The 72,089-nt window shown below is 36.1% G+C and overlaps 1 protein-coding gene across 1 annotated transcript; it reads right to left on the bottom strand.

Moving 5' to 3' along the window:
• LOC109831537 (heparan-alpha-glucosaminide N-acetyltransferase) lies at positions 46,560 to 58,762 on the bottom strand. The gene is made up of 13 exons (XM_020398873.1): positions 58,669 to 58,762; positions 49,516 to 49,653; positions 49,255 to 49,336; positions 49,080 to 49,156; positions 48,676 to 48,782; positions 48,248 to 48,356; positions 47,895 to 48,011; positions 47,722 to 47,813; positions 47,564 to 47,630; positions 47,408 to 47,486; positions 47,224 to 47,315; positions 46,975 to 47,118; positions 46,560 to 46,884 (listed from the first exon to the last, which is right to left on the bottom strand). The coding sequence occupies exons 2-13, from the start codon at positions 49,648 to 49,650 to the stop codon at positions 46,864 to 46,866; spliced, it is 1,122 nt and encodes a 373-aa protein (XP_020254462.1). The 5' UTR covers positions 49,651 to 49,653; positions 58,669 to 58,762; the 3' UTR covers positions 46,560 to 46,863.

Below are 72,089 nucleotides of genomic sequence, written 5' to 3'. Positions count from 1 at the left end.
CCCAATTGGGTTGGGATTCATTGGCCTAAATCTCGTTAAATGGTCACTTAGAAAGCCCGTTAAAATAAAAAATAATCACCAAGAATTAGAGAGTGAATAAAAAATTATATATCTAAAACACTAACTATTTTTTTATATATATTGTTGTTTTGTATATATGGTCATGAAAAACAATTTTTGATCAAGATACTTGAAAGTTATTTAAAATAAAGAGTTAGTATGTTCTTTTCAAAACTTTTGAATTAAATCTCTAAGATTTGACTTGGTTTTGTATTGCTATAATGAAAAAGATTTTCTAGGGGATTTACATTGGAGTTATATATAAAAACATTTTCTTGATTATTAACTAGCTTCAATTAGAATATCTAAATATATCAAGGAAAATCTGTTATTTACTGACTTATTTAAACTTGGCAAGTTGATCGAATTTTGTGGGTATATTCATTGCAAACCCTCACGAGATTACAACTCGTCCACTAGGGTAACCTAGTGGTTTAAAGGCTTGTTGTATGCGGTAAATACAACCGCGATTACTGTGAAAGTGAGTTAGGATTTTCTTTTTATTTTCTTTGCTAGAGGACTAGCAAAAGTTTAGGTGTGGGGGTATTTGATAATCACATTTTATTGCAATTTTATACCCTCATTATCTATTTTATATGAATAAATATACTACTAATAATTATTTTTATCTTTAATTGAAGGTTAATAAAGAATAAATCTTAAACTCCAATCTCTCAACAAAAACCCCTTAATTTATTGAAGAAATGAAGCCCATGAAAGCAAACAATTTCTTTCAATATTCAATGAAGTGTTGAAGCCCCACATCTACCGATTGTCCGTCGCCCATAAAGATGTGTCTTTCAACATCACTTGGCTTTCGGTAGCTCAGGGAATCCTGCATAGAAATACTTATGTGAGTAGTAGCACCAGAGTCTAACCACCAAGTGTTTCTAGGTACTGAAGAAGAAATGAAGCCCATGAAAGCAAACAATTTCTTTCAATATTCAATGAAGTGTTGAAGCCCAAATGAAGATAAAAATGCCAAAGCCCAAAAGAAGAAAACAATACCAAAAGCCCAAGCCCAAAAGCCAAAGAGAAGAGAAGTTGCGGGCTGAAATTGGAGAAAGGCTCACATCGATGCCAGCATCGATGGGGCATCGATGGGGCATCGATCCCAGCATCGATGGGGGCATCGATGCCAGCATCGATGCCCATAATTCTTTAGCCTTCAACAGCATCGATGGGGGCATCGATGCCAGCATCGATGCCCATAATTCTTTAGCCTTCAACTCCACACTGTAATGGCTAAGTTCGTAATTCATCATACAGGCCAACCATCTCTTGTCTGAGGAATGAATCTAGCCAATAACACATGTGACACATCACAGGCATCTCTCACCCTAATCTCGCGAGATGATTCCTTACAGTGTTAGCAGTTGTAAATAACTCACCTCGTAGCGATACATCTAAACCCAGCACACCGGGATATAGTCTAGTAATGTGATTTCTGTTACTTGAGCTTGGAATCGTCTGATGGGTGATATACCCGTAATAGACATGGGTATGTTCCTCCGTCAAGTGCCACGACATCTCCCGTTTTACAACCTGCCTTCACAAATCAGTCAGCAAACGATGGCGAGGAATCGAGGGAAGATATTTAAAGGCGTTTTACAACCTGCCTTCACAAATCAGTCAGCAAACGATGGCGAGGAATCGAGGGAAGATATTTAAAGCCACCATCATCATTTAACCATTGTTCAGCTTCAAGGGTTAGAATGGTCGGGTCTTCAACGGAACCACTGAACAAATAGTCAGTTTTCCTTAGAGGTTGAGTCGAACTTGAATCTTTAACTAATGGCGCATTAGTAATTAACTGTCATAGTGTACGATGATCTCCCTTCCGCACCAACTAAGGAATTTCCTCAGGCCCACCCGGAGTAAATTAAGGAGTGGCCAGGATGAGCATTGGGTCATCAAAAGAGGCATAAACCTCACCTCGGGGGCCACCCACCGCGCAAGAGGAGAACGCCTTTGGAGGGAATTCAACTGAAATAAATGATGCGTATTTATTAGACATGATTACAAGAATATTATTAGGCAATATGAGGCGTTGAACTTATCTCACGAATTTGTGAGATAGAGTCATTGCCCCGTGGTTGGCGAGACGATTTCAACTATATTACGCACACAGAGGACAATATACATGTTGGACCCTAGAGGGGGGTGATTAGGGTCTTATGTTAATCTAATCCGGTTTTATGCCAATTAAGACTAATTAATAAATTATTCTTATAAGATAGATATACAATATGTTACAAGCAAGAATAAGCAATATGAACAAAGAGCAATATCCTAACAATAAGATATATAGTGAAATATATGCAAGCATATATAAACTAACACAAGGGTAAAATAAACAATCTACAAATGTGATAGGGCAATTGACAATAGCGACAAGAATGTAATGAACACTAAGCATAAATGAAACGCCAAACCAAACTCAAATACAAGCAAATGATCACGGAGTTCGGACCTTCCATCCTACGTCTCCGCTCCCCACTCCTGGGGAGAAATCCACTATCACAACGGGGTTTTCTACGCTTACCCAAATAACGTTTACACCTCACAATATCGGTTTTTAACGCTCACTGATCAACGTTCACACCTCACACTCTCACTCGGTTTTCTAGCTTACCAAAAAGTTTACAACAACACACTCGGTTTTCTAGCTCACCGAAAACCTTACAATCTTATAATATAACAAATGATTTATTCTCTACAATAGATGAGAACTCAATGTAGGCTCACACTCAATTGTTACAACACTCACCAACCTAATTATACTATGTATAAAAATACAATAAGCTTAATGTGGGTGTGTGTAACAATAAGATTTATCAAATCTAAACTTAATATAAAAACTAGCTTTAAAGAAAGATAATCAAACAAATATGCAAATGTAAAGCTAGAAATAGAGTTTAGAAAACTTCTCAATAGATCAAGAGGTAGAGGTAGGAGAGTTGGATGCTGATAATCATATTTTATTATAATTTTATAACCTCATTATCTATTTTATATGAATAAATATACTAATAATAATTGTTTTTATCTTCAATTGCAGGTTAATGAAGATTAAATCTCAAACTTCAATCTCTCAATAAAAACCCCTTGATTTATTGAAGAAATGAAGCCCATGAAAGCAAACAATTTCTTTCAATATTCAATGAAGTGTTGAAGCCCAAATGAAGAAAAAAATGCCAAAGCCCAAAAGAAGAAAAAAATACCAAAAGCCCAAGCCCAAAAGCCAAAGAGAAGAGAAGTTGCGGGCTAAAATTGGAGAAAGGCTCACATCGATGCCAGCATCGATGGGGGCATCAATGCCAGCATCGATGCCCGTATCGATACCAGCATCGATATGTTAGACCCTAGAGGGGGGGTTATTAGGGTCTTATGCTAATCTAATCCCGATTAACTTCCAATTAAAAATAAGTTGATCAATTTGTTCTTGCAGGAATGATATAAGATGGATATGAGCAAGAAAGATAAGAATAAGTACAAATGAAATATACGCTAAGCAAACACAACACAAGATATATTTACGAGGTTCGGTCCCCACGACCTACAACTCAGCTCCTCACCTCGAGGAGATATCCACTATCATAATCCGGTTTGGAAGCTGGAACTTCTACACACTCGGTTTACAAGCTTACCGAAAACTCTCACACAACAAACACTATGCAATCATACTTTACACACTAAGTGTAGGAACCTAGCCCGTGTCCTCCTCCTTAAGTGCTCGGATGCAACCTTTACACACTAAGTGTAGGAACCTAGCCCGTGTCCTCCTCCTTAAGTGCTCGGATGCAACCTCTCCCTATGTTCGTCAACCGACGTCACTCCTATTGGATTCGACCCCGTCTCTCGCATCACACTTCTCTCGGTGTACAAATGTATTAAAAGTGATACTCACAAATAAAGATTAAATACAATGGTTTGTTCTCAACAACAAATGAGAACACAAATGAAGCTCACACTCACTGAATCACACCCCACAACTCACACTATATAGTATGAAGATATTAAGCTCAATATGTATGTGTGATAACAGTGAATAATACAACTCAATAAATATAGCTAAGTAAATGAAAATGAAATAGTAAGCTATATATAATGATGAGTTAGAGAAAACTTCTCTATAGACAAGAAGAACAGTGGATGATGAGATTAAAAATATTCTTCTTGTAGTAGGAAAACTTCTTTTGAAACAGACTGATGAAATCAGCTTAAACAACTCTTTTAAATACACTTAAGATTTTGTTAAACACAAAACTTAGATTAGGTGAAAGGGAGCAGCAATGTTGTATTTATACCCACTCAAAAACTCAACAAAAACCAACTTGAAATGACCAAAAAGCCCACAGAGAACCGTTATAAAAATAGCCGTTAAAAAGCAATGATGACATCGGCGGTCGACCGTGGAAATCTCGCAGTCGACCGCGAGGCACAAAAATTCAAAGAATAGGGTTTTAAAGCTGGCGGTCGACCGCGACGGTCGACCGTGAAAGTCTCTGGATGAGTCATGGTCGACCGTGGCCATATAAAATCCAGACTTGACAATTTGTACATGGTGGTCAACCGTGGCGGTCGACCGCAAACTGACACAGTCTGAAAACTTGTTTTTGGGCTGATTTTGAAAATACTTTAAAAATAGCAAATCAATTCCAAAAATAATAAAACTTTGGGAAAAGTTTCTAAATGATAAAGTGAACATGTTAGAAAAGGAATTTTTGGAAAAATATTTTTCGTTTGCAAAAACACAGTGTTTTTGAAAAGTTTTCGTAAAACATGTATTTTACGAATATGAAAATGTTGATATGACTTATAAACATGCAAATATATATCATGCATATATTATATGTATATAATAAAGCATGAAAGAGCTGTAAACATGAGATAAAAGATATTATAACAACGTTTGATGAAAAATCATTTATATGAAAGACAACGTCAAAAATCGTGTTAAGTGTATATATATTGAGCTTAAATATAAACATACAATATATGTAAGTAAACTACTCTTATACCTAGGTAACTCCATACATATGAACTTAAATCTCTAACGCTTGATTGTCGTGTGTTGAAATACCTATAAAGAGAAAAATAAAAACAAAACTAGAGAATATATTAGCGATAAATTGATTGACAAATCATCATCAAAACTATAGGGTCAACAATCTCCTCCTTTTTGATGATAACAAACAATTTATTTATTGATATGAAATATGTACTGTTAAACCACATACAATATGAATTAAACATGTAGACCATATATATCATGAATCAACCATATAAACCACATTAGATTTTCTCCCCCTTTGACAACATCAAAAAGGGAAAAAAATAAATATATTTTGAATAGGAGCAATGCTCCCCCTAAATACAAGCACAGATAATAAACAAAAATACAGCTAAAGCTCCCCCTGTCAATTTGCGCAGATTATATATAAAGATCATATTTATACATAGGAGCTAAGCAACCATCTCCATCCAAATACAACCATAAACAATATATAGACCAAATAAAACACAAATCATCACTTAAACACCAAATACTACATAGTTTTCCATAAACATAATTTGTTCCACAATACTACAAACCATACACAATTTGTTTCACAAAGTCACATAGTTTTCCACACAAACATAGAGTTATTACAACTCAAAATAAAACATAAGTATCAAGTTTTAGTTCAACAACAAAACATAAACATCACTATAAGCATAGAATCCAATAAACTCCAATAAGCAACAAAGTCAATCACCACCATCATCATCAGATCCGGAAGTATATCCCGAACCAGAGCCTGACATAGATCCATCAGCAGAGCCTTCCTCAGAATCAGAACTGGAAGATGGATCCGGAATCCTGAGAGATTGATGCTGATAACTAAGAATGGTCCTAACATCCCTCTGAATTGTTGGGACCTAAGTCTCGAGACGATCCAAACGGGCACAGATATCAGAAATGGAGGAGGTGGAAGCTCTAGACCGAGAAGATGATGGCTTAGTAGGATCAGATAAGGAGTTAGAAAGTTGCATACGGGAAAGTGAGACCCTATCAAAATATTCTTTACTAGGCTCCACTTTGGGTTCATTAGACAGAGCAACACCGAAGTGTTGGAGAATGAGAGTGATGATACAGCCAAAGGGAAGGAATTTGAAATGCTTACATGCCATACTCTTGAGAAAATGATTAGCCCAATTCACTTTTATTTGGGCAAAGATGGCATAAACTGCATTAACTTTATCAGGGAAAAAGTGATCGAAACCCCCGGTTTTAGGAATTAGATTTTGAGCAACAATACGAGCTATGATTTTAGCAGTGGGATTGAGTGATTTGTTGTTCATTGGATAGGTGCAACCGGGCTTAAACATGATATCGTTCACAGCTTGATCAATGTGTTCGATAGACATAATCTCGACATCGCTTGACAGGATCTTAAGGATTCCCACAAGTTCGTCGGCATTAAAAGAAATCTAGATGTTTTTGACAGATGTGATTAATTAGGGTTTTGACAAGAGGTGAAATTTGACAGAGATTGAAAACCCTAAAAAGAAAAATAAAGCACAATAAGTACAAATGAGCAAACCCTAAACCAAAACCCTAGAATTGAAATGTTTAAACTCTAGAGAAAGAAAAATATTGAAAGGTGAGAGATTACCCAACAAAATTCCAACACGAGATTTCGATGAAGGAGTGTTCGCGGTCGACCGAAGGAACTCTGCGGGCGATCGAGAGAAGAACCAGAAATTTTAAAAAGATGTCGAATGGGGAAGAAGATGAAGGGGGTCGGATCATAAGAGGAGAAGGATGGACGGCTCAGATCAGGATTAGATCAAGATCGACGGTGGTGAAGAAAACGGGTTTTAAAACATTTAACCAAATAAACCGAAACCCGATAACGAAAAGTGCTAAAAATCGAAAAACTCTCTTGCGGTCGACCGTGACGGTCGACCGTAACAAATTCCAGAAACATTGACAGTCGACCGTGGCGGTCTACCGCGAGAAAGAAAAAGGCATAGGCAGTTTATAAAATCTGAAATTTAAGGAAAATTCAATTTGATCCTTAATAAAATTGTTTTATAAGATGTATAAATACATATAAAGTTTTTAGCCATTAAAAAACAAAAAAAATATTTTATTTTATCTTAAAAAACATACAATTCATCATTAAACTCAAAAACTCAATTGTTCAACAAACAAAACAAAAAAATAAACAAAACAAAAAAATTGATATAAAAATTAATTTGGTACCCAAATCATTTTGGTACCACTAAAATTTGGGATATGACCCCTATCATTTAAATCCAAGGCCCTAGGGTTATGAACCTGCTTGGGCGTATTTTGTGCACTGATACGATCAAAGCAAAAATTATAAACTTGACCCATACGATTGCAATTTGTGCAATATAGAGGTTTGAATGGTTTACGTTGACCGAAATGAAATGCACGTGGTTCATTTGCAAGAATAGATTTTTCTTTGAAATTATTTTGCAAACGAGAATTTCTTTTTAAATCGAAATAAATCATGGCGAAATGACCAAAACGACCACAATAATCACATTTGTACACATGAGCATGTTTATGATTTACACTATGTGTGTGTACATGTGTATGTGATGAAGAAGCTTGATGGGATGCACAATCATGAATAGACTTGTCAATTTTTGGTATATTATGACAAAATTGAGCTAAATAGACTTTAAGACCGCAAATAGAACATTTGTGAATTTTTTCATACATATGTGCATAGTGAATAGGTTTCTTAGAAGAATTAACATTGAACTTTGCACATAAGTCAATAAGCTTTTTATTATTAGCAATACAAGTGTTTAGTGTTGAATCTAAGTTGGATATACGTTTTCTCATTTGATTTAACTCATCATTGCGCATACAAGCATTGCTACTAGAAGTAGGATAAACAAGATTTTTCATCATAGATTTCAACTTATCTACTTCTAACATAGCATCACGTTTTTCATGAAGCAAACTAGCATTTTCAATTCTCAATTTTTTATTGCATTCTTTAAGAATTATATTTTTATTTGCAATAAAATTAAGATTATTGGCTAGTGTTTCATGAGTGGATTTCATATTTACATACTTACTCTTTACATCAATATAGCAATTGTGTAACTTTTCAAACTCAAGAGCAAGTTCATCAAAAGTAATAATATCATCGTTATCAAGCTCGCATACCTCACTAGGGTTATCACCTAGTGGTATTATACATGGAGATGAGGCTTCCTTAGAGCTTAAAGTGTGATCTTCCAACGCTTTTTGAATAGCCTCCGAGTCTCCTTCATGTGCTTCAATAAATTTCCATAAGGCGTAAGCACTATCAAAATGAGCAAATTTGTTAGAAAACGATGAGTGAAAAGCATTAAGCAAATATTCTAGCAAAAGCTTGTTCATGTTAAACGATCTTTTATCATTTTCATTCCATTTGGATTTTTCCGAAATGGGAACAACATAGGCATCCTCAATAATCTCCCATAAATCGAATTATTTAAATGGAACAAAAAGTTTGAATCTAACACGCCATTGAGCATAGGGAAAAATATCCAAATGAGGAGCAACATTAATAGCATAACCTAGACTAGATGCATCATACATATCCATAATAATTATATGCAAGAAGCAAAAAAGCAATCAACACTAGATTAGCATGAAAACGATAACTTGGATCTTTAACTCAAGGCAATTAGTCCTTAAATCAAAGAGCACCAAGCTCTGATACCAATTGTTAGACCCTAGAGGGGGGGGGGGGTGATTAGGGTCTTATGCTAATCTAATCCCGATTAACTTCCAATTAAAAATAAGTTGATCAATTTGTTCTTGCAGGAATGATATAAGAAGGATATGAGCAAGAAAGATAAGAATAAGTACAAATGAAATATACGCTAAGAAAACACAAACACAAGATATGTTTACGAGGTTCGGTCCCCACGACCTACGACCCCGCTCCTCACCTCGAGGAGATATCCACTATCACAATCCGGTTTGGAAGCTGGAACTTCTACACACTCGGTTTACAAGCTTACCGAAAACTCTCACACAACAAACACTATGTAATCACACTTTACACACTAAGTATAGGAACCTAGCCCGTTTCCTCCTCCTCAAGTGCTCGGATGCAACCTCTCCACAGGCTCCTCAACCAACGCCACTCCTATTGGATTCGACCCCATCTCTCGCCTCACACTTCTCTCGGTGTACAAGTGTATTACAAGTGATACTCACAAATAAAGATTAAATACAATGGTTTGTTCTCAACAACAAATGAGAACACAAATGAAGCTCACACTCACTGAATCACACCCCACAACCCACACTATATAGTATGAAGATATTAAGCTCAATATATATGTGTGATAACAGTGAATAATACAACTCAATGAATATAGCTAAGTAAATGAAATTGAAATAGTAAGCTATATATAAAGATGAGTTAGAGAAAACTTCTCTATAGACAAGAAGAACAGTGGATGATGAAATTAAAAATCTTCTTCTTGTAGTAGGGAAACTTCTTTTGAAACAAACTGATGAAATCAGCTTAAACAGCTCTTTTAAATACACTTAAGATTTTGTTAAACACAACTTAGATTAGGTGAAAGAGAGCAGCAATGGGGTATTTATACCCACTCAAAAACTCAGCAAAAACCAACTTGAAATGATCAAAAATCCCACAGAGAACCGTTGTAAAAATAACCGTTAAAAAGCAATGATGACATCGGCGGTCGACCGTGGAAATCTCGCGGTCGACCGTGAGGCACAAAAATTCAAAGAACAGGGTTTTAAAGCTGGCGGTCGACCGCAGCTGTAAAACCCCGAAAATTTGAATATAGTGTGATAAATAATTATAAATATGTTATATAGTGAAAATAATGTATTTTGATATTTTAGAATGATAGGAATTAATTTGAGATCAATTCAATGTATATTTGTGAATATATGAGTGTAAATACACAAAACATGCACAAAGGCCAAGAGTGAAAATCTGAGAATTTTGACCAGTTGAGAGTTTCTATATTTTGCACACTGATTCATTTAGAATCTGGGAAAGTGTATAAGACCAAAGTTGTAGGTCTCTTCAATAGCTTTCCAATGAATCTTAAATCACCTCATTCCGAGATCGTATGAGAAAGTTACAACCTTTTTACCGAACCCCAGTCTGAGCATGGCCCAGAACTCTGAGCAGTCGACCGCCGTGGTCGCTGCGGTCGACCGCTCAGCGTACAGACCCAGTTTATACCAAACCCGATTGCTACCCTAAGTATATATACTCGTTTTGAAGCTCTCAGAACCCTCTATTGAACCCTAATAGCCTCAGCCACTCTCTCTCTCTCTCCTCTAAACCCTAGCTCGGATTTTGGCGTTCTTGGGGCGTTTCGAAGGGTTTTCGGTGAAATTTCGCGAGATTCTTGGTGGATTCAGCGAGAGGAATCATTCTCCTACAGATCTAGGGCTTGGTTCTCATCAGAGGCGAGTAACATCTCGCCCAACTTCACCCCTTTTTGCTTTATGCTTAGATTTGATTTGTTTTATTTATTGTTTCTTGTATTAGACCTCAGGTTTAGTATTTAGGGATTTACAATTTGAGATACAAGGTATATACATGAGGGTTTCCTTGTTTGGATTATTTCGCTCGACGTACCTACGCTCGTGTTGTAATTTCCTAAATACCAGAACCCATTGTTGTTAGGACAAATGATTTTATATTATTATGTTTTAATTGTATTTTCTGTATACAACGAGCCCTTTCCCTTGGGGTTGGTTGTGATGTTGCTCGCTAGCGCTTTGACGCTCGTTGTCCCTCCCCCTTTCAGGTAACGAGCCAGAAGCCCGGAGAGTCACAGGTTGATGGCGACACGCTTTAGTGTTCAGCTGGCTATTTTTAGATATTTTTTATTTTGGAGCTCCACTGTAGACTTTGTTTAGATGTTTGAGGACTTTATTCTAGATGTTGTAAAGGCTGTGTGCCTTATTTCCTTTACTCAGACTTATTGTATTTGAGATTTGATAAGAACTCCAGTTTATTCATTTCAGATATTGACTTTGTATTTCTATATGTTGGATGATGAAATATCATTTTGATCTCTTTCATTTCATCAGTATCTCTTGTATTATCTTTTACTTGCTTTTGTACCTACACCTGTTGTTGACTCTACTAGAGAGATGTTAATTATGATGGTGAAACATGTTATTGCACGGTGTGGTGCATGGCAGGTTTGACATCCTTGGTTTCACCTTGGACTGCAGCCTTGTGTGAACCCAGGAGCGTCACATGGAGCTTAGTCATTTTCTCTTTTGTAGTTGTTTATGGATACTAGATTACTTTTGTAGCACTTCCTATTTCCGTTTGATCAATGTATTTCTATATCTCTTTAGCATTCAGTTGGATAGTTTGTATAAGGGCATGTTGACCCGAATATTTTTTTTTTATGACAACTAATTTTGTATAAATTCAAACAGTTGTGCAAATACTATATGATGTGAAAATTGTGTCATGATACGCTATTTATAGACGTCTATTTTGGCTCACAACTCTTATTTTCTTATGATCAGAAAGATGACAGGACGTCGTAGGCCTCGTACTCGGAGAGCTGGGCAGGCAGAGTCGCAGCAGACTCCATCTGAGCAGCAGCCGGCTCAATCCGAGCCTCAGCAGACTCCACCCGAGCCGCAGTAGGCTCCACAGTGGATGATGAAATTAAAAATCTTCTTCTTGTAGTAGGGAAACTTCTTTTGAAACAAACTGATGAAATCAGCTTAAACAGCTCTTTTAAATACACTTAAGATTTTGTTAAACACAACTTAGATTAGGTGAAAGAGAGCAGCAATGGGGTATTTATACCCACTCAAAAACTCAGCAAAAACCAACTTGAAATGAGACTACATCCGATACCTTCAGTCGAAAGGAAATACTTTTTCTGAAGAATATAAGGTATCTAGTCTTATTGATAAACTTCCTCCTTCTTGGTTTGACTTTGCTAAAGATCTCCATCATCTACAAGGTGACTTGACTCTTGTACAAGTGTAAAACTCCGAAAATTTGAATATAGTGTGATAAATAATTATAAATATGTTATATGGTAAAAATAATGTATTTTGATGTTTGAGTATGATAAGAATTGATTTGAGATCAATTCAATGTATATTTGTGAATATATGAGTGTAAATACACAAAACATGCACATAGGCAAATAGTGAGAATCTGAGAATTTTGACCAGTTGAGAGTTTCTATATTTTTCATGCTGATTCAGTTAGAATCTGGAAAGGTGTATAAGACCAAAGTTGTAGGTCTCTTCAATAGCTTTCCAATGAATCTTAAATCACCTCATTCCGAGATCGTATGAGAAAGTTACAACCTTTTTACCGAACCCCAGTCTGAGCATGGCCCAGAACTCTGAGCAGTCGACCGCCGTGGTCGCTGCGGTCGACCGCTCAGCGTACAGACCCAGCTTCAGTTCTGTTTCGGGTTGGTTTTGTTTATACCAAACCCGGTTGTTACCCTACTTATATATACTCGTTTTGAAGCCCTCAGAACCCTCTTTGGAACCCTAATAGCCTCAGCCCCCTCCTCTCCCTTCCTCAAACCCTAGTTTGCATTTTTGGTGATTTGGGAGGAGCTTCGAAGGATTTTCAGCGGATTTTCTTGGTGTTTCAACAAAGGGGATCATTCTCCTGCAGATCTAGGAGCTCAGAGGCGAGTAACATCTCGCCCAACTTCGTTCATCAACCCCCTCAGGCGAGTGACATCTCACCCAGCCCTTCACCCACGTTTTTATGGGTTTTCTAATGATTTTATTGAGATTTGTTGAGCCTAAAATGCTAGTTTACATATAAGTATAGTTCTTGTAGCATATGATGCGAAAATCCAATATTTCAGTTTGAAAATAACCTCACCAAATGAATTTCTTTTCTGTAATAGATCCGGATCTGAAAAATTGTTTTTGAACTCTGAGTTTTGATGCAAGTTTACTGTTTTATAACTTTTAAATCATGTGTATAGAAGTTCACAAATCCTAGTGATGATTTTTGTTTTCATGCTAGATGTTATTATACGATGATTCATATGTATTAGAATGTGTAATATATTGTTTGGAAGCATGGGTGTATTGTTTGGATCGATTTCGAAGCAGAACAGAAATCTGGAAAAAGCTTCTGTTCATTTCGCGGTCGACCGCGTGTGACGCGGCGGTCGACCGCTGGGCGTTCTGTCGAGCAGAACGTCTCTGCCCTATGCGCGGTCGACCGGAGTGGTTTCTGCGGTCGACCGCCGCACTGTTTGTGCATGTTTTAATTTTGGTGCATACTTTTGTGTGTTCGAGGAGTTGCCTCGATTATTTAATGTTAGATTTTAGTGATTTATTATTTATCTGTACATGTGAGTTGACTTTTGACACAAGCACCGATCCGCACAACGAGGCACGTGTGACATGAGATTATGTGTATCTTGTGTATATATATATATTCGACACTTACACTTTGTATAATTTTACAGTTAGTCCTCGTGTTGGACACTCATTCCAGTTAGTCCTCGTGTTGGACACTCATTCCAGTTAGTCCTCGTGTTGGACACTCATTCCAGTTAGTCCTCGTGTTGGACACTCATTCCAGTTAGTCCTCGTGTTGGACACTCATTCCAGTTAGTCCTCGTGTTGGACACTCATTCCAGTTAGTCCTCGTGTTGGACACTCATTCCATTCAGTCCTCGTGTTGGACACTCATTCCACTCAGTCCTCGTGTTGGACATGCTTTTGTTATATTCAGTCCATACGTTGGACATTGGTGAGATTTAGTCCATGCGTTGGACATTGGTTATATTCAGTCCATACGTTGGACATTGGTGAGATTTAGTCCATGCGTTGGACATTGGTTATATTCAGTCCATGCGTTGGACATTGGTTAGATTTAGTCCATGCGTTGGACATTGGTTATATTCAGTCCATGCGTTGGACACTCGTTACTTTCAGTCCATGAGTTGGACGTTTAATTTATATAGTCTATGTTTTGGACACTTAATCGTTTTCGGACATGACACTCATGTGAGTTTGCATGACACTTGTGGTGGCCTTGTCATGATTTCATTTATCGGTAGAGACGGGTTTGTATTTGTTTTATTTATTGTTTCTTGTATTAGACCTCAGGTTTAGTATTTAGGGATTTACAATTTGAGATACAAGGTATATACATGAGGGTTTCCTTGTTTGGATTATTTCGCTTGACGTACCTACGCTCGTGTGTAAGTTCCTAAATACCAAAACCCATTGTTGTTAGGACAAATGATTTTATATTATTATGTATTAATTGTATTTTCTGTATACAACGAGCCCTTTTCCTTGGGGTTGGTTGTGATGTTGCTCGCTAGCGCTTTGACGCTCGTTGTCCCTCCCCCTTTCAGGTAACGAGCCAGGAGCCCGGAGAGTCGCAGGTTGAAGGCGACCCACTTTAGTGTTCAGCTGACTATTTTTAGATATGTTTTATTTTGGAGCTTCACTGTAGACTTTGTTTAGATGTTTGAGGACTTTATTCTAGATGTTGTAAAGGCTGTGTGCCTTATTTCCTTTACTCAGACTTATTGTATTTGAGATTTGATAAGAACTCCAGTTTATTCATTTCAGATATTGACTTTGTATTTCTATATGTTGTCTCTTTCATTTCGCTAGTATCTCTTGTATTATCTATTACTTGCTTTTGTACCTACACCTGTTGTTGACTCTACTAGAGAAATGTTAATTTTGATGGTGAAACATGTTATTGCACGGTGTGGTGCATGGCAGGTTTGACATTCTTGGTTTCACCGAGGACTGCAGCCTCGTGTGAACCCAGGGGCGTCACAGCAGAGGTCGACCGTGAAAGTCTCTAGATGAATCACGGTCGACCATCATGATCGACCGTGGGCATATAAAATCCATACTTGACAATTTGTACATGGCGGTCGACCGTGACGGTCGACCGCAAACTGCCACAGTCTGAAAACCTATTTTTGGGCTGATTTTGAAAATACTTTAAAAATAGCAAATCAATTCCAAAAATAATAAAACTTTGGAAAAAGTTTCTAAATGATAAAATGAACATGTTAGAAAAGGAATTTTAGAAAAATAATTTTCGTTTGCAAAAACACAGTGTTTTTGAAAAGTGTTCGTAAAACTTGTATTTTACGAATATGAAAATTTTGATATGACTTATAAACATGCAAATATATATCCTGCATATATTATATGTATATAATAAAGCATGAAAGAGTTGTAAACATGAGATGAAAGATATTGTAATAATGTTTGATGAAAAATCATTTATATGATAGAAAACGTCAAAAATCGTGTTAAGTGTACATATATTGAGCTTAAATATAAACATACAATATATGTAAGTAAACTACTCTTATACCTAGGTAACTCCACACATATGAACTTGAATCTTTAACGCTTGATTGTCATGTGTTGAAATACCTATAAAGAGAAACATAAAAACAAAACTAGATAATATATTAGCGATAAATTATTTGACAAATCATCATCAAAACTATAGGGTCAACACGATACCCCTATTTATGCTGGCATCGATACCATCGGCCAGGCAGTTACAATCTAAAGGCTAAAATTTGTTATTTTTGGATAAGATTTTAATCCAATGACTCTCATTCACTGATGTTTACTATAACTAGGGATAGAGAGTGAGGGGTTAGGGGTGTAAAAAATTTTGTAACTCCATTTGGAGAAGAGGGCTACTCTTAATTGAGAAGACCTTCCAAAAATTATAACTTTTGTTGTAATTAATAATAATAATTTTTCTCCACTTTAAATTTGTCTTTTCCCCTCTTTGTTGAATGATAAGGATGGAGATGAAGAGTAATTTGAAGGTTTGCATTTCTTTTATTTTTCTCTTTTATTTCTTTTTAGTAATTTCTTTATTATTACTTATTAGTTAGATTTACATTCATGCTTGTAGTGTAGATTTATTTTCTTGTCTTTTTATTTCTTTTTTGCACTTTAATTTGTAGAGTATATTTATTTTCTTGCATTTAATTTTTGTAGTTTAGATTTTAATTCTTTGTAGTTAGATTTATTTCTTATTTATAGTTTAGATTTTTCTTTTCTTTTTATTTTTGTAATTAGTTCTTTTCCTTCTTGCTTTTATTTCTTAAGATGTGAAATTAATTCTTGTAGGAATCTTAGAATTGTATGATGCTAGTCTAATTTCCTTTATATTATGCAAATTATTCTCTTACACTTAAAATATTCATGTTTAGGATAATCAACTAGAGAACTAATCGGTAGAAGAAGAATTTGATAATCTATGCTTATCTTAAATGGTTTGATAGGTTATGCTTATGAATTCTAGGATTACTATCTTGTTGTTATTCTTATCATGAATAGTAATTTTAACTTAGATGATAATTTGATAGGTTATACTTTCCTTAAATGGTTTGATAGTCTATGCTTAATAAATCTAAGTTGAAATATGTTAAAAAGAGAATAGTTTGTATTTTATAATTGAGATTAGCTAGTGGATTAAATTCTAGATTTCTCATATCTTAATTGAATCCTCCATCTTGACTTTCTTGAATTTTCTTTTCATTCTTGATTTTATTTCTTGATTTTATTCATTCTTCTTTCTTGCCTTGTGATTTCATTTATTCTTTGATTCTTTCTTCTCTCCTCTAAAATTCAATTTATTATCTCTTGCATATATTCACAACAATCACTCATCACAATCACACTTATTCTTTAATCCTATTTTTGTCACGCACAACACATAAGAACCAATTCTAATAATCTCTTAAAATCACCTTCCTTGTGGGATCCATAACTTTTTATACTATAAGTTGATCAATTGTGCACTTACAATTTTGGTACATTATGAACCATCAGATGCTCAAACACCAATAGATGATTTCCTCAAACTCTTGTAAACTTGTTTTCACAAAACAAAATCTCAATTGCTTAAAAGCTTTTAAAACAAACTTAAACCAAACGTAAACCCATGTTTAAAACTTTCTTAAACTAGTTTAAAACACTCTCATTATATATAGGAGAGCTGAAGGCAATGGGGTATTTATACCCACTCAAAACTTTAGCAAACCCCCCACAAAACTAACCAAAAAGCTCACAGAAAAACACAGCTGGAACTAGCCGTTGGAGTGCAATGAATAGTTCGGCGGTCGATCGTGGGAATCTCGTGGTCGACCGCGAGCAGCACAGAAAGGAAGAAAATGCTCTGGACAACAGACGATCGACCGTGGCGATCAACCGCGAAACTCTCTGGAATTCATCTGGTCAATCGCCACGGTCAACCGCGAGCCAACAAAAAGAAAACCGAGTCTCTGGACTCAAGGCGGTCGACCGTGGCGGGCACGGTCAACCGCGAGCCAACAAAAAGAAAACCGAGTCTCTGGACTCAAGGCGGTCGACCGTGGCGGTCGACCGTGGCGGTCGACCGCAAACTAACACAAAGAAATTATAGGTTGAAAGTTGTTTTTCTGATTTTAAAACATTGTTTAAAAATATCAAATAAATTCAGAAAAACATAAAACTTTGGGAAATGATTGTAGACATAATAATACACATGCTATATAAACCAGTTTTTAAAAAGGACCTCCCGAATGAAAAATATCATCATTTTGCAAAATAGTCCAAATGTAAACATATGAGTTTTGACATTTTTTCTTAACCATGTTTTGAAATAATACAAAATAATTTTACAGACTTAATGAAAGATGTATATGATTGTTATTAAGTCCATAAACTAAGAAAATAATATTTTTATAAAAGTGCATATTTTGCAAACATTTCAAAATTAAATATGATTTCATTGAACTAAATGAAATCATATATATGCATGTAAGTATGAAACAAAAAATATGTTTTCTAATTATATTCCATTGTTTCATATTAAAAAACTAAAAAACTATCAAACCAAAACACACACACACACACACACACACACACACACACACATATATAAAACCTAAAACTAAATATACCCAAGCTTGTGATCTTCAACGAAGCTCTATCTTGGTACATTTGCGGATGAAGGTTGAACTTGAATCTTTAACTTTGAATTGCATAGGTTTCACTCCATAATTTCACCAACCTCCATTGGATATGATCATGAATGCGCAATTCCATCCATCATCCAACTTATTATTTGTCTACAATGAATACAAAACACAAACACTAGACAAACAATATTAGATGTAAATTGTTTGTTAAATCTCATCAAAACAAGAAGGCCAACAATCTCTCCCTTTTTTATGATGACAAACAATTTACAAAAAGGATATATGCATGAAAGGAAATGAATATATAAATTATAATTCACATGTATATAAACAAGGAAGTGTATACTCACAATATTTCTCTCCGTTTGACAACATAAAAAAAGGGACAAAAGGATGAAGAGAGCGAAAGCTCCCCCTATCAATATGCATGGGTGAGTATAAAAACAATAATAGAAAAAGGGAAGACTCCCCCTATCAAAATGCCTTATGGAATATATGCAATAATGATCAAGTCACACATATGTGAGCAAGCATAGATGAATATGCTAAATATCACTCACATACAAAAAGACAATGAGAACACATAAAAATGTATTACTTATGAAATAAGTGTCTCATTACACAACTATAAAAACATAGTGTATAAGAATAGATTTATGAAATCAAAAGAAGAGGAACATGAGAATCATGCAAAAAGTTTTCAAATCAACCAAATGAAATCATAAATCAAAGTGTAAATCCAAAAACAATGTTTGATTAATAAAGAAAACTTTTTTTTGTAGGACTTGATCAAACCACTCATTGAATACATTAAAAAGCATATTTGAAATTTTTTGTGCTATATAATGAATTCAAAAGAACAAATCAAAATAAAAATTTTATAGTTCAAAAATAAGATTACAAAACATACAAGAATCATGAACTATGAAAAAATCATCTTTAAAAGTATAAAACCAAATCATCATTGATTTTCAAAAATCAAGAGAGACAACTATATCTAGCTCTTGAGCTAGTATCAACCCATATAAGTATTTTTAGTACCCGGTAAGTAAGATTTGGGAATAAATACCCAATAAACCTGGAGGGTTATATAAACCTCTCATCAAAACAAAACCAATAATCATGAAAACAAAAAAATTTGATCAATAAAATGAATTGTTTTCATGTTCAAAAATTTAAAGTATAATTTTCAAAACTAAGAAAGAGAAAAATAAAAACACTAAAATACTTGGTTTTAAAAATTAAATTTGTTTTGGTAACCAATAATTCTTGGTACCAATAGATTTAGGGACATGACCCCTATCTTTTATGCTCGGAGCCCTAGGGTTATGAACCCGTTTGGACACATGTGATGCACTAACTAGGGTTATGAACCCGTTTGGACACATGTGATGCACTAACACGGTCAAAGAAATAATCACTCAAATGACCCTTCCGATTGCAATATGTACAATGGAAATAAGGCATTTGCTTATGTTAACCAAACAGTTGTGCACGGGACTCATTTGCAAAAATAGGTTTATCTTGGAAATTATTTTGTAAACAAGAAACTCTCCTCAAATCAAAACAAAATTTGGTCAAATGACCAAAACGATCATAATGATCAAACTTAAACTTTTGTGATCTTTTAAAATCATTTGGCAAAAGTGATGTCTTTTTCAAAGCAAAGCAAAACTTTGCCAAATGGCCAAATCGGCCACATAGATCACATTTAAACACATGAGCATGCTTATGATGAACTTTATAAGTATGTGCATGTACATGTGTATGTGATGAAGAAACTTTATGAGATGCACAATGAGCTTTGGCATTCTTATATTTGTGTGTATCATAGAAAAATTTAGATAAATTGCCTTTACGACCACAAATGGAACACTTGTAAACTTTGCTATATATATGTGTGCATAATGAGTAGATGATTTTGACTTAGACTTGGCACACATATCCATAAGTTTCTTGTGATTGTTAATGCATGTAGTTAGAGTTGAATCTAAAGAAGAAATGCGGTTTTTGACATTGTTTAACTCATCATTAGGTATATTAGTATTAACTTTATAAGTAGAACATAAATAATCATTTATAAAAGAAGCAGTATCATTTTTTATGTTCTCTACTTCTAATATGACATTATCTTTTTCATGAGTTAAACTAGCAACAGCTGAAGTTAAAGAAACATGATCCAATTTTAATTTTTAATTATTTTCTTTAAGGATCACATTTTCATTAGAAATAGTTTCAAACTTAGATGCTAACAACTCATGATTGGATTTCAAATCTTCATGCTTGCTTTTTAAGTCAATAAAATCTTTATGCAATTTGTTATAGGCATGCAATAATTTTTTACTAGCACAAGTAAGTTTATCACTAGATAAATCATTATCGGGTTCGAACTCGCAAACCTCACTAGGGCTATCGCCTAGTGTTCGTGTGCATGATGCTCCATATGAACTTAAGGCTGGATCCTCCAAAGCTTGTCGGATCGCCTCCAAGTCCCGTTGATGTGCTTCAATAAATTTTTATAAGGTGTAAGCACTATCAAAATAAACAAACTTGTTAGACATAGATGAATCAAAAGCATTTAGCAAATATTCTAACAAAATCTTGTTCATAGTAAATAATCTTTTAATATTTTTACACCACTTGGATTTCTCCAAAGTGGGCCCAATATAAGCAACATCTATAATTTCTGATAAATTAAAATGTTTAGATCTAACAAATAGCTTAAATCTAACACACCATTGGGTATAGGAGAAATTATCTAAACAAGGAGCAACATTCATGGCATAACCTAAACAAGATGCACCGTGCATATCCATAATGTATATATGTGCAAGCAAGATACAAAAATCTAAAAATTGGATTAGCATAAAAAGATAACTTGGATATTTAACTCAAGGCGATTACACCTTAAATCAAAGAGCACCAAGCTCTAATACCAATTGTTGGACCCTAGAGGGGAGGTGATTAGGGTCTTATGCTAATCTAATCCGATTTTATGCCAATTAAGACTAATTAATAAATTATTCTTACAAGATAGATATACAATATGTTACAAGCAAGAATAAGCAATATGAACAAAGGGCAATATCCAAGCAATGAGATATATAGTGAAATATATGCAAGGATATATAAACTAACACAAGGGTGAAATAAACAATCTACAAATGTGATAGGGCAATTGACAATGTCAACAAGAATCTAATGAACACTAAGCACAAATAAAACGCAAAAGCAAACTCAAACACAAGCAAATGATCACGGAGTTCGGACCTTCCGTCCTACGTCTCCGCTCCTCACTCCCGGGGAGAAATCCACTATCACAACCGGTTTTTCTACGCTTACCCGAATAACGTTTACACCTCATAATGTCGGTTTTCAATGCTCACCGATCAACGTTCACACCTCACACTCTCACTCAGTTTTCTAGCTCACTAAAAACGTTACAACAACACACTCGATTTTCTAGCTCACCGAAAACCTTACAATCTCACAATATAACAAATAATTTGTTCTCTACAATAGATGAGAACTCAATGTAGGCTCACACTCAATTGTTACAACACTCACCAACCTAATTATACTATGTATGAAAATACAATAAGCTCAATGTGGGTGTGTGTAACAATAAGATTTATCAAATCTAAACTCAATATAAAAACTAGCTTTAAAGAAAGATAATCAAGCAAATATGCAAATATAAAGCTAGAAATATAGTTTAGAAAACTTCTCAATAGATCAAGAGGTAGAGGTAGGAGAGTTGGATGCTTAAACACCAATAGATGATTTTCTCAAGCTCTTGTAAACTTGTTTTCACAAAACAAACTCTCAATTGTTTAAAAGCTTTTAAAAAAAATTAAACCAAACATAAACCATTGTTTAAAACTTTCTTAAACTAGTTTAAAACACTCTCATTATATATAGGAGAGTTAAAGGCAATGGGGGTATTTATACCCACTCAAAACTTTAGCAAAACCCCCACAAAACTAACGAAAAAGCCCAAAGAAAAACACAGCTGGAACTAGCCGTTGGAGTGCAATGGATAGTTTGGCGGTTAACCGTGGGAATCTCGCGGTCGACCGCGAGAAGCACAGAAACGAAGAAAAGGCTCTGGACAACAGACGGTCGACCGCGGCTGTCGACCGCGAAACTTTTTGGAATTCATCCGGTCGGCCGCCACAGTCAACGCGAGCCAACAAAAAGCAAATTGAGTCTCTGGACTCAAGGCGGTCGACCGTGACGGTCGATCGCAAACTAACACAAAGAAATTTTAGGTTGAAAGTTGTTTTTCTGATTTTAAAACCCTGTTTAAAAATATCAAATAAATTCAGAAAAATATAAAACTTTAAGAAATGATTGTAGACATGATAATACACATGCTACAAAAACCAATTTTTAAAAAGGACCTCCTAATGAAAAATATTATCATTTTACAAAATAGTCCAAAACATGAAAATGTAAACATATGAGTTTTGACATTTTAGCTTGACCATTTTTTGAAATAATACAAAATGATTTTACAGACTTAATGAAAGATGTATATGATTGTTATTAAGTCCATAAACCAAGAAAATAATATTTTCATAAAAGTGCATATTTTGCAAACATTTTAAAAGTAAATATGATTTTATTGAACCAAATAAAATTGATATTGATGAAATCATATATATGCATGTAAGTATGAAACAAAAAATATGTTTTCTAATTATATTCAATTGTTTCATATTAAAACTAAAAAACTATCAAACCAAAACATATATTTATAAATATAACTATATATATACAAAACCAAAACGTGTATGTGGGTGTATGATTGAGCTTAAGGTACTAACACACATAATATAAAACCTAAAACTAAATATACTCAAGCTTGTGATCTTCAACAAAGCTCTATCTTGGTACATTTGCAGATGAAGCTTGAACTTGAATCTTTAACTTTGAATTGCGTAGGCTTCACTCCACAATTCTGCCAACCTCCATTGGATATGATCGTGAATGCGCAATTCCATCCATCCTCCAACTTAATATTTGTCTACATTGAATAGAAAACACAAACACTAGACAAACAATATTAGATGTAAATTGTTTGTTAAATCATCAATAAAACAAGAAGGCCAATAATACATTGTCGCACAAATAAAGCGACAATATACCCCATTCTACGAAATGCGATACAGCATAAAATCGCCCCTTATTGCTTTAAGATGTGTTTTGACCAAGCAAAACATATCTTTTAAGCGTTAACTCTCACAATGGAGGATGTCAGCTCTTCCCAAGTGCCTCACAAAGGAGAGCAAACGAGGATACAATATACAATATATTAATCTTAAATTCACGTGTAAAAGCGGCAAAAACTTACCCTCATATGATGTAGGCTCTCTCTTAGGTGTCTGAGTAGCCGGTCGATCCCTCGGAATGCAAATCTCTTCGATGACATAGCTAATCTACAATGGAAGTTAGCGGTTCAATTATATCAAGAATCAAGGTACATAAATCGGAAATTAAAAGGGAAATTGTAAAATTTAGCTGAAATTCTATAAAAATGGAATTTTTCGGTTAAAGGTCTGATTAAACCTACAAAATATTTTGAGTTTAATTCGCAACAAAGGCCAGTTGAAGCTTCAAACATCATCGCAAGCTAAGCTACAATTTTGGTTAAGGCAATGTTCGCGTACATACAATTGAACATCCAACCTTGATTATTATTTGAAACACCCAAAGTCGAAATGCAAGAGGATAAATCAAGTTCATATCAGCTAGTTTGATTTTTACAAGAAATCGAATTCAAACTTTGACTGTTAATCAGATTTAAGCCGAGGGGGTACAATCCAAGTTGGTAGTTATTCAAAGACCGCAATTAGGTGCGATTTTCACATGAATACAAGCCAAGTTCGATTCTTATCCAAAGTCAAAGAAAAATTCAAATTCAAGTTTCGGTTTTCTCCTCTAAAACTAAAAATTAAGCATCGAGACTCTAGAATTAATCATTGATTTGAGGCTTGAGACATGGGTTAACCTATGATCGAAGAATTGGATCTTGAGGAAAGTTACAAGAGAGCTCGAAGCACCGGAAAGAAGCTTTGGCTCCTGTCAACAAAGAAGAGGAGGAGAGCTAAGCCATCCAAAGCCGAAACCCATGAACACAAATTAGGGTTCCAATCATCCTTAAATCTAAAAATCAAAATTCAAGAACGGATTACAATAGAGTTAGAGGTTAGGGAGTATGGGTCTTACCAAGAATCAATAGGCAACAACCTTCGAGAAGAGGGATCACTGTAAAGGCTTCAAACCCAAATGATCAAAACCCCAACCTTCGAAATCTATAGATTTGATGGATTTTAAGGAGAGAGAAGGAAAGAAAACCAAGAGTTTGAAGCAAGGGGAAGGCACCGTTCTTACTTGGGATCAAGAGGATGAGAACCCACGAAATGCTCAGACTCAAATCAAAGAAATCTAAAACCCTAGCTTGTCTCAGTGAAGATATTGAGGAGATTGAAGGGTTTAAAAAGAAGTGAAAAAGAAGAGGGGTAAGGATTCTTACCGTTAAAGAATTCCTAACTTGGAGAAGAAGACCCAAATAAGAAGGAAGAAGACAAAAAAAATCAAAGTTGTGGATTTAACCCCAAACATTGACCCTGTGCGGGTCACCACGAGATGACCCACACACTTGCAAGTCACCTCAACGTTACTCGCACACTTGTGATTCACATTGATGTGACTCACAAGTATGTTTGGTCCAAAGATTGTTTTCGTGGTATTTTTCACCCATTTTCACTCCAACGAGTATACGAGTATAAACTACATCTCCTTAAACCTCCAACGAGTATACGAGTATAAACTACATCTCCTTAAACCTCCAACGGGTATATGAGGTTAAACTGATTCCCAAAACTCTAAGGAGTATATGAGTATAAATTGATTCTCCGTGCTCCAATACCTTAAGAGCTTAAACTATGTAGACTCTAGTTAACGTATAAGTATAAACTGTGTTAACACCAGTTAACATATTGTAATCAATGTCAACGCTAGTTAACACGTTGCAATGAGAGTCAACGTCGATCAATGCATTGTGATGAAAGTCAACTCCGATCAACGCATTGCAATGAGAGTTAATGCGCCGATCAACACGTCGATATTTTTGCCAAAATAAGGCTCAATTACATTCATACCACAACGATGGTCGACGTTGGTCAACACATCGATGATTTCACCAAAATAAGTCAAAGGATGAAATTTCATGTCAAAGGATAATTCTCCTGACCAAAATGATCAGTTCAACGTCAATTTAACGACAATAGCTATATTCAGAAACCAAGACTCCAGTTTTAGTTTAAGATTTCGACAATGGTCAAATGATAAATGTAATACCGGAAGAATTTCAGCTATTTAACAAAATACTGAATAGGCTGAAAGCTAAAGAAGTTAAAGAATTGAGCTTAGGCATATCTAATCCAAAGTATTCTAGACTCCTCTATAAAAAGAACAAGGCTGAAACACTTTGGAGGGGGTGTCTGTAGAAGTCAAATTTTCCTATAGGTTCCCGCACGCAATTCACGGTGAAGTGCAGACGATAAACATCATCATCTGAGTCAAAGGAGATTTTGTGATATCATAAAGAAGCAAACAAGCACACGAAGTGGGTCGGTGAAGCGTACGAATCAGCGAGACGCGTGAAACGATGAAACGACGGAACTAGACCAAAACAGGGCTTCGCCACTTGCGAGTCACATTGAAGTGATCTACTGGTGTACGAGTCACATTAAGGTGACTTGCACATGGTGAGTCACCTTAACGTGGCTCGCACATGTGCGAGTCACATTATAGTGACTCGCATAGTGCTGAGTCACCTCGAGGTGACTCGCACACTCAGATGCTCAAAACACGTATTTTGATGATTTTCTCAGGATTTGATCGTTCCACTGCCTCCCTAACTACCTTGGGATCATGCCTAAATATGGTTAAGCCATTATTAACTAAAAATAAGATCAAATCATAAATTCTTATCCAAAAACACAACATCTGAAGCCTATAACTGCATCCCTAGAGCCCCCATATAGTGGGGATCTAAAATTTGGAACTTGGAGGCGAGGTGCTAACCCTATGAGAGCAGACCTACAAATTTCAGAGAGAGGCTAGCGAGATCTCGGCAAACTTCAGCATAAAGAGGGATATTTCAAGAGATCTGAAGCCCCTTCAACATCCTTCAGTCATTTCCATGGGATCAAACTTGATTTAATCTTAAGAAGGGTATTTATCTCGCATCGTCGAGATATTTACTTCTGTTCTTGTTTCCTTTGTGAAACAAGACTAGCGAGCCTTCATTCTGATCAACCCGGATCTGATCTTTGGCGATCCATAGCACAGACAAAGATCATATACAAGCAACAATCGATAAATGATCTCTGTGTGTGTTTCTAAGAGATCATATCTATTTGTTTTATTTATGTAGAAAAGTTTTATAAAAAGGCTCCTTCTTTTGAATCTATTGTAATCGATAAACATTGTAATGGATTACAGGAATAAAAAGATTTTTGACGCAAACAGTAGTGTGATACACGTATTATAGGATGGCATTGGTAAGATAAATGGGACTCATGTTGATGCAATGCTTCCAATTAATCTTTTTTACACGATTTTGATGCCACAAAGGAGTTACACAGAATGTCCTTATATCTTACACCCGAAACAAATTGTTCACATATGTTTTAGCAAGTTGAGAGAGATCTGCAAATGATTATAGGATTTTCCAGGATATATTATCTAACCACAACCACATGGATTGAAATTTTATGATGGTAATTATATAAAAATTTAACTTAAAACGTTATAATTTTAATATGCAAACTTGACTTCCTTAACAGTTTTCTTAATAAAATTATAGGCAAATACTATTTGTGTGATGCTGGGTGCCCCACCATGCCAGGTTTCATCTCTTCATATCAAGTTGTTCGATATCATTTGAAAGAACATTCAGGTAAAACACCTAAGAATAGAAGGAAATTATTCAATCGAAGACATTCTTCTTTGAGGTCTAAGATTGAATCTGCATTAGGCACATTGAAAAATTGTTTCAATATTTTGTATGCTAAGCCACATTACCCATTTCTTACACAAGTAGATATCATATTGACATGCACGGTACTTCATATTTTCATTACAATTGTGGATCCAAGTGATGAACTACTCAACGAGTCTGAAATTAATAAAGATATTAATGGTGAGATGACAAATGAGAATGGCAGTAATTTAGTTGATTTCACTCAAATTCAAACCCAAAGAGAGCAAACTAAATCAAGAAATAAGTGGAAGACTCTTAGGGATAACATTACTTGGGCGATGTGGATGGATTAATGTGATAAGTATAATCAGGGTGTAACCACTAAGACTTAATTTTCATATTTGTTGTACAATTAATGCTTATGTATGTACTATTTAACTCTATGTTTTGCTTTTTCCAATTATTATGTTTTGCTTTTCATTCATGTATTCATGTTTTACTTCTTCTAGTTATTATGTTTTGCTTTTCATTCATGTATTCATGTTTTTCTTATTCTACAAATTATATAATATCTAACTCTCTCTATTTAATTAATAATGGTTGATAATACATCATTAAGTAGGAGAGATAATCATAAAGGCAAGGGTGTAGTTCTATCTCAACCTCCACCACCTCAACCCGCTCAGTCCATGCATCAAGATGATAGTGGGTATTTTCCATTTCAGCAGTCATTCTTTGAATAACCACCTAATGTATTTCCCACCATGCCATTCCATGATGGTAGTTACTTCCTGATGCACCTTCAGTTGGGGTCATTTACGAACATGCTAAGTTCTCCTAGTTTGCCTCAACAATTTTATAGTCCTAATATTAGTGGGTTGTAACTTTCTCCCACTAGTGATTATAGATCAACTCCCGAATCAGGTTCCAAATGGGTGTTATAGAAGAAGGGGAAGAAACATCACCAAATTCAAAGAAGAAGAGGAAAAATACCTCAACAAAGGAAAAAAAAGTGAGAGTGGCGTTTCTTAAGGGAACAAACATTTATTTTGGGATTCCTGTTATGATGAAGAGCTCATTTCATTTCTTACCGACTTGGTAAGAAAGGGTTACAAACCCAACAAAATCTTTAAGAGAACTGCTTATCATATAGCTTCCCAACATATTAATAAGAATTTTAACACAATAATTAAGTGGGATAACGTAATGCACCACATCAAAACTTTACGTACAAGATTTCGTAATATGAAAATTTTTGGCCTCTTTGTTTTGATGATGTTTAACAAATAATTTACCACTAATATTATTTGTCTAGTGTTTGTGTTTATCTATTTATTTTAGACAAATAACATGTTGGAGGATGGATGGAATTGCGCTTCAACGATCATATCCAATGGAAGTTGGCAGAATAGTGGGTGAAGCCTATGTAATTCAAGTTGAAGATCCAAGTTCTAGCTTCATTCGCAATGTGTACCAAGTCAAGTAGTTATATATATACATATTTTAGTTTTTGGTTTCTATGTATATGTAGTCATACATATACATATATGTTTCTATGTATATATATAGTTATATATATATACATACATAGTTTTAAGTTTTCATGCTTATAAATATGAGATTACATATTTATTATTGTGTTTTGGTTTAACTATATAGACATGAAACAAATTTACATTCATATATATAATCATATGTTTCATACTCTATTTTGTTTAAGAATATATTGCATAGAATATGCAATTTTGAAAAAATATTGTATTCTTATTTATGGACTTAACAATCATGATATACCTCTTTTACTAAGTCTATAAGAACGTTTGAAAATATTTCAAAGTTGTGTTTATGTCAAAACATCAAATTTCATGTATATCAACTTTTCATGTTTTGAACTAGTTTCGTAAAATAATGAGTTTTCACTATTAAGAAGTGAAATTCCAAAAATTCTTTTTGTAACATGTTAATTAACATGATTATAAACTTTTCGCCAAATTTTATAATTTTTGGAATTTATTTGATATTTTTAAACATGGTTTAAAATTAAGTTTTTCTATGCATTTTAGGTTTGTGCACTTATAAGTCGACTCATAAGTCGACTTATGTAGTACAGTCTAGTTGTGTTTTTTTGTCTGCTGAGTCGACTCATATAAGTGACTCATATAAGTCGACTCATAAGTCGACTTATCAGAGAGCCGTTGTACAGTAACGGCTAGTTTTCTGTTTTGTTTGTTTATGGGTTTTTGGTCTTTTTCTTTGGGGTTTTGCAGAAGTTTGAAATGGGTATAAATACTCCTTGCTATCATCTTTAACAACTAACTAAAAGAATGTCTTAAAAAAGTTTAACAAGGGTTTAAAGTTTGTTTTAGTTTGTTTAAAAGAGTGTTTAAGAGTTTTATTTGTGAAGAGAATTTCACAAGAGCAAGTGGAGATCATCCTTGGTATTTGAGCATTCACTCTTCTCCCTCTCTCTTGTAATTTCACAAGAGCAAGTGGAGATCATCCTTGGTGTTGTAATTTCACAAGAGCAAGTGGAGATCATCCTTGGTGTTTGAGCATTCACTCTTCTCCCTCTCTCTTGTAATTTCACAAGAGCAAGTGGAGATCATCCTTGTTGTTTAAGCATTCACTCTTCTCCCTCTCTCTTGTTATCTATAGAGAAGTTTTCCTAAACTCAATCTAGCTTTACATTTATATTGTTTGACTACCATTTTATTAAGCTAGTGTTTATATTGAGTTTAGTTGATTATATTTACTCTTTGTTTACACACTCAACCATTGATCTTATTGTATTTGCATACATTGTATAATTACGTTGTGGGATTATGTGACTTAGAGTGTGAGCTTACAATATGTTCTCATCTATTGTAGAGAATAAATTTATTTGTATTATGAGCCTAATTGTGTTGAACACTTTGTAATACACTTGTACACCGAGAGGTGTGTATGGTAAGAGACGGGGTCGTCCTAAGAGGAGTGGGATTGGTGATGATGCCTAGAGGTAGGTTATAATTCCTAACACTTGAGGGAGACACAGGCTAGAAACCAACACTTGAGGTGGTAGTTAGTGTAGTTACATTGTGAGTGTGGATTGTAAAGTTTTCGGTTAGCTAGAAAACCGTATTGTGAGGTGTAAATGTTTTTCGAGTAAGCGTAGAAAACCCATTGTGATAGTGGATATCTCCTTGAGGTGAGGAGCAGGGATGTAGGTCGTGAGGACCGAACCTTGTGAACATATCGTTTGTTTGTGATTGCATTGGCGCACTTATTTTTTATGTTCATATCTGATATCGTCTTTGTATATTGCTTATTGTTTATATAACCCACTATCTAGTTTAGTTTGTTTAGCCTTGAGTGTTTTGTATATCCTTGCATATATCTCATAGTATATCTTATTGCTAGGATATAGCCCTTTGTTTATATTGCATATTCTTGCTCATAATTAGTCGTATATCTATCTTGCATGAATATATTTGTTAATAAGTTTTAATTAGCATTTAAATTGGATTAGATTAGCATAAACCCTATTCACCCCATCCCCTCCCCACCTCTAGGGTTCTTTCCTAGTGGCATTAGGGTCTAACAATTAGTATCAGAGCTTGGTGCTCCGTGATTTAAGGTCTAATCGCCTTGAGTTAAAGATCTAAGTTATCTTTTTGTGCTAATCTAATTTTTAATTTTATTTGTTTATGGATATGCATGGTGCACCTTGCTTTGGCTATACCATTAATATTGCTCCTAGATTAGATAGATTCCCCTATGCCTAATGGTGTGTTATATTCAAACTTTTTGTTCGATCTAGACATTTTGATTTGTGGAAAATTATAGATGATGCTTACATTATGCCCACTTCGAAGAAATCCAAGTGGAGCAAATATGATCATAAAATGTTTACAATGAACAAGCTTTTGTTAGAATTTTTGCTTAATGCATTTGACTCATCCTTTTCTAACAAATTTGTTCATTTTTATAGTGCTTACAAACTTTGAAAATTTATTGAAGCATATCAAGGGGACTTGGAGGCAATCCGACAAGCTTTGGAGGATTCTTCTTCAAGTTCATGTGGAGCATCATGCACACGGCCACAAGAGGACAACTCTTGTGTAGTAAGCGATTCTGATTCCGATAATCATTTATCTATTGATGAACTCGCTTGTGCATATGAAACATTAATGCATGCATATACCAAGTTGCAAAATAATTTTATAGATCTAAAAAGCAAGCATGTAGATTTGAAATCTGATCATGAGATACTAGTGTCCAAATTTGATGTCATTGTAAAAGAAAATACTATGCTTAAAGAAAACAAAGACATGTTAAATTTGGAAAATGAAAAATTGAACTTATCCATGTCTAGCTTATCTCATGCTAAAGATAATGTCATGTTAGAAGTAGAATGCATTAGAAATAAATTTGATTCTTTTAAGAATAACCACCCATGCTCTATTTCTATTTCTAATACATGTATGTAAAATGATGAGTTGAGTCAAGTTAAACATCGCATATCGTGTTTAGATTCAACCTTGAAAATATGTATGGTAAATCATGATAAGCTTATGAACATGTGTGCTAAGTCTCATGCTACTACACCTAAACATATCACACATCATGCATACATGTATAGCAAAATTCACAAGTGTTCCATTTGCGGCCGAAAAGACCATTTAGCTAATTTTTGCTATGATGCACACAAGCCTAAGAATGCTAATGCTCCTTGTGCATCTCATGTAGCTTCATCATCATGTACACATACACATTCACATGCTCATTCTCATAAAGTTCATCATAAGCATGCTAATATGTATCATTATGATCTTTGTGGTCATTTTGGTCATTTGGCCGAATATTTTTTTGATTTAAAAAGAAAATCTTATTTACCAAATATTTCTAGTAGACCACATATTTTTAAATGTGATGTTTGTGGTAGGTTTGGACATCTTGCAAAATTTTGTTATGATATACAAAAAACTTCTAAGTTGCAACATGTTCCAAATAGACATTTGTTTAATGATGTTTCTCATTTGCAAAATAATTTTAAAAGACAATCTTTATTTACAAATGATTCCCATGCACGAGCTAATGGTCCACAAAAACAAATGGATCTCTTTCATTACATAAATTGCAATCGGAATGATCATTTGAGTGAATATTGTTATGACCGTGTTAGTACACCACATATGCCCAAGAGGGTTTATAACCCTAGGGTTTTGAGCTTTATTGATAAGGATCACGTCCCTAAATAATTCAGCACCAAGAATGCTTGGGTGCTAAAATAATTTTTTAACCAAGAACTTAGTGTTTTTATTTTTCTTTTTCTTGGTTTTTTAAAATATGCTTTAAAAAATTTAAATATGAAAACAATTTTTCTTTGATCAAAATCTTTTATTTTCATGACTATGAGTTTTAATTTTCATATGAGGTTTATATTTATGTAACCCCCCGGGTTTATTGGGTGTTTATTCCCAAATCTTGTTTACCGGGTACTAAAAGTCCTTATATCGGTTGGAACAAGCTTAAGAGCTTGATATATTATTACCTCTCTTGTATTTTTTTGTCAAAAATTTATTTTGATTTGTTGCTTTGAATTCATTATATAGCACAATCAAATATGCTTTATAATATATTCTATGAGTGGTTTGATCAAGTACTACAAATAAATTTTCTTTATTGATCAAACATCGTTTTTGGATATAAACTTTGATTTATGATTTCTATTGGTTGATTTGTTTTCATTTGAAAACTTTTTACATGATTCTCATGTTCCTCTTCTTTTGATTTCATAAATCTATTCTTAAACATGATTTTTAGACACTATCTTCATAATGACATATCTATATGTGTTCTCATTGTCTTCTTGTATGTGAGTTAAATTTAGCATATTTTTTTCATTTATGTTTGCTCACATGTTTTGCCTTAGCATTAATTCCATGTATCCTATGAGGCATTTTGATAGGGGGAGCAATCCCTATACTTGTTTTATACTCACCGATGCTTATAGGTAGGGGGAGCTTTCGCTCTCTTCATTCTTGTTGGTTACCCATTTTTGATTTTGTCAAAGGAGGAGAAATATTATGAGTATATTCTTTTTATTTATATGCATGATATATTATACTTTGTATATTTAATTTCTTTCATGTATATATCTTTTTTATAAATTGTTTGTCATCATCAAAAAGGGGGAGATTATTGGCCTCTTTGTTTTGATGATGTTTAATAAACAATTTACCACTAATATTGTTTGTCTAGTGTTTGTGCTTATCTATTTATTATATACAAACAACATGTTAGAGGATGGATGGAATTACATTTTAACAATCATATCCAATGGAGGTTGGCGGAATAGTGGGTGAAGCCTATACAATTCAAGTTAAAGATCCAAGTTCTAGCTTCATCCGCAATGTGTACCACGTCAAGCTTATTTAAGATCAAGATCAAGCTAGGATAACATTAGTTTAGGTTTATATTATGTGTGTTGGTACTTTAAGCTCAATCATATATACACACATATTATTGTAGTCATACATATACATATATGTTTCTATGTATATATATATAGTTATATATATAAACATACATAATTTTAAGTTTTCATGCTTATAAATATGAGATTACATATTTATTATTGTGTTTTGGTTTAACAATATAGGCATGAAACAAATTTACATTCATATTTATAATCATATGTTTCATACTCTATTTTGTTTAAGAATATATTGCATAGAATATGCAATTTTAAGAAAATATTGTATTCTTGTTTATGGACTTAACAATCACGATATACATCTTTTATTAAGTCTATAAGAACGTTTGAAAATATTTTAAAGTTGTTTTTATGTCAAAACATCAAATTTCATGTATATCAACTTTTTATGTTTTGAACTAGTTTCGTAAAATAATGATTTTTCACTATTGAGAAGTGTAATTCCAAAATTCTTTTTGTAACATGTTAATTAACATGTTTATAAACTATTCCCCAAATTTTATAATTTTTGGAATTTATTTGATATTTTTAAACATGGTTTAAAATTGAGTTTTTCTGTGCATTTTAGGTTTGTGCCCTTATAAGTCGACTCATAAGTCGACTCATGAGTCGACTCATAAGTTGAGTTGACTTATGAAGTGCATTCCAGTTGTGTTTTTTCGTCTGCTGAGTTAACACATATAAGTCGACTCATAAATCGACTTATCAGGGAGTCGTTGCACAGTAACGGCTAGTTTTTTGTTTTGTTTGTTTATGGGTTTTTGGTCTTTTTCTTGGGGTTTTTGCTGAAGTTTTGAATGGGTATAAATACCCCTTGCTCTCATCATTCACAACTAACTAAAAGAATGTTTTAAACAAGTTTAACAAGGGTTTAAAGTTTGTTTTAGTTTGTTTAAAAGAGTGTTTAAGAGTTTTGTTTGTGAAGAGAATTTCACAAGCGCAAGTCGAGATCATCCTTGGTGTTTGAGCATTCACTCTTCTCCCTCTCTCTTGTAATTTCACAAGAGCAAGTGGAGATCATCCTTGGTGTTTAAGCATTCACTCTTCTCCCTCTCTCTTGTTATCTATAGAGAAGTTTTCCTAAACTCAATCTAGCTTTACATTTATATTGTTTGACTACCATTTTATTAAGCTAGTGTTTATATTGAGTTTAGTTGATTATATTTACTCTTTGTTTACACACACAACCATTGAGCTTATTGTATTTGTATACATTGTATAATTAGGTTGTGGGATTGTGTCACTTAGAGTGTGAGCTTACATTGTATTCTCATCCATTATAGAGAACAAATTTATTTGTATTGTGAGCCTAATGTGTTGAACACTTTGTAATACACTTGTACACCGAGAGGAGTGTGTGGTGTGAGACGAGGTCGTCCCAAGAGGAGTGGCGTAGGTGGTAATGCCTAGAGGTAGTTCGTAATTCCTAACACTTGAGGGAGACACGGGTTAGAAACCAATACTTGAGGTGGTAGTTAGTGTGTTACATTGTGAGTGTGGATTGTAAAGTTTTCGGTTAGCTAGAAAACCATATTGTGAAGTGTAAACGTTTTTCGGGTAAACGTAGAATACCCTGTGTAATAGTGGAGATATCCTCGAGGTGAGGAGCGGGGACGTAGGTCGTAGGGACCGAATCTCGTGAATATATCGTTTGTTTGTGATTGCATTGGCGCACTTATTTTTTATATTCATATCTTATATCGCCTTTGTATATCGCTCATTGTTTATATTATCAACTATCTAGTTTAGTTTGTTTACCCTTGAGTGTTTTGTATATCCTTGCATATATCTCATATTATATCTTATTGCTAGGATATAGCCCTTTGTTCATAATTAGTTATATATCTATCTTGCAAGAATATATTTGTTAATAAGTTTTAATTGGTATTTAAATCAGATTAGATTAGCATAAACCCTATTCACCTCTCTCTAGGGTTCTTTCCTAGTGACATTAGGGTCAAACAAAAACTTGTCATAATATTAGTGGTGCCGGATGGGATCGTAACACCAAGACTGTCATCATGGATCCTGAATGTTTGGATAGATAGATTGAGGTAAATAAACTCTTATTGCATTTTTATTAATTATCTTATTTTCTTGTTTTCATTGAATTAATTCACCTATACTTTTCAGGACAAGAGCTTTAGGAATGCTAAGCTTAGACAAAATGTCAATAAACCCTTGGTGCATTATGATGATCTTGCACTTATCATCGGAGATGATCAAGCTAGAGAGGAATTTTCTAGCGATGCTTGGAAAAAGTTTAATCGTAGGGAGTCCATAAATCTTGGAGATGATGCTGATTCATCTTCCCTACCTCTCAATCCTCTCAAGTACACATTTTAGATGATGAGGACACTCCTCTGCCCAAAGACGCCCATCACATCAAGTTCTAAGGAAAATTTATGTGTTGCTAAGTGAAAGGCTCGTAGGACCAACCTAGATAATGAGCTCATGCAATAAATGGTGGATAAGATAGATGTATTTAGCACAAACATTATGTGTGTAAATATGCATTGGAACGAGAAGTTATCCACGGTCCTATATGCTTATCTATAGAACTTTAGTGTTGATAAGCTAGATACATACTATCGTCATCTCTTTTTGAATGAGCATGAATCAAGACTATTTATGAGCATATCTCTGGTTGGTAAAAAAAAGAGATGATTGATGCATTTCTCAACAATGAGGGTTGAAGACCAATAGAATATGGGTGAACGTGGTATTTTTTATTCTCACTTCTAACATACTTGTTAAATCCACTTACTTTTGGTGAAAGACTATTCTTGCTTAATTTAGGGAACTACTCTTAGGGATGTTATTTTTTGTGTTTGTGGAACATTATGATGATGGAACATATCATTGTAATATATAGTAAGTATCTATATGCCTCCACATTTAGTGTATAGTTTCATATGAATATTTATCTTTCATGATGTGAATATTGCACAATACTAATTTTTACATTGAAACTTGTGATTGCAGGAACATTATAAGTCACCATATACATGACAACTGATCAAATTTTCTACGCAAGCAACCTATAATGTATACGCATTGTATTGGATGGCTAATGCTATGAGTTATTAAGGTATTTGGTTGTCATGCCACGAGTTTACATTGGTGACTTTTTTACTTTTAGACTATGATGATTGTCAAATTTTCTGAGATTAGCAACTTGCAATATCTATTCATATTATACTAGATGGCTAAAAATAATGATATTGATCAAGTTCTGTGCCTTCAGCCATAATTTTCATATACATATGGCTGGTTTATTTTATGTGATGTCAAGAAATATTTTCAAATAATTTTTTAATCATAAAGTTCATTCAAATTTGAACATGAATTATCAAAGTAGTACATGATAATAACAAAGTAGCACATGTCCAAGCTTTCATTTTAGCAATTTTAAATAGATTATTAGACAATGATGCTCTCCAATACATTTCTTACTCAGAATGGCAATAGCTTCATTGTAACCAACTTCATGGGCGTGTGTTAGGAGTTAATTTTTGTTGTAGAAAATGTTGGATATATCTTTGTAGTAAGGACACTTTCAATTTCTATTTCAATCTATAATTTTTATAACATTAGCTCTTAGCATTATTTCTATTAATTTCATGATATCACACATTTCACCTTGCTCTCAATCTACATCCGTATAGGCAATCCACTCTTCAAAGGTTTGTTTATGTTTAGTAATCCTTCCAAGATAAAAAAACATAGTAAATTGATATTAAAATAAACAGGTCCATTGTTAAATATTCTTACCTTTGATGATGGTGTAGATGAATATTCACCAATATCTTTACTTTTCTTACTCATATTTTTTCCTGGTTAGATTTGGTATGCAAACATTATGTTTTATAGATGTATATGGACCGGTATGTTTACTTTGTGGTTGGATATTGAATCTAATAATATTTATTTGGATTAATAAATTTTCTACTAGTATTAGCCTTGGTTTTAAAGCTTCCATAATTTTAAAAGCTAACTGGTTTTATTTCTTGTAGTTGACTTAACTACTCAGTCTCCATTACGTACATGTTTGGTATTTTGAGGTTTGATGTGATTTTTCATGTCATATACATATTTATGACTAATCAGGTTGTTTATAGGTTTTTTATAGGTTTCATAAGAATTTTTTATTAATTCTGGTACGTATATCATAAAATTATGAATAATCAGGTTATTACAGGTTTCGTTTATTTTTTTCATGTCAAACATGTTTCGTGTGATTTTCGCAACTGAGAAATGTGGAATACGTTATGCACTCCAACCAGGGCGGGTGGTAATGCAAGTCGGTATGCCACTTCTCCAACTCTCTCTAATACGTTGAAAGGTCCCACATATCGTGGACTCAACTTCCCATGCTTTCCAAAGTGAATGGTGCCTCGGTTGGGGGAAATCTTTAGGAATACATGATCTCCTGGCTGAAACTCTAAATTCCGGCGCTTCGCATCTGCCCAATGCTTGAATCTGTCCTATGCTATGTGAAGTCGCTCCCGAATGATCCTGACTGCATCAACTGATCTCTCAATCAACTCTGGCCTAAAAATCTCCCGTTCACTAACATCGTCCCAACTCAAAGGAGAGCGGCACTTCCTGCCATACAATGCTGCAAAAGAGGCCATTCCAATACTAGCCTGGAAGCTATTGTTGTATGCAAACTCCACCAAATACAAGTGATCTTCCCACGACCCGTGAAAGTCAAGCATACAAGCTCTAAACATATCCTCCAAAATCTGAATGGTCCTCTCCGACTGCCTATCGGTCTGGGGATGATAAGCTGTGCTGAAACTAAGACTGGTCCCAAGACTCCCCTGCAAACTCTTCCAGAACTCTGAGGTAAATCGGGTATCACGATCCGAAACGATACACACTGGAACTCCGTGCAATCACACGATCTCCTACAATACTAGAGATTTACTAACACTCTTGGAAAGGAACTCATCGAACATATAGAGATAGATATTTTACCTCCATGCATCTCTGAGCAAGATGCTCCGTCGACTGTCCTACTTGGAAAGGAATGAAGTGAGCCGATTTGGTTAATCGATCTACGATCACCCAAACAACATCATTCTGTCTAGTGCTCCGAGGTAAGCCAGTAACGAAGTCCATGGTGACATGCTGCCACTTCTATTCCGGAATAGGCAATGGCTGCAAAAGACCTGCGATGCGCTGATGCTCTGCCTTCACCTGCTGACGCACAAGGCACTTAGCCACACTACGAGCCACATCTCTCTTCATACCATGCCACCAAAAGTTCAGCTTCAAATCCTTATACATCTTCGTACCTCCAGGGTGAATAGAATATGGTGAACTATGAGCTTCCCATAATAATTCTTCTCGAACATCTCCTCCTGGTACACATATACGACTTCCAAATCGTAAGGATCCGTCCTCATGAACAACAAATTCCGGTCGAAGACCAGCCACTGCTAGCTCCCTACACTTCTGAAGAAATGGGTCACCTGCTTGTGTTGCCTTGATTCGCTCGGCCAGTGTCGATTGAATCTGAAGATTCATCAAAGAAGCGGTGACTCCTGGAAGAAGAACTTCTATACTCATATCTCTCACTTCTTGCTGAAGTCTCCACTGAGCTGTGAGGGTCATGATCACCGACAATCGGCTTAATGCATCTGGTACTACATTGACCTTACCAGGGTGATACTAAAGATCAATGTCATAATCCGCCTACAGCTCTACCCATCAGCGTTGCCTCATGTTGAGCTCCTTCTGAGTAAATGTGTACTTCAAGCTCTTGTGATCAGTGAACACCTTCACTTGCTCTCCTAACAGATAATGCCTCCAAAGCTTAAGGGCAAAAAACACAGCTGCCAACTTCAAGTCATGGGTAGGATAATTCTTCTCATGCTTCTTCAACTAACGAGAAGCATATGCTATCACATGACCATCCTGCTAAAGAACGCATCCTAATCCTCTACCAGATGCGTCACAGAACACCTTAAAGTTCCCGCTCTTATCTGGTATTGTCAAGACCGGGGTCGAAATCAGTCAAGACTTTAACTCCTCAAATGCCTGCTCACAAGCGTCAGACCAGATAAACTTAATATCCTTCCTCTTAAGTCGTGTCATCGGCTCTGAAATCTTCAAAAAATCTCTGATGAAGCGACGGTAGTAACCAGGCAATCCCAGGAAGCTCTTAATATTAGACACCAAGTTAGGGGTAGGCTAATCCTTCATTGCAGATACCTTCTCCGGATCCACTAATATGCCGTCTCCTGACACCACATGTCCCAGAAACGCAATACGATCTAGCCAGAACTGACACTTACTATACTTGGCAAATAGTCGATGCTCTCTCAAGGTCTTCAACACGTACCGCAAATGCTCTGCATGCTCCACCTCACTCTTAGAGTACACCAAGATATCATCAATAAAAACTTCCACAAACTTATCTAGCACATCATAAAATACCAGATTCATCAGGTTCATAAATGTTGCCGGTGCAATAGTCACACCAAATGGCATCACTAAGAATTCATAATGTCCATATCTCGTTCGGAACGCAGTCTTGGGGACATCAGAATCCTTAAGGCATCACTAAGAATTCATAATGTCCATATCTCGTTCGGAACGCAGTCTTGGGGACATCAGAATCCTTAACCTTCACCTGGTGATACCCGCTCCATCAGAATCCTTAACCTTCACCTGGTGATACCCGCTCCACAAATCCAGCTTAGAAAATACTCTCGATCCTTCCTATTGATCGAAGATATCATCAATACGGGGAAGTGGATACTTATTCTTCACTGTCACCGCATTCAACTCTCGGTAGTCGATGCACATCCGCTTGGATCCATCCTTCTTTCCCACGAGCAACACAGGTGCTCCCCAGGCCGATACACTAGGTCGTATCAAGCCTCTCTGCAAAAGATCATCCAACAGAGTCCGAAGCTCGGCCAACTCAGCTGGAGGCATACGATAAGGAGTCTTGGAGATCGGAACAGTTCCAGGCTTCAATTCTATGGAAAACTCAATTGCTCGATCCGGTGGCAACCCGTAAATGTCGTCGGGAAATACATCTTCAAATTCCCGAACTACAATTGGCTTCTTGGGTTCCACCTGTATGGCAGCAAACGTCGCCTTCTTCGGTCTATCTCTGAACTCCACAGGTCCGGCCGATGTGCTACCACTAGTGAACTCAAATCTCGGGTGATCCGGTATCTCGAATACTACGCTCCAACGACGACAATCAATGGTGGCAAAGAACGACCCCAACCAATCCATCCCAAATACTGCATCGAAGCTCGGCAAATCAATCACCAGAAAGTCTGCAAAGAGTTCCCTCCCACAGATGACTACAGGGCATGCTTCATAACCACTGGATGCTACTAAGGCACCACTGCCAGTGTTGATATTCCAGCCCATAGTCAAAGGAGTTATAGGAAGAGAATGGACACTCGCAAATCGACGAGACAAGAAACAATGGGAGGCTCCAGAATCAAAGAGCGATAAAGCAGGTACAGAAGAAACAAGAACCTTGCCTATTTAGGAGGATGTAAATGCAACTAACTTAGTATTCATAAACAATCCTATCATGATATCATTATATAATAAGAAAATTCATATGCAATTAAGACTAAGATGAACATTTTTTTTTACCAGTGATAACTTGATCGTTCGCCTCAGCTTCTATGGCTGACATCATGAACATCTGTCGCTGAGGTTGTTGCCTGTGTGTTTCCTGATAAAGCTGCTGATGTGGAGGTAGAGGCCCAGCTCAAGGATAGGATCTGTGCTAAGGCTGTGCTGCCGAGGCTGGCCGAGGTAGAGCTGGAAGAGCTGCTCGAACTGGAGGTGCAAACTGGTCCGGCTGCACTGGCGGACAGTTCTAATTGACATGATCAGGGGATCCCACGGCGTAGCACTGACGAAGAACGGCCTGCCGACACTCCTGCTGGGTGTGCCCAGTGTAGCCCGCAATGAGTACACTTCACGATGGCTGGCGCGAGTCTGCACTCTAGGGCGCTGATAAGGGTGGACTCTGGGGGGAATGGCTGAGCTGAGAGTGCTGTTGTCTCTGCGGGCCTGCTGCTGCTGCTGCTCGGATGGGGACGCTCGGCATTCCGGACCGGAGCTGTTGGTGTCCTACTCTGAATCACGTGTGAGTCTTCAGGCTCCTTATGCACGCTCTCAATCTCCCGTGCTGCATCCAGCACCGCATCATGGGTTGCCAAAGCTCTACCTGCTAGAGCCATCCTAATGTACTTGTCTAGACCCTTTTGAAACTGATGCCTCCTAATTCTAGCTGTGTCTTCTCTAGGTGTGTCTTCTCAGCAGCCCACCAGATTCTAGCTGTATCCGTGAGTTGAACATCCATGAGATCTACCCACTCTACAGGGGGAATACGAGTCACTGTAAGGATAGTCTTCGTGACCTTGAGGAACTCCTCTGCTGCTAAAGGTCCCTCAGCACCAGTAAAGAAAGGAGGCCGCATATATCGAAACTCTCTAACACCAGGCTCCGAGCGAGGTGGATGCTGGTGCTGAGGCTCCTGCTGCAATTGCCCAGCTAAGAACTGCTGGTTCGTCACCAGCCCCTGAATCATCGCTAAAAGCTACTGCGGATCTGCTTCTGGCATATGACCACTGCTACTGGATGGGTTACCATTACTATGAGTACCCACCATGGTTCTGAAGGAACGAGGATCAAAAGAAAAAATTAAGGTTAAAATCAAACAATATATTTGGAAAATAGGAACTAAAACATAGTTATTAAGATAATAATATAAGAACTTAATTGTAGTCTTACGGATGGAAAATGATATGTATTTGAATCATCCAATACATTCTTACTAGTGGAAACTCGGGACCGTGACCTGCATGGGCCACCACAAAAACCTGTCACGTCCCGCTTCCCAAAATACAGGGGAATCGCAGCGTGAACAAGCCCGCGACGTATTAGATTGAGAAGAAATATATATACTATCATTTTTTCTTTTTTTTTCTTTTTCTTTTCTTCTCAATCCAATACGCTAAGCGTTAAATATATAAATCTCAGTCACAGGTTCCCGATCACAATAGTAAGAATATAAAGATAACCCAGAATAAGAAATAAACATATCATCAACAGTTCATCCCAGACATAAAATATAGGTTCAACATACCCTTACTACAACCACAGTTCAACTAGAAAATAAGAAATACATAGTCCATAATAAAAGGAAATACTAACAAAATAACCAAATCTATCCCCAACTAAAGAAAATACTATAAGAGTGTTCTATTAGCTACTACAGAAAGAAAAGCACGTCTAGGCTTCAGTTTGTTCTTCCACTCCATCGGAAGGATACTCCGGCTCGGCATACACTGGCTCTGCTTCCACGTCAAGCTGGAACTTTCCGTCTCCTAAGTCTGATGCATACCAGAAAAAAACAGGTGTACGTCAGCGTGTATGGCACACGGTAAGATCTCACATGAACAAATAAAACGATCTAACGACCCATACTATAACAATAGTAATGATGGAACATGATTCTGTAATTCTGACAATTTAAGTGAACATCTGTTACTATCAGAATGAACCGAAGTACTCAAGCCAACTGGTAATCTAATTCCTTCGACTAATCCATCCTATAACAAGTCACTGGTCAATTCTCACACAAAGTCATCACTCATATCACCGGATATCTGACTGTTCACAAATTCCCTACGTGTACCCAATACGCCGCTACACTGGATCGGTCAGAGGGCTACACGCAATCCGATTTCAACCTGGTTCGAACTCAAGTTAAACTAGAGTGAATATCTGATTCACGGACCAAAGTGACTACACTGGCTTCACTTTGACCCAACAGACTAACCCCAAGCTACACTGGATCATGGGACGAGCCTAGAAGATACATCAATAATCATATCCGATCACATGAACAAGGACTTCCCCATCACAACTCTCTTATATTCTCTAATCGAACAATCATAATTCCTATTAAATTCGGGTTCACCACCTAGACTCAGTCAACACTCACACGTGTCACTAGGTCTGTTCATGACGCACAAGATCACTAAGTCATGAACTACTAAGGTTCTTAACACATCAACAAATCATGAATATAGTATAGTATGTTAAACATGATTACACGGGTTTATGAAGCAGAAATGAGAACTATAATGAACATGAAATACATAAACAAAATACTATGGCATGAATGTAACACATGAGTGAACTTCATTATTATCTTACCGCTGGGATGTCCAAACTTCTCATACAAATTATCCGTACTTACGTATTCTCTAATATAATAATATGGTAACAGAAAACTAGAAACCGATGTCGTTTTACACATAAAATATTGCGCTCTATGACGATCAGTCATAGTATCATAAATAATAATATTCTTTTTCCAAAAATTATTCTTATTTCTCATTATAACTAATTTAAAATAAAAATATTTATATAATATAATATAATAATTCCCTCCGGCATGAAAAATAATATTTTCCTATTTTATAAATTTTCTTTAATTAATTTCATTTCGATAAAATTACATAAATTCTAATTTTAACACATAACTTGTCATTTCATATCCGTAATTCTTAAAAATACAATTAACAACATTATTAATCTAATTTTCACGATACACTCGCAATCATCATTCCACGCAGATATTCAAAAGTACGTATTATCCACAATAATAATTTAATTATATGTAATCATCATACTAACAACAATATTACCACAAAATAATTTATCTATATCCAATCATCATAATATCATGATATTAGCCATTAATTAAAAATAAGATAAATGCGAGATCTTGCCTCGGGGTATTCGTCGAACATGTCGACATCGCCGTGCGAGGCTACAGTGGTTTGACGGATCTGAAAGCTGAGGCGGCGTTAGTCACTGCTGTGATTTGGCGACGCACGTGGCGGAGGGCGCTGCTGACAAGTCATGAGGAGCCGAGGCGTCGGCAACGAGGAGGCGGTGGACTGTTGGAGGGCAGCGACGGCTCGCGTGAGTTGCAGTGGCGAGGACGGAAGATCGGGGATGAGGGTTTCGAGGCGGTGGCGAAGGAGGCGGGCAGGGTGGTTGCTGGTCTGAGGAAGAGGCAAGGGACGGCGTGGGCTGAGCTAGGCGGCGACGAGTTGGGGAGATACGGCTGCGTTTGGAGCTGAAGGCGGAGTTCAGGGGCGGCTGTTGGAGCTGAGCTCAGAGAAAAACGTGGCGACGATGGCTGGGTTGGTCGGAGTTCGGTGCAGGCGGTCAGGAGAGCTAGCTGGCGGTTGAGCTCAAATCTAGGCGACGGCTGGAGTTTCGCAACGCGGCGGCGAGAGTTGGCCAGCGCGGTCGAGCGGGTGAGGAGATGCGGTGGAAATCGGGGTCTTGGGGGTCTGGTCGGCGGGCCGTGGAGCTCGTCGGAGCTCAGGAGGTGGTGCGGCTGGAGGCGGAGGTCAGGGTTGTGGCGGTGAAGTTGGACGGAGAGAGAGGGAGAGGAATTGGTTTCTTCGTGGCTGAGGAGTGGTGAGAGAGAGAGAGAGAGAGAGAGAGAGAGACGTGAGAGTGATTGAGTGAGAGAGAGTGAGACGTGAGCTGGAGATTTTAATGAGAGAGAAAATAATAGAGAAAGAGAGTGTGTCAGAGAGAGAGATAGATTGAGTGTGAGATTGAGTGACAGTGAGAGAGAGTGAGAACTGAGGGAGATTTTAATGAGACAGAGAGAGAGAGTACGTGATAGGGTGGTTGGGAGGATGTGGGTTGAGAGTTGGGGGAAACACGAGGTGGGGATTTACGTGAATTGGGGAGAGTTTTAGGGGGAGAGAGAGATACAGAGTGAAATATTGGTGAGAGGAAAAACACAGGAAAAAATACCCCCTTAAATAATTTAAAAATATCATAAAATTTATTCAAAATAAATTTAAAAATTTATGGTCAAAATAATAATAATAATAATGAATAATTAACTTATTTATTTAAAAATTTTACCAAAACAATTAAATTTATAATTAGCAAAACTATTAAAATAACATAATATCGTATTTTTAAATTGTAGAAAATTCTAGAGAAATTAGGAAAAATACAAATACTCTTTTAGAAAAATAATATTTAATATTTAAATACCAAAAATTATTTAAACCCGTATTAGAAATTTACGGTCATTACATTGAGAGTGGAGACCCAAACCTAGAATCAAAATCAACAATTGCATGAAAATTTAAGACAGGTCATGGGTGTGGTCTGAGCCACACCAGGGTGTGGTCTGCGCCACACCAGGGTGTGACAGAATCTGCCATGTCTGCCATGGGTGTGGTCCGCGCCACACCAGGGTGTGACAGAATCTGTCCTGTCTGTCATGGGTGTGGTCCGCGCCACACCAGGCTGTGGCAGAATCTGCCCTGTCTGTCATGGGTGTGGTCTGCGCCACACCAGGGAATGACAGAGTCTGCCATGTCTGCCATGGGCGTGGTCTGCACCACACCAGGGTGTGGCAAACTCGTTTTAGAATCCTAATCTGTTTGGGATTGTGTTTTGTTATAAATAGAAACACGTCCCTTTAGGGTTTAAGAGAGAAAAAGAGCACAAAAAAGTGGGTTTTGAGGGCTCTTTGAGGTTAGAAATCTTAGAGAGAGAGAGAGAGGCCAATTGCAAGCAATGTAATTTTCTTCAAGTAATCAAAGAATTGTGTAGTGTGGCTTCCGAGGACATAGACACGTTGCCGAACCTCGTTAAATCTGGTGTGTTCTTTCTGGTTTATTTTCTTACAAGTTTTTATCTTTGATTGGTGGTGAATTTCTTTCTTGCTCAACTCTCAAACACAAGATCCGAAAGGGTACGGATTTGATTTGATTATTTTAAATCCCCAACACAATATTGACACGAGATTGATCCTGCAATTTAGTTATTAATAAGTTATCAAAAAGATATATCTAATTTGAATCGTTACTACTTCTCTTGGTTCATATAGAGGTTAGTTTGGTCCTTAGGTGCATAACCACGGATATCACTTCCATTGAAGAGGCAGATAAGCCGTAGAACCACATATAACAAGATTAATGTTGTGCTATATGCTTTTAAATATGTAATGTATGCCCATGAAATGATTGATAACTAAACTGTATCTCTAAACTCTAGAATCAGGACTTTACAAAGCTCGAAGAGAACAAAATATTTCCTATCTCGAGCGCTCCCCCCTTGTGGCCGAACTATGGATACCCTTTGCAGCCGTTGCATATCCATATATATATATATGATCGCCATTGTCCCTATCACATGTACAAAACTGAGGCCGGCCACACAGTAATAGATATTCCCCAGATATGAAGACAACACAGAAAGCCACAGGTCTTCAGACTCCAACCAACTTCAGCTGAAGAAATATATGTAAATGCTAATGAATCAGCATTGTTTCAATTGAGAAGTAAAGTGGCAGACTTCACCAACAAAAGAGAGGACTTACAAGATTGTTCTTGGGTTCTCTCCAGTAGAAACCCTGGAGTAAAACAGGGACAATGTTGCATGCTACTAGGACATAAATCATGAGAGCGTGCATGCCCATCCACTCGAATACATAGGTCGGTCTCCTGATGCCATAGACATCAACCTAGAGGTTGAGAAACAAAACAAAAACATAAAGTTATCAGTTTAGTAGACAAATAAATGAATACCGGTACATTTCATGCCAGAAATATAGTTAATTAAATCTCACAAGTAAATATATTCCTGCAAGAAGAAGCCCAGCTGCACCGGCAGTGAGGCATGTGTAACTGAACGTGTAGAGAGCCTTGTTTATATGCATACCTGAAAACGAAAAGTGCTTGATTTAACAAAATTGGTACATATTGATACATAAGTAGTCATGAAAGATGGCTAGATGATGAAAAGCTTCATACCAAAAAAGTCAAGGGAAAAGCCTAAGGCCATAAGGGAGAAGGATGGCACCATCCAGTGCACAAGCCTCTCTTTATGATCCTATACAGTTGGTAATATGATTAACTACTGAATAAAAAGTTGAATCCTAAATAATCCAGAATAGAAGGCAGAATTACCTGCAAATGAACGATAACATGCCCAAACTGTAAACCTATCAAACAGCTGACCATTGCCATCACAGAACTGCACAAGTGTAGACAAAGAGATAATTTCAACAAACAGGAAGCTAAACAGAATATAAAGAGATCATGATATGAAGAAAGCGTGAAAATACCTTAGAAGGCCTTCAGGATCAAAAGGAGCTTGACACCATGAGGGAGCATCTACTGGAAGCGGTCCCTTAGCTGGAGAATTGATGCTGCATTGCTTAGGAAATAAGAGAAAAACATTGTTATGATCCTGCACAGAGAAAGAATAAAAAAATGGAAATAATGCCATGTTACCAACCTTTGTCCGAGCATAAACAGGTCGCTTGTACAAATGTTGAATGCCCATTATGTTGCGGTCAATCATTCCAACAGCATTGCAAGCAGGACTTGTGTCACCTCTGACTCCACATTTCACCTGATTATGATGAAGACCTTCTTATATGGAAAGAAAGAAAAAGAAAGAGAAATACAAATAAAAATAAATATAATAAATGTGAAGTTTATGTCTACAGTATAAGCCATAAATAACGTATACGGTTTTATATCCTAAATAGGCTTAGCATGTTTCTATACATGAAGAGAAGTAATTAGGACATCTAAGTTGTTTCATGTTATATGGTAAGCATAAGAGAAAATAAAGAAGAAACATACTGAGAATGAATTGATTGATCCTTGCACTGATATCTGATACTCCCAGTCAGGAACATATAAACCATATAAGAGGGTGATATAGACCACAGAAAGTATCGAGGCCACCAACCTAATAAAAATGAAAAAGAAAATGCAATTACAGAACAGTAACAAAGCTATGAAGTAACTGAAATTTCTGGAATCCGCAATATCGTTTAACTTTGATAACACATTTTACTTGATTCCTTTATGTAGCACATATAACTGTACTGATTTCTTTTATTATGCTTACAAAAATTGATTTTCAACTTCCAAGCATAATTGGAAAAACAAAAATGCATTATTATAAATGCTACTTCAAACAGTCAAAAAAGAGCCGACGAACATGCATGCATTAATGTAATATCTACCCATTAATACTGTGAGAAACTAAGAAAAAAGAAGCGTACAATTGAAATCGGTATCTCTTGAGCAAAGACCATCCAGAAATAACCTCATCATCACTTTTGAGCCAAATTTCACATATTGCTGCCAATAGGTATGCAATTGCAATTCTCTACAGGAAGCAAAATATTCTAATTTAGTAACATGATTCCCTTAAAACTTGAGAAATTAAAGGACATATCTGCAGCTCCGGATGTAAGAATTACATAGGTACATTGACTAATCACTGGATCAAATATGATTATGTATCCAGTATCCGCTACCAACATGAGTTGGAAACATATGAGTTATGAATGGAAATATCAAAATTCATAAATTTATAGCAGCTGTAACATTTTTATTTACCATGATTCAAAAATTATTAACAAGAGATATTAATGAAAAGCAGCAAGCAGGAAACATAAACTACCTGCAGCACACCCATCAAGCGCATGGTCAAAAGATCAACACCATAAGTTAAGTTATTGACACCATGGAAGTAGCCACCTGAAACAATAATATTAGAAGAATGCATACAACTTCTATACCTTGAACAAATATCAAAGTGCCCAAAATGATAAAGAAAATAACGAGTGCTTGCATACCTTGAAGCACAAGACCAAGGATTAACAGCTTGAGCGCTCGAAGCATAGCCTTCATTGTAGCTACAGCTCTGTTTGATACTCTCTGCACAGGATTACTTCCAGTTAACCTCTCAAAGGTCCAAAGTTACCCACACTACCATGCTTTTAAAGTTTACGGCTCAACAATAATATAAACTCGCAGACTAATACCACTAGTAAAGCCTTGAAGAATAGGTGATAAAACCAAACGTAAAAAAACAGATATGTAGTTTTTAGCCATACCTTGTATGCAAGAGTTAGTGCAACTCCAACTATAAACAGAAAAAATGGCATTACAAAATCTGCAAGAGTTACATTATTCCACGGTGAATGATTGATTGCAGGAAAAATTCCACCAACATTATCGACCAAAATCATAAGCTGCAAAAGAAAATGCTGAGTTAAGCTGAATTCGTCGCAGATGATCATGGAATATGGAAGAATATTTCATCAATTTGTTTGATAAGGACTTGTTTGACAAAAAGAGTAAAATTCTGGTCCAATCTATTTGATGACTGTTAGCCAAAAAAGAAACCAAGTGACCATTTCAACCATTAAAATTCTTGTCCAACTACTTATGACAGGGGATTCATCTCCATATCACATCAATTAATTTTTGTAAGTTCTAACAATAACACATGTAGGCTCTATATATTGTTCGCAGACATGTTGATACCAAGAATTTCCCAACTTCAAGGTATGAAAGAAAACACCAACCATAGAACTAGCAAGCAGTTTAGCATTTCCTTTTGTTCTGCATTTTTCTCATTAGAATGCATCATATTCCTATATAACATAGATGTACTCGGACTCTGTACTAGAATGAGTGACAACGGTTTGACACTTACTAGGCCAAGAGATGAGAGATAAACCCAGAAAAATACAGAAGCCAGTAGTGGAATGTCGAGTGTGTGCATCATCAGCCCATTCAGCATCAAAATATGCACGAAGAGACAAAGAAGAGTCTGAAGGGAAAAATAATATTGGGTTATAGTGCCACGGAGATATCGAAGAACCTGAATGAGAGCTGCATAGTGAATGAAAGTTGGACTACTGACAAACTAGCTCAAGATGTGTACTACATAGGCGATATCCGGACGTGTTGCTGATAGATAAACCAATGCTCCGACAAGTTCCCGATATCAAGTAGGCTGAGATAAGGGATCTCCATCATCATGTCGAAGCTTCAAGTTTATTTCCATCGGTGTGGAGAGAGGAGTGGGAGAAATGAAAAGATCACTGAGAGTAGCACGCTCAATAATGTCTGCAATGTACTTCTGCTGAGAGAGAAGATAGCCACAAGAGGAGGAAGCAACCTTAATACCTAAAAGTAATGAAGAGATCCAAAATCTTTCATCTCAAATTGTCTCTGAAGATGTTTCTTTAAGGAAGTAATGACAGAGGAATCACTCCCAGTGATTATCATGTCATCAACATAAAGTAATAGAATGACTGTACCGAAGGTCTATGACTGATAAAATAGAGCGTATTCAGCTAGGCTTTCAATGAAACCAATAGAAAGAAGGGATTGCAGAAAACGCTCAAACCAAGCCCGATGAGCCTGTTTGAGACCATATATAACACGACAAAGACGACAGACATGTCCTGGAGGAGAAGAAAAACCAAGAGGTGGCTACATGTAAACAATCTCAAACAGATCACCATTAAGAAAAGCATTTTTAACATCCATTTTATACAAAAGCCAATGATTTATAGCTACAACAGTAATGAGAGTGCGAATGGATGTCATTTTCGCAACAGGAGCAAAAATCTCTTCATAGTCAATACCCTACTCTTGTGAGAATCCCCGAGCTACAAGACGAGCTTTATATCGCTCAATAGAACCATTAGATCGAGTCTTGACCTTATAAATCTATTTGTAGCTTATCGGTTTAACACCGGAAGGCAGAGAAACAAGGTCCTAAGTATTAGTCAGACGAAAAGCCTCAAACTCTTCTGTCATGGCTTGTTGTCATTCTGGATATTTAACTACCTTAGAATATGAGTTAGGTTTATGTATAGAGTGGATAGCAATAAGAAAAGATACAAACTTAGGAGAATATGCACTAGTGACACATTGAGCATACCAACCAGGGGGATGATGATCTCATGGAGGATTGTGGCGAGGAGGAGGAGTCACATCAAGAGAAGCTGGCACAGATGTAGAGGGGGCATAAGTAGGAGTATCTTGCAGTAAAGGGGATGTAATAGGCGGATGTCTAGAAGATGTGGATAAATCACAAGAGTACTATCGTTTGATGTCATTGGAGTGAAGGAGGGAGTCGGTTGAGCAAACGAAGGTACAAGTTCCACTGACACAGGTTTAGTAGTGGAAGATAATGTAGGGTGTTGAAGAAATGAGAAATCTGAATCTGAGGTAGTATAATAGGAAATATTTTCAAAGAAGGTCACATGACGGGCAATATGTAGCTTTTGAGTGGTAGGTTCATAACAACGATACTCCTTGTGAACGGTGCTATAGCCAAGAAAGATACATCGTGCAGTGCGTGAAGATAGTTTATCTCGTTGATGAGTTAGAAGTAGGACAAAGCAGACACATCCAAAAGTGCGTAGAAGATAATAGCGAAACTAAGACTTGAAAAGTTAAAAATATGGAGAGGTGTCAGCTAATACAGAAGATGGAGTAATATTGATAAGATAAATAACAGTCAGAAGTGCTTCTACCCAGAGATATTGAGGTACAGATGCTGATATCAGAAGAGCTCTAACGGTGTCGAGAATGTGACGATATTTTCTCTCAGCAACACCAATTTTTTCATGAGTGTGTGGACAAGACTACTAAGAGAGAGTGACATGTGATTTAAAAATAAATTGCATTGCCGAAGAAATATATTCACAGGCACCATCATGGCGAAATATCATTACACGTTTATGAAACTGGGTGTGAATCATATTTGTAAAGTCTTTATAAATATTTAAAATATCAGAACGAGCACGCATGAGATATACTCAGATGTAGTTAGGGGAATAGTCATTAATAAAACTGACATAATATCGATAACCAGACAATAATGGTAGTGGGACAGGTCCTCAGATATCAGAATGAATCAAATCAAATAAGGCTAAAATAATTTTATTACTGGAGGAAAATGGTAGGGCAATTTGTTTAGCTAATCGACACCCAGTATAATTTGATAAAGTAGAGAATTTTAAATTTTCTAATACACCTGATTCAGATAAAAGTTTTAAGCGAGAATTAGAGATATAACCTAAGCGACGGTGCCAAAGATAAAAAACAGAGAGTCCATGACCAATGTTGGATGGAGTGGAAAGATGTAAAAACTCCAACTGATAAAGTCCATTAACTCTACGACATGTTCCAATCTTCTAGCCAGTATGATCCTAGACAACACAAGATTTAGCATTAAATAAGATAGTGCAATCGAATCTGTAATTTTCCCAATGGATAAAAGTTGCGTAGATAATTTAGAAATATGAATAACAGGCGATAATGTTAGACGATCAGAACTATCAAAACTTGAAGTAATATCACCTAACTGAGAAACTGCAAGGGAACTATCATTAGCAGTATAAATGCTTAATGAAGAGGGAGCAGGTGAAGAATTTGTAAGAATAGAGTTATCAAAGGTCATACGATGAGATGCACCTGAGTCGAATATCTAAGGAGTAGAAGTACCAGAATGAGCAGACAAGATAGTAAATCTGAGCTGGAGGCAGCACCACTAAGCCTAAGATTTTTGGTTATTAATGCGATAATCTCTAATACCTGTTCAGAATAGAGAGGGCTAGAAGTCTGCGGCCCTTGAGGAGTAGGGCTAACATCAGCCGAAGCAGCAAATGGGGATCGAATCTTCTCAAGTGTGGACGAGGTAGTCTTTTACAATATTTATCAATAAGATAAACTGGTTTCTTATAATAACGACAGTAAAGTTGCCGAGAGAGATTAGATGTACTATTAGAAAGACCCCGATAGGAAGAGCATTGCTGAGAAGTAGTTAGTACAATATGTGATGAGGGTAATGGCTGAGATACAATAACTGGAGGGAAGAGCATCTGAAGACGCGTCTCTTCAGATATGAACTCAGCCACGGCTTCACGGAGACTACGGAGAGGACTGCGATAAAAAATATGTCCACATAAGCTTTCAAACTCAGAACGAAGGCGCATGACAAAGTGATATAAGTATTGACGGTCATGTTATTTTTGAATTGCTATGGCAAAGGCTGGAACCATCTTAGGAACAGGGTCCTCCTTCATCTGCAATTCCTCCAAATAGCCTGATAATAAGGAATAAAATTCTTTAATAGACCGATCACTCCGACGTGCATCCTGAAGAGCTTGGTGAAGTTGATACTCGCGAGCAGCTTCAGTCTGAACAAACATGCGATTGAGAACTATCCACTGCTCACAAGATAAAGATGCTCGTCCAAGGGAGAGCCGAATAGGAATAGCTACAGAACGCATAATATATATCATGATTTGTTGATCAATACAGATCCACTGAGAATAAGTGATCTGAGAGTCATCAGTAGTGGGATCACTAGAAGTGACTTCCAATATGGAGGATATAGATACCGAAGGCACAGTAATAGTTTTGGATGGACAACGAAGAGATCTGTCAATATAAACCAATATTACGAATGCTCTAAAACTATACTGCATAGTGAGAGACCATGCAGTGTAATTTTCGATATTTGTAAGTTGCACATCAAGGGATGGAAATGTGTGCTGTGATTTTTTTAACAAGACCTAAAGTAGTTTTTTTTTTTGAGATAAAATATGGGCTTGCTGAAGATAGGTTTTTTTTGGGGATAAAAGATGGGCCTGCTGAAGATGGGTTTGAAGGTAAAAGATCTCAAGGATAAAGAACCCTAGATCTCAGCAGATGAAGGCGATTTAAGGGCAACGTTGTTGCAGCTGATTTGCGGCCGACGAGTTCGATGGGGGCCTGAATCGACGACGAGGACAGCTAATGAGAGATCGGAGGGCTACTATGACAACGATGTCGGGCGACGATGACGGCTGGATGACGACGGCAGCGATCGATTCAACCACGACAGTGATTGCGAGCGCTGGCGGCGATTTGACCACTACAGCTGATGACGAGGGCAGCTGATGACCTGATTCGAGATCGGAGGGCTACGATGACGGCGACGTTGGGCGACGACGATGACTAGAGCTAGGATTAGGGTTAATTTGTGGTGTGGTCTCTGATACCATGTTAAGTTTGTATTGAAGAGGACTTCACACATGATAATCAGATTTACAAGATACGCAAGATATATACACACACAATCAGTAAACACTAGGAGGCGGCTGCAGCTATACACTAGAAGGCGGCGGCTACACACTAGGAGGCGATTGGTATGATATTTTTTGACATATGCCATATTGGAATATAACATGTGCATCGCCCATTCTATACACAATTTTAGGTTACTAAAACTATTTTCCTTTTTGTTTATTTACATATCTTGAAACTATTAAATTGGTGGGTCAGAAAAATCAGGAGTAGGGAGCGAAACATCAAGAACACAACGAGGCCATAAATAATAAAAATAAATAAATGAGATTCACTGATTAATGTAATTATCAGGTGATCACCAATCATTTTACATCATATTATGAGTTTCCCTAAATTAGAAGTTATTTTTCTGCGCGTCATTAAAAAAAAAATCAAAGTTTGAATCTCTAGGTCATAAACATCTGGCTCTTTTTTCATATATACAATCATATCTCAGTTAAACAATCCTAAGCATTTCTCACCACTAACTGATTGCAACTTACAGTTGACCAAATCATTGACACGTTAACTCCATATTTCTGATTTCTACTAGACCATCACATCACATAGTCACAAAAAAGAAAGATTGTTTATTAATATTAGGTAATTTCAAAAGCAATATTCAGATTATTCCTTTTCATTTAGCTTTAAACACCTCCAAGAGGCAACACCTTAACAATGATTAAGACCCCTTTATCTTTCAGGATGCTTTAAAATTGATTCCTCGGCATCTCTAATGTTCCAAATTCATTCATCCTCCCTAATAAAGAAGAGGGAAAAAATGGACAAATTTTCAAAACAGACCCATTTCATGATTTAATTGCAAAAAACGACCCGTTTCTATTTTATTTATAAAAACCGACCCAGTTGGTTGAAACTGGGTCGGTTTTTGAAAAATTTTTTCCCAAACTTCACGGGAGTTCAACTCCCGTGAAGTTTTGTTATGAGAAAAAACTTCACGGGAGTTCAACTCCCGTGAAGTTTCGTAAAGTTTTTTTTTCAAAAACCGACCTGGTTTCAGCGACAGTGCTGAAACCAGGTCGGTTTCTCTAAATAAAACAGAAACGGGTTGTTTTTAGCAATTAAATCATGAAAAGGGTTGGTTTTGAAAATTTGTCCGAAAAAAAAGGGAAAGTTCGCACCTTTCCACAAATTATCAAGCACGTATTCTTGCTTGTGATTAGGATCCCATAAAGGTAAGCACCCCTCCAAAAATGAAAAGCGTGCAGTATCTTATCCTAGCAATCACGCGCTGTTGAGTCAGGTACCCAACAAAAGTGTCCACTATAAAAAACAATTCTTTGTTATCACGTTAGCTTTCCAACCAAAGTTCCCCCGTAAATAAAAACTTTCCCAATTTTAGGTTTAAAGGTCGGAACTGACTCAAACCCAAAGCAGTAGAAGGCCTAAACCTGTGATGCACTCAAAGGGCCCCAAATCTAATCAGTTGAGATCTTTGAATTGTATCCTACAAGATACCCAAATACAATACATGTGCATGTTGTTCGGTTCACTTTTCATAAAAGTGATTGGTTTCTAATGATTTCATGAATTAATGACATGTAGAAAATTGTATTATTGCTACTCAACTCACTCATGGTTTGGTACTCTCTCAACAAGGAAAACAGTTTTGAAGTGTACCCTACAATAGACCCAAGTACAACACGCACATTCGGCGGACCCATCTAAGCCACTTTTCACAAAATTGCGTGGTGACTTATTGATGGTTTTACAAATTAATTAATGACACATTAAGTAGCATTATATTTACTTACTCATTTATCTAAGGATACTGCTTCCATACTGCCTCTACAATTATAAATAACTTATTAACGTGGATAAATCTAACATTTTTTTTATTTTGGAGAATAAATCGATATAATAGGATGATTTAAAGGTTAATCCCATATTGACCCCCTATATTATCACCCAATTGCGAATAAACCCCATGCAGTTCTATTTGTGTGAAAAGATCCATGAGTCATTTTTTTTACTCTTAAAATCGTTAAAAATGCTTTAAGGAGGCAGTTCTCTTCGTGAGGACAAACCGCCAATTTCTAATTTTTTTACTTTTAAAAGATTCGAAAAAACTCCCGAAGAAGGGTGTATCCGTACGTGCTTGGCCAATACTACAGGGATCAATTCACCATAAATAGAATACAATGGGCCCATTCACAATTAGGTGATATTAAGGAGACTATTTGTAATTAAATCCATTTTAATTTATATAGGGAGCTAAAAAGGGCATACATTGCTTAAACGCCTAGATTATGGATATGGACCTAGAAATGGGGTTACTTTACGAGACCAAAAATTGGGAGATTAGACAAAAACAACTGGTGCTATGTTTATATGTGCCCGTGAAGGAGCCACGTGGTTAGCTCTATTATATCGTACGTTTGGATCGATATGCTCTTCTATTCTATTGTCGGTGAATGAAAATCAGAAACTAAAATTAAAAGGACTAGCCAACTCACATAACAATTAAACTACTTATTCTAGAATAACATAACAATTAAATATTGGAGAAAAAATAATACATAAAAACCCTAATTTTTGAGTTACTTCAGAGAATTTTAATGGATTTTCTTAGCTATCTAAGCGCTGAGAAATATTTGGGCTTAATTTCACATTACCCCAAGAACTTTAGTGGGTATTTAATATAACCCTCTAAGCTTTTTTTTATCCAACATAACCTTTGCGGTGCCTCACAAATTCCTCCTTTAACTATAACAATTTCTTATTGGGCCCTCGCACTAGTAACTTGCAAATAGCTAACATGTGCTTGACAGTAAATTCTCAAAGTTTGTCATCTACGGGCAATATACGACCCCTCCTAAATTTGGAATATTTGGAAAATACATGTAACGAGGTGTAGGTGAGAAATGTTCACAGTTCACGAAATTTTGTGAGACGCCCTTAAAGTTTAGGATGTTTTGTGAGATAAATAAAGATTAGGAAGGTTACGTGAAATTAAGCCAACCTTTAATTTTATGAAGTCTCACATGCTTCAACGACTCTCCCAGAGGCATTTCGTCAAGCCCCATTGACGAGATACTAACTACTCTCTTTCACGCAATTCATCAAACACCATCAACGAGATCCAAAGAGAACCAAATTTTGAGGACACGTGGCAAAGACCCAGTGAAGGGAGAAGACGCCCGATAGCTGGACTCGCCTGGATTGAACGAGTGAGTCCCAATACATCACATATCTGACTCATAATACTCTTTGTTTTTATCTGTCATCACTCAAAAAAAAAAAAAATTCAAGACGAAGAAATTACTAGGTGACCACGGACTTCTGCCGTTGGACGGCCTGATTACCACAGATGACATGTGGCAGCCCAACTTGAAATTTTGACACTTGGAAATACTAAAGACCGTACTTTAAAGAAAATTATATGATCAATTTTAAATCAGCATTAGATATAAATAAATTAATTATAGGAATCTATGTAAACAAGTAAGATGTATCGGTACAAGTAAAATATCGAAGCATTTCAAGCGGTAGAAAGATCACCCCACGGAAATTATGCTGAACACGTGTAAGTGTGTCCTTGCCCTCTTTATATGATTCTTTATAGAGGGGTCATCAAGATTATAGTACCATCTATCAGATATTTTTCCCAACTAGAAGAAATAGTAAATAATTAATGCTCGGACAGGACCAACGTGCAAAAGTTCCGATCTCCCCATCTCACACATGGGTGGGCCCCACGAAGCCTCTTTCTGGTACCCATTAGGCGGGAGCACAAACAAAACAAAAACACTAACACCGGCACCGGAATCTAAACTTACCACCCTCATTCTTCGCCTTAATGACGAAAGTGCCACTCCCACCGTCAAAGCGGCAGTGGCACAGTACGAAGATTAACAAAAAAAGCGGTGGCATCCTAGTAAATGAGAAGAATAGGCGCCATAAAAGGTCGCCCCTTCCCTCTTCGGGCAATGAATGCCATCGTCTTGGCAACAGATCGAAGCCTGATCCCATTTAGCTATTTTTCATTTTATAAACGAATTATTTTAAATAAAAGATCTCATTTTGGCGGCGGGGTTTCTTGATTCGAAACCAACTCTTCATTAATCCTTATAACTAAAAAAATAACAAATGAAGATCGAGAACCGTACCGCTACGGTGAGCCCTCGAAAAACGTCGAAGACACTAGTCTCTGTGGCGGCCGGCCGGCGGCGGAAGCCGCGACTGCGCCAAAGGGAAAGGCTTCTTGGGCTGTTCCAAGACGTCGACGAACGCGAGGCCGGTGCGGATCTCTCTTAACATGCGACCGCCATCGATGGAGAGCAGGTTCTTGTTGGGATCACCGATACCGTTGATCTCTTCGCCCTTTATCAACTCGTACTTCCCCATTGTTTATTAATCCAAGGAAGATTGAGTTCGATTAGAAATTGTTGAATTTTCTCTTTTTTCTTTTCCTTTAAATTTAGAGAGAGGGAGAGAGAATGGACGAAGGCCCTTTCTCTTCTCTCTCTAACCGCTCGTTTTCTGTTCTTTCTCTCTTCGTCTTTCTGCTGCCCTTTCAATTTATAGTGCGACGGGTTAAACGTGGTATTATCGGTGCGGAAATGGGTGCAAAATGTTCGGTGCGTGTAAGATTGGGTTTTGGGGTATTTTTAATGGTTAACATCACATAACCCCTAAAGTTTGGGGGTGTTGTACAGAACTCATCTAAATTCTGATTATCTCCTCTAACGAACTTTGCGGTGTCTTAAAAACCCTTTGTGAACTTCAGACTTTTCTCATCAGACCCCCGATATTTAATACGCCTACTCACTCCCTAGCTACCCTTACTCTTCACATATATCCATCATTCTCTGGTTCACTTGGAAAGCAAGATGCAGCACAATTTTTACAAACAAGCTTCATATATAATATACGCTCAACCCTCACTCTCGTTGAAGTATACTCAAGTTTACGTTCTCCAGGCATGACCCTCAATCCCCCTCATGGACGAAGCTTTTGGGCTCCTCACTGGACTTCATGTGGCCAAACTCGACGATGGAGGGCTATATATATATATATATATATATATAATATGATTGAATCTGACTGCTTAGACTTGGTTCTAATTAATTCCATTTCGAGCACTCTTGGGAATTGTTGGCCACTATTTAAATGTTTTCCTATTTCTTTTCGTTAGCCGTGTTCGAAGATTATCCGCCAATATATTTTGCGCTTAGAAGTTAGCTCACATTGCTTGCAAATATAAATGCACATCCTTTTGTGATTCTTTGTTAGGTTGGTCCAAGCCATATCTGTACTCAACTTCTTACTGATGCGATGTAACTGAATCTTTTGATTCCTTAAAAAATTATAGAGCGATGGGTTAAAAGGTGGTGTTATGGTTGTAAAACTGGATGCAAAATGTATGGTGCGTGTAAGACTGGGTTTTGGGGTATTTTTAATGGATAATTTCACACAACCCTCTAAATTTTGGGAGTATTGTACATAACTCATCTTAACTTTGTTTATCTCCTCTAACCAACTTTGGGGTGTCTGACAACCTTTCGTGAACTTTAGGTTTTTCTCATCAGACCCCCAATTCACAAATAGCTAAAATTTTATTAAGAGTAAAAAACCCAAAAGTTAAAAGAAAGCGCATGTTCTTTGTAAAATGATAAATGATAAAGTTCAATTTTTTTTCTCTCTAGAAAATTTTAGTTATTTGTAAGTGATATATTGGGGGTTGGTGGGAATGTTCTGAGTTTATGAGCGTTTTGCGAGATCACAAAATTTAGGGGATTATGTAAAATTAATCAAAATTTTAAAGAGTTAGAGAGGGTTTGGGGAGGCTTATTTTTTAGTCAAATTAGCTTTTAAGCTAGCTTTTTTATTTCTACCCGTTTGGTAAAATAATAAATAAGTTAGCTTATAAGTGTTATTTTTAAAAGCTAGTCTACCTCAACTTTTAAAATACTAGCATATAAGCTCACATGTATAAGCAAAGTTTGACAGAACAAATTATTATTCTACCCAAATAATTTTTATAATATTTTTATCATAAAAGTTAAAAGCAATTAAAAGCCAACATAACTTAAAGCTTTTAAGAATAAGTTTTTCCAAACACCCTCTATGTGAGTGTGTGGGGGACACAACGTATTTGCAGGCAAAGTTGGCTGGTTATATTTTTGTTCGTTTGGGTGATTATAGAATTGTTAAGTAATTGATTTTTTATTGGAATGATTAATATATCTTAAAGTGGTATTTCTTTTATGTCTTTGTCTACAAATACGTTGTATTTATTCGCATCTTACGCATTTTCCAGATTGGGCCTGTAAAGGACCAAATAATATATTTTTTTCCAAAGTTCTCAGGTATAGCACTATACATTAAATTTTTAATTCTTTCCGTAAAATCTTCAAGATATTCCATAAGAAATAATAAAATAAAATCTTCAAGATACAGTGAAATATGTAGGATCTGTGGAAGCACAAACTAAATACTGACCAATTTGCAAGTCCGTACAAATTACAACACCAATCTCTATATACCAAGAGATCTTCTCTCAAACCCAAGAGAAACCTTCTTTGAAGAAATGTACAAATCCCTATAAGCTTTGATGTGAAAGTGAAATGCAGCAGTGGCTTAGGAATTTAAACTCTCTGAAAAATTGCCTAAACAATTTCTAGTAATGATGGAGAACAAAGACAATCTCAGAATTTTCTTTTCTTGACAATTTGAATGAGAATTTGTATCAAGAGAGAATCAATTTGATCAAAATTCGAATCTTGTATGTACTATGTCACTCATCAAATTCTAATGTTCTGACCTATTTAAAGCCTTAGAAATATTCAAATTTTAAACTAAATTAATATTTACAAATGGCTATAAACGATCACTAATTCAAATTTAGAACAGTTAGAAAAACTGTCTTGGTAGTCGACTACAAGGCTTAGTAGTCGACTACCCTAAGTCTATTTAGACTCCGTGAAGTCAAGAAACAAGTTAGTAGTCAACTACTAAAGACATTAATATTGTAAAACATAAGTTTCTGTAAGTTGAAACTGATAATGAGTAGTCGACTATTAAGGAGAGTAGTCGACTACTCTGTAAATATAAAGTTTCTGGATATTTGACTGAGGATTCTATAGTTGACTACTAAAGGGATTAGTCGACTACTGATACTATGATATGAGATATTTAATATGTTAATTTTGAGACACATTCTATATCTATAAACTCTAGTAGTTAACTTAGGGAATTTCTATAGTTAACCACACACTAAGTATGTGTTAATGTGTTCTAAATACTTTCTGCATGTATGTGGTGTGACTGATCAAGGCTTTTACAAGAATCTAAACAAAGAAAATGTAAAATACAATTTGATAATTTACGCACATATTCTTCTTTGCTTGTCTTGTTGCCTTGAACTCATCTCTGCACTTAGTTCACATATCTTGAGCATATTGGATGTTTATATTTTGTTATCTGCATTTATATGTTAGTGTATATATAATACACATAGTAAATAAATTGTTATCATTAAAATTATATCTTGGGGTCAATATATCCAACATTCTCCTCCATTTTGATGATGACAAACAAATTAAGCACTAGTAAGAGTTAGTAATATTATATCACATAAAATAAAAATATTATGAATCTTATGATATCCAAGACTTACCCCCACTGCATCAAAGCATATTAGAATCCCCCTGCATTAATGCATATTAGAATCTCATGTATCAATCATATGCATCATAGTATATCTCCCCCTTTGTCATTAACGAAAAGAAATAAACATTATTCTAGGCATGCAAGAATTTTATCTTCATGAGCTAAAACTTCAAATAAATCATTCAAATTGTGAACATAATCCATGAATTCACCCATCCAAATAGGTAGGCAAAGACTTGCTATAAAGATCAATATTCCGATAACTTCCATCGTCACAATCTGCGTTTAAAAATTTTTTTATCTCACATTATAAGAAAATACTCTAGTTAAACACAACATATAAAACATAATTCATTAAATACACACAGTACGAAATTATATAGTGCAATTGTTTGAAAGCAAATTACTACATAAAGTTTGAAACAAACTAATACTAAGCATGAAAACATGCAATTGTTTGAAAGCAAATTACTACATAAAGTTTGAAACAAACTAATACTAAGCATGAAAACAAACTAGTACATAGTGAAAATGGAATGCATGCTCTCTAATAAGAAGGGCCTGGAGGAGGCGGAGGTCCATGGAAGTATGGATCCATCTTGAGATTCATTTCATGCAACATCTTCATTATGTCTTGTTGATTATCCAAAATTTCTTGTTGACTAGTTTCTAGATTAAGGATACGGGCAGAAAGAGTGTTGTATTGTGCATCAAAGAAATAAGATGGTGTAGGATCTACTTGCGATATAGGAGGTGTTTGGGGTGTTGAGGGAGGTGCTTGAGTTGAATATTGTGGAATATCTTGAGATGGGTGTGGTTCTTCTTAAGGATGAGTTTCATGAATTTAAAAGTTTGTAAGTTTTATCCTAGCAAGAGCATTTGAATCAAATAACTCAACTGATCGAACCATTGAATTTTTAGACTCGACATTGTAAAACCCCATGAATTTGAAAATATGTTGATAAATAATAATGAATATGTTATGTGGTGATAAATAGCATTTATTAATGTTTGAGTATGTTAGGAATTGATTTGAGATCAATTCAATGTATATATGTGAATATAGGAGTAAAATCATGCACTATATACACGAGACTGAAATATGGAAAAATGACTAATTAAGAGTTTATATGTTTTACACAATGATGAAGTTGGAATCTAGAAAAACTCAAAAGATAAAAGTTGTAGGTCTCTTCAACAATTTTCCAACAAATCTTAAATCACTTCATTCTGAGATCGGATGAGAAAGTTAGAACCAAAATATTGAATGTGATTTTCTCAGTCAGACTAGGTTTCCTGGTTCGGGTCAAATGAGTTTTGTTTCGGGTTTGCCTCAATAAATACCTGTGTTTTTTATGAAAATTCTTCTCTTTGATGATATCTCTGATCCATATCAGTCACCCTCTCCCCTCAAAAATCCTAGATCTTTTTCTTATGAATTTTGAGAGCTTTGTGAAGCAAAATACTGACACGATGGCAATATCATCGACGTGTGGTAAGGGAGAACGGGTTGTTTACACTCGTGGATTGTTTACTATTTATTTCAGAGGCATGTACATGATATTAATGCAAGCTTATCTTTACCCAAACCTGCACCCTTAGTTAATAAATAATTTAAGATGTTTAAATCAATATTTTACATGTTTAAGCTCAAGCTGATGTGAAAAAGAAGAGATTTTTGATGATAAATCTAAAACAATGTTAGATCTATTTTATTTTCTTACTGTTTATGGTAGTAACATGATCATGATCATTAGAATTTATTTTAATGAGTTAATTATAGTTTAATATGATTTATATGCTTTAGATAGTCGAAATAAATAAGAATTAGGTTGATTTGCATGTTAAACCATAGATCTCTATGTTCATGTGATTCATCTTGTTTAAACAAACTCCTGGTTAAGTATACATGAAATTGAAATCAAGTTTTATTCATATAATCTGATAAAAACCCGAGTTTTTGAAGAAAACATAAAGAAGAACAAATTATGCATTTTCGGCCTGTTCAGTCGACTAAAGTTGCTATCAGTCGACTAACGAGAGGTCATCAGTCGACTAACGACAAGCATCAGTTGACTAACTCAGTTGACTGACAGGCTCATGTTTGCCCTGTTGTTTTGTAAGCGACCCTATAAGTCAACCGATGAGGTTGTCGGTCGACTGATCAGGTCGGTTTTTGTGAGATTGAACCTTTTGCTTGTGTGTTCATTTGGTGAACATTTTTGTGCAAGACGTGAGTTGATATTCACGCATAGTTCGAGGAGTATACGTACAGGGATTTAGTACTTATGATTACATTGTTTGGGGTATCAAAATAGGTTACAATCATTAATAGTAATGGCTATTATTATATATATTATAATTATGATCGGTTGGGTGGGGTTAGTCAGGTCTCGTAATGAGACCACAGATAGACTATACTCTGAGTGCTTTAGTCGGGTCCTGCAATGTGACCACAGATGGACTATACTTCTTTATCAGTCCGCATGGAGATACGAGAGGTTGATATCCTACTTATCGTTCCACATGGAGATGCGCAGAGGTTAATATACCTATCTATCAGTCCGTATGGAGATACTCAGAGGTTGAAATACCAATCTATCGGTCCGCACGAAGATGCGCAGAGGTTGATATACCTAACTATCGGTCCGCATGGTTATACAATAAGTTATTATACTTAGTTACCGATCCGCACGGGAGTTTGATGAATTGACATACTTAGTTATTGGTCCGCACGGGAGTGCAATGAACTTGTATATCTACTTATTGGTCTGCACGGGAGTGTGATGCTTTGACATATCTATTTTACTAGTCAGCTCGAGGGTGCGATGCGTTGAAGTATTCTAGAGAAGGATGATTCAATAAATAACCTAAGTGTAGGTGAATATTGACATCATCGATATGATCCATTGTGAAAGTATTTCTCAACTTAGATACAAGAATGTGTCGATATCTGTTTTACCCCCACTAAGGATAGTATAAGGAGTTGATATGACATTTTTGGAGATATATGATGTGGAATTTCCTGTATTATCTTTTGGAAAAAATGTGTCCAGGCCCCAAAAGTGGAAACTTTGTGTGACTAGCCCCCTTGTATATTTCCCTTTGTGGAATAGCCCCAAATACGCATAATATTTGTGACGAGGCCCCGAAGTGTCTTTTTTCTAAAAAAGCCTAGCGGAAGTTACAATCTTGCCCTTCTGATGGGACTGAGCGCGGTTAATGCGCCCCATTCCTTTTCAGGTACTCTCCCTCTCTTTCTCTCTCTTCCACCTTGGCGCCTCAAAAACTCTTCATCTTTCTAATTCCTGTAAGGATTTCAACAATTCTAGGGTTTTCGCCGGGAAAATGTCATCCAGGGAAGGATCCAGTAACGACTACGAGGTCGTTCATCGAGCCGAGTCGAAGGGCAAAGACGGTTCTTCTGCGGTTGGTAGTGCGGAGGAAGCTATGCAAACCCTAATCGAAATGCAAAAGGAGGCAATACAATGGCGAGCCCAGAAAAGAAGAACGGCAATGGATGGTCGTACCAACAAACCCCCCTCAAAAAAACAGTAAATGTTATGTTATTCAGTATTCGGCAACGGCAATGGCTAGGTTTTACCCCAATATTGTTAGTTCTAGTTTGAGACCAATGTTAGTTCTAGTTGAAGTCTAATGTTAGTTCTAGTTTGAGTCCAACGTTAGTTCTAGTTTGAGACCAATGTTAGTTCTAGTTGTGTCCAATGTTAGTTCTATTGAACATGCGCGTTAGCTCTAATTTCTTCCCGTTAGTGTTAGGTCTAATATGAGTTCATAGGTCTTATTGAACTTACAAATTCAAAATTCATTTGCAGGGAAAAAGTTGCTCTAACAGGTGCAGGAGAATCACTAAGGCTAACGCCAATATCGGGGCCTATTGGGAATTCATGAAGCGCATTGCCCCAAAGATTCGTCAGTGGCATAGAGATGCATACTGCGGTTCTATATTTCAGCACTATATTTTATTTAGGGCTCCTGTGCCTGATCGGTCCACACTTGAGCTGCTGCTGAGCTTTTTTGACAGAAATAATAACACATTTTCTATACCTGATTCAAAAAGTGGGTGTATGAAAAATGTTAGTTTTGATTTGCAATGGGTCCATAACCATACTCATTTCCCAATTTATGGGGAAGTCATAAGTAAAAATTGGGACTCAAGAAGCAGAATATGGGTGGAATACTTCGCTAATCTTTTCATTTCTGAAGAGGGTAAGAAGTTTAGAAAAGCAGAAACCACCCAACGTAAACACCTTGAAGGGCTACTGGAACGCCTAATTGAATCTATAGCAAAGCGGGATATCCAGGATTTTTTTCTGTTACAAATCTTATACTAATGCTCTATGATATGGAGTCCCAGAGCCGGGAAAGGTATCCCTAGACCCTTACTCAGGTACCTGGATAGCATTGACAGGGTCAATTATGTTGCATGGGCAAAGTTCTTTTATGATGAAATTATCAGGGGCATTGGAGTTGCTTTGGAGGGAAAGAAGAAGCAAAGGGTCACATATGTCCCAGGATGCATGACACTATTGTGTGTAAGTTCGTACCTATGCCTTGTTAGTTCTAACTTATTCTATATTAGTTCTGATGTATACCATGTTAGTTCTAATTTACACCATGTTAGTTCTGTTGCATATTTTGTTAGTTCTAATTTGTGTCGTGTGAGTTCTAATCTGCACTTGTTAGTTTTAAGATATACCATGTTAGTTCTATCTGCACCCATGTTAGTTCTATCATAGGGCATGTTAGTTCTACCTGGGCTCATGGAGTTCTAACATAGTTTATGTTTATTCTAATTTATGTCATTAGTCCTAATTTATACCATGCCAGTTCTAGCTGCAGCCATATTTTACTCTCTTTGGTTTGGTCTAGTCTAGTGTTAATTGTTAATGCTAAATATACTTGCTATAGCTTTGGTACTATGAGATGACTGGCATGAAGAAATATACCCTCGTAGATACCTCCAGACCTCCAATGACAAATTGGACACCAGAGAAGGCGAAAGTCCTATCTATGAGGATGGGTACAATTACAACAAAGGCTAAGTCAGCGTCAATATCTTTTTTCCATAGGCCTATTGCGGAGGTCGCTTCTCCAGGTCATGTTCATGCACTTCCCGCTGTACAGAGGGGTGAAGTTCCCGCTGCACAAAGGGGTGAAGTTCTTCATCAAAAGCGTCAGGCAAAGAGGAAGGCTATCCAGGAAGAAACTACTAAGAACTTCTCAATAGGCTACGTAAGTATCCTGTTATGTTAAGTCATACTCATTTCCCACTAACTGCAAACAATATCCTAATTATGTGTAATCCTACTTAAAATTATAATCTCGTATCAATAACAGATCATGGCAAAGCATATTGATGTTGCTTTTGACGAGGAAGAGGAGATCAATGTTCTTCCTATTGAGTAGCAACTCATATTTTGGAGAAATTCTGCTAAATTTCTCAAGCGACTACTTATTGCTACAAAGCAGACCAAGAGTAAATATTGTAAAGAATTCATGATTGAGATCAATAGGCTAAATAGGATAATTGAAAATTTTGGAAGACATGATGAGGTTATAGACCCGGTGATGCTTATGGCAAATATCAAATAGAAAATTGCAAATGAAATTAGGAAGAAGCGAAGGGAAGCTCAAGAGGAACAGAAGTCCAAAACAAGCAGTTCATATAAGGAAGAGCCCACCATGCAAGAACATGTACATAAGATTGTTGAAGAGGATGTGAAGCTTCCTACTGACGATGAGGCAATAGAAGAGGAGCTTGTTACCTTGTTAATTCTCCAGGGGAGGGTGTATATAGTAAGGTTGACCCGACTGTAGATAGTAAGGCTAAGGATAGTGTAGGTAAGGAAGAGGAGCATATTGAACATGAAAATTTTATTGTAGATAACAAAGATTTTGATGAGGATCCTGTTGATGGTGTAGATAAAGAGGAGGATATTGTAGATAAGGAGGAGGAGAATGCAGATAAGTTAGAGGAGCATGTTGATAGAGAAGGGGAGAATATAGATAGTACGGTTGACGCGAATGTAGATAGTAAGGCTGAGGATAATGTATATATGGAGGAGGAACATGTGGATAGGGAAGAGGATCTTGTGAATATTAAACATGATGTGGACAAACTTGTAGAAGTTTTAACGAGCAATGTGGAAGCAAAGGGTACACCACACCCAAGAAGGGTAAGCGGGAGATCTAAATGGAAGAGGACCCCATATACTGAAGGCAAAAGAAAGAAAAAGGAAAAAATTGAAATAGATATACTTGAAAGTCCTGAACCAAAAGTAAAACTAGTTGACAAAGTTACTCATTTTTACCCCAGTAATCAAATCCCCACTTGGGATGCGTTGAGTTTGAAGCCAATGACAGATGAAGAGGTAGCTCTATTGGGAGAGCTGAATAAAGAGCTTCCAGACTCTACATTGTTTAACTTACGCATAATAGATAGCACATGTGCTTTTGTACATAATTTAAAGATACCATCTCCAGTAACAGACAGACTCGACAAAGCTCAAATTGAGAGCCTAACCAAATTTTGCTCTCAGAAGATTCACAGGTAAGATTCAGTTGACTATTTATATGTTAATTCTTCACATATTAGTTCCAATTCATGTTAGTTCTAATTTATACTAGGAGATATAATGTTATAGTAACATCCAACTGTAGTATTAACAGAGAAGAGTTATTATATTTGCTTCGTGGTGGCCGCCTTGATGACAAGGTTAGATTATACTTGCTCAATAATTAAAATTGTCTTGTTTAAATTGAATTTTAATGTTTCATAGCAATTACAGATGGAAGAAGCAATATTGGACACGCTTAACCAAGAGGCATATGACAAAGGATATGGAGTCGTATCAGTGTTCTTTCTTATAAGAACATGCTATTCCTAATTTTACCGTGTTAGTTTTGATTGAAATGCATGTTAGATCTTGTGTTATCCATGCTAGTTATACCATGAGTCATGTTAGTTCTAGTTAGCGTCAATTTAGACCTACCATAAGTCATGTTAGTTCTAATATAAGCGTTGTCAGTTCTGACTGATGGCGTGTTAGTTCTAATCTGCACCAAGTTAGTTTTGTCGCAGTTCATGTTAGTTCTATTTTATGCTGTGTTAGTTCTAATCTACACAGTGTTAGTTCTAATCTACATAATGTTAGTTCTATTCTGTACCATGTTAGTTCTATTCTGTAGCGTGTTAGTTCTAATTGATATGGTGTTAGTTCTAATTTATATCATGTTAGTTCTGTCGTAATTCATGTTAGTTCTAGTTTATGGCGTGTTAGTTCTATACTGCAGGGAGTTAGTTCTATTTTATAGCGTGTTAGTTCTAATAATACGGTGTTAGTTCTAGCCCTTCCAGCATTAGTTCTATATTATACTACGTCATAGAACTATTTTATACCATGTTAGTTCTAATTTATACCATGTTAGTTCTTTTTTTATAACAAGTTAGTTCTAAGTTATACCAAGTTAGTTCTAAATTATACCAAGTTACTTTTATTCTATACAACGTTAGTTTTATTTTATACCACGTTATATCTAATTTATACCAATTTAGTTGTAATTTATACCAAGTTAGTTCTATTTTATACCACATTAGTTCTATTTTATACCACCTTAGTTCTAATTTTATACCACGTTAGTTCTAATTTATACCATATTAGTTCTAAGTTATACCAAGATAATTCTATTTTATAACAAGTTAGTTCTAATTTTAACCACATTAGTTCTAAATTACACTAAGTTAGTTCTAATTTACACCACGTTAGTTCTAATTTATTCCATGTTAGTTCTAATTTATACCAAGTTAGTTCTAATTTACACCAAGTTAGTTCTAATTTTAACCACATTAGTTCTAATTTATACCAAGCTAGTTCTAATTTACACCAAGTTAGTTCTAATTTACACCACGTTAGTTCTAATTTATACCACGTTAGTTCTAATTTATACTACCAAGTTAATTCTATTTTATAACAAGTTGGTTCTAATTTTAACCACATATACTACCAAGTTAATTCTATTTTATAACAAGTTGGTTCTAATTTTAACCACATTAGTTCTAATTTATATCAAGTTAATTCTATTTTATATTTTATAACAAGTTGGTTCTAATTTTAACCACATTAGTTCTAATTTATATCAAGTTAATTCTATTTTAATACAAGTTGGTTCTAATTTTAACCACATTAGTTCTAATTTATACCAAGTGTTCTAATATATACCAAGTTAGTTCTAATTTTAACCACATTAGTTCTAATTTATACCAAGTTAGTTCTAATTTATACAACGTTAGTTTTAATTTTTGACGTGTTAGTTCTAATATGTAACATGTTAATTCTATTTTGTAGCGTGTTAGTTCTAATTAATACGGTGTTAGTTCTAGCCCTTCTAGCGTTAGTTCTATTCTGTAGCGTGTTAGTTCTAATGAGAACCACATTAGTTCTATTTGATATGGTGTTAGTTCTAATCTACACCATGTTAGTTATGTCGTAGTTCATGTCAGTTCTAGTTTATTCCGTGTTAGTTCTTATCTGCACAATGTTAGATATATTTTGTAGCATGTCACTTCTAGTTTATGGCGTGTTTGTTAGTACTAACTGATGGCATGTTAATTCTAGTTGATACGATGTTAGTTCTATTGTGTAGCAGTCCAAGCTCATGTTAGTTTTAATTTCAACTCAAACATGATGTGTTTGCAGCACTCACTCTATGGCTTCGAGACGAACAGTTACGAGCTATATTTGTCATTCATTGAAAAATATACTGCATTCCGTATGGAGCATCTCTTGATCCCTTTGGTCACGCACGATCATTAGCATCTTGTAGAAGTTGATCTTAAAGATAAAGTTATCAAGCATTACAGTTTCGCTGGGCACGAAGCTTGGATGGAGCCTGTTAATAAAATCATAAACTACTTTGATGCCCATCATGCTAATTTTATTGAGCAAAATGTGCGCAAAATATTTAGATATCAAGCCATCAAATACGAGCAACAAAGAGGACGGTTAGTTCCGATGTCTATATTTTGTTAATTTGTGTTAGTATTAGATATGACGAAAATGCCTAATTTAGTCTTCTATGTTGCAGCTTTGACTGTGGTGTGTTCGTCTACCTCTATATAAAAGCCATAATTGAAGGACGATCAACATTGCTGGTTAATCCTCCGAATGATATCCCTGAAGCTATGCGAGCAAGACTTGTCGCACAATTTTTTTTTTTTTTGGTAAATGAAATTTTATTCATCTTCCAAAGTATAGAAATACAGCTCCTCAAGATCGTTTTTTTTTTTTTTGGTAAATGAAATTTTATTCATCTTCCAAAGTATAGAAATACAGCTCCTCAAGATCTCAATTAACTGAGATTACATAAAGCTACAAGCTACTCAAATCCTCAAAAATTACAATGAACAAATCCAATTTTTATCTTCAGCCGAGAATGAGGATCCATTGAGGATGATAGTTAGAATGTTGTATTTTATCTCTTTAATCAATTGAGATACAGTCTTCTCTTCCTGTCTAAAGATTCGGGAGTTCCTCTCACACCAAATGCTATAGATTGATGAGGTGAGAGCCAATTTCTTAACTTTTTGCTTGAATCCATTTCCCCTCAAACAAGAGCAGTACCAGTTTATAATCTGGTTCCAAGTGCAAGACCTCCATCTGAAACGCAACCAGTGCATAACCGTGTTCCAAACATCTCTTGAGTAATGACAGTCGAAGAAAAGATGGTCTCTACTCTCAAGACCAGTGCACCAGCAACATTTGTTGACTATCACAATGCTTCTCTTGAGTAATCTATCTTGAGTGAGCAATCGATCTTGAACCGCTAACCAAGTGATAAAGGAATGCCTGGGCAGGTTTGAATTTGCCCATACAGTATTGTACCATGGCACAGT

The sequence above is a fragment of the Asparagus officinalis genome, chromosome 2, assembly GCF_001876935.1.
Source record: "Asparagus officinalis chromosome 2, Aspof.V1, whole genome shotgun sequence".
Taxonomy (NCBI): Eukaryota; Viridiplantae; Streptophyta; class Magnoliopsida; order Asparagales; family Asparagaceae; genus Asparagus; species Asparagus officinalis.
This window is presented reverse-complemented; position numbering and strand designations above follow the sequence as displayed.

Bases quoted from the DNA above. Each gene is read 5' to 3' on its own strand.
- LOC109831537 (XM_020398873.1), bottom strand. From the start codon at position 49,650: ATGATTTTGGTCGATAATGTTGGTGGAATTTTTCCTGCAATCAATCAT. The intron at 47,487-47,563 runs GTAATTCTGCCT...CCAACTGTATAG, and splicing joins ATGTTATCGTTCATTTGCAG to GATCATAAAGAGAGGCTTGT. The intron at 47,119-47,223 runs GTGAGATTTAAT...CTCAACCTCTAG, and splicing joins TTGCAGGAATATATTTACTT to GTTGATGTCTATGGCATCAG.